We start from the raw sequence: 67,312 nt of genomic DNA on the forward strand, positions 1-67,312 counted from the left end.
TCCGGTCATACACTCGGGGAATACCCTCTCTGGTTCGCCTATCATCCGACCTACACAAACAAATTCCCACAGATATCCAAAAAACAAAACATTTGTATTCCCCACACGACGATAAATATTCCTATTAAATTACGCACCCTCGATTACTTGCGAAATTCCAAATTAGAAATTGCAATTTTTTCCAAGGCCGGTTTTCACCCCATATCTCAGAATCGAAGGCGCAAAGCGAATTTTTTGGTAGAACATTTTTTATCCAAAAAAATGAGAGCTACAAAAAAGGTATTCACGAAAATATCCATATCTCCCTTCAATTTCCATAAATCAGTGAAAAAGGGGTATGAAAAAAAATTGAGTTATCAAAATTAAATAACTTGCCGAATTCACCCAAAAACTATCCCAAAAATATATAATAAATATATAATACGATTGAAAAACAAAATTCCCGCCTCCATTATCGTAAATAGATAGCCCGAGAGCATAACACTAAATTTTTTCCTTCGCCGTGAAAAAAAAAAGAAAAGTCCTGCCGAGAAAGCCTTGAAAGTCCAGTAAGATCGGTCGACAATTTTCCAGGAAAAATGAGGTTAAATAAAATAGACGTAAATGCGCATGTCCAAACGGGTAAAAGCGTGGCGGATGAGCCCCCGCGGAATGGGGCGTGGCCAAGTGCCATCACCCCGATCCTATCCTATTCGTTTTTTGCGCAATAACCGGACCAATGACGAGCCGAGGCGTTAACGCTCACTATTCCATGAAATACAGATACATACTCATCTCACTTGAAGCCCCACACAATCATCCTCCCAACGCTTATAAAGCCCACAACCCGGAATCGACCAAAAACGGGGGTTGCTAAAATCAACGCTCCACCAATGCCTCCAATCCTCAAAATTCAGAGTATCCTCTTACTCCTCTGAGCTCGGTCTAACCAGTTTTACCTCAATGACCGACACCTATCCTCTCCCCTAATAATAAATTATAAATCAATGCATGAGTGAGACAATTATTCGATAAAACATGTGAAAATAACGACATGTCGAAAAAAGCCTCACATCAATCTAAAATCCCCCTAAAATCTACTTAAAACTATTAATTAACAAATAAACAAAAAAAAACACTCAAGTGACGCAATCGAATTAAAATGACCTATCGTATCTGTGTGATTTCTCCGAGAATTTCTATCGTCTCGTGAGTATCATTACAATCTTTAATGACAGCTTGCACTTAATGTTTAGACAGAATTATAATTATTAGGATTAATAATCATTTAGTGGCGGTATCATCTTTTAATGTCGTCGTTAACGCGTGTTTACATTTACGATTAGGACCTGATTATAGGGACAATTAACGGTAATTTGTCGGGAAATTGGAGACAGTGTCGTGTTGCTCTCACACTCTCTGTGAATTTTCTTTCATTTTCAATGTCACAGCCGCAAAGGGGCGTGTCATTTCCTGAAGTCATTTATAGGAAAAACCGGACGAGATCACCGGAGTTAATGTGATCCTTCCGTACCGTTTTTCCTCCATCCAATGTAATATTACACTCTTGTTGTTTTTAGTTTATTCAGTGGTAAGTTCAATGATTCCGAAATTCCCTCAGCTGTCAGTGATCCTCAATGAATTGTTATTATTACTCTAATTACTCCAACTGTATATTGTTTTTCTATTTATTTATTATCCCCGGAATTCAACTCTTTTATTATTTTTCCGTTCTCCCTCGTTCGATAATTCTTCGCTCCCTCGATTATTTATTTTTATTTTTCACTTTCTTCGGTTTTATTTTTGGACAATGGAGACTTTGTTTAGGGAAATGGCGTGAACACATCCTGTCACGTACGCCAAATTAATGTTTAAACTTGGTTTTGGTTTATTCAGTGTTTTGCAACAATTTTAAAATATCCGTCTTATTGTTTGCTCCTCGATTTTTCACCGCTGCTTGGAAATATTATTATTGTTTATAGTTGTGGCTCGTTTTTTTTTTTAAATCCCAGCGACTTCCCGTTGGCTGTCGGGCCTGTGGTAATAATTGCACATGCGACAGAGGTAAAGAAAAAAATAAAGTACTGCGACAGTAACATACGTAGTCAAAACATTGAAACATTCAACCGAGAGTGACCCTCTCGCTGCTGTTCTTCAGTATAAAACTTATTTTCTGTAATTCTCTCGTTCTGCATTTTTAATTATTTAAAAAAAAACAATCGATTGGATTTTTATATGATATTTTTGGAAATCTTGGCACCCGACGTGAATTCGCGGAGAGAAAAGTCTGATAAAAATAGAGATCCAACAAAAAATAAAAATTTACACAATGTTACGTAAAAAATATTAAACATAATGATTCGTCCAGTTGTTTATTAAATTCTGATGATTCCAGGAGAATCAACTTTTTCCGGAAATCTTAATATTTCAGATTTTTTTATTATATTTTTATAGAAATTCGGATTACGTGAAGCGTTCGGTCATTTTTTATTCAGTATTTTTCTCTTTGAATTATTATGTGTGGGATTAAAGTTGCTTGTGATTGGTGATCACGAGAGCAAAATTTATAATGGGTGGGGGTAACAGCGTGGTGCGAATGTGTCAAAGTCTTAAAAGTCTGTGATTCGTTTCGTGTCACTTATATCGTCAAGCCACGAATTTTCAGTGATTATTATTCGTGATTAATCAGGACATCCGTGGATATTGTTAATTTAAAAATTTCAATTAATTAAGATTGTGACGAGTATGAGTACATAATTATGAGCAATGCTGCGAGTGGAAAGAAAAAAAGATTTTGCTCGCGGAAATTTCGCGGAAATTACGCGTTCGTCATGAACAGATAATCCACTATTCTAAATTGTGAATCATTCATAAATTATTAAGGAGATCATTAATTCTTGTGTGAATTCAGTGGATACATTCCAGAATAAATTAATTTAATTTAAATTACGTGAGATCAGAGTAATTCTGGAGTGAAGTGGCGTGCAGTGAAAAATACACGAATGAATTTTAATAATTTTCATTTATATTTCGATACCGTCACCCTCAAATTCAGGTTTGTTCCTTAATTTTCCGCCATTTCACTACCACGTCATTAATTAATCCTTGAAAATACTGAGATGAATGACTTTTACCCGGCGTGCCAATTAATTTTCCCAGAAAAAGCTGCATCATAATTAATTTCTCAAGAATATTTTCAAAATACCCGCCAATAATAAACGACCTGATTTGCACTTCTTCTATTTCTCCCAGGTGATTCATGTCCTTTAAATGCATGTAATAATTATGCGCTGACATTTGCAATTACTACTCGACCCGAGTAATTTAATTTTTCCACTTTCTCCGGTGAATACCATTTTCCTCAGTTTCTCTTTCAATTACTTCTCGTGAGTATCGATTCTCTTTTTAAATTCTTCCTCAAATTTTGTAAGTGATAGAGGTAATTATTGAACCTCCGCTGGTCTTTGTAGATGAGTTCCCTCGGTCTAAAAACTCAAGTCTTTTCCACTCGTCGAGGATGCTGTGTCAGCAGAATATACTCCCGCTTGTTATGTTATCGTACTGCTACATATATACTACATGAATCTCAACTGTTACACATCCTTACATATCCCATCACCCCCAGTCTGAATAAAAAATTTAAATTATTAATCCAATTCGTTCTCTTGCAATAAACAAAAATAATTCATTCTTCTAAAAATGTCAGGTCGGAGTAAAATTTTCACCGCATCCCGGAATTTATTTCTTGTAAAAAAATTCTGGGAATTCAAGGAGAATTTTCTCTATCACTTTGCCCTCTCCTCTATTTTTATTTTAACGCGAGGCATTTTTTAAAGTTTGTTTCCGTGTATTTATATTGTTGCACAGAATTTAAAAAAAAAGTGACATCACTCCGTCTGCTAACGAAAAAGAATTACATTGTACGTGCCAGGCTTGAAAACATTAGCGAACATTTCCTTAACAATTATCTACAATGTTATTGTTCTTCCAGCGCTTTCGTTAAAATAATCGCAAAGTGATCAACTGCTGACAAGAATACATGGTTATCGTCACGTCTCGAGCCACAAAATATTCCGTAATAATTTATTTAAGCTGATTAGATACAGGATAAAACAATAGTATAATTTACTTTTATATTCGCGGCGATTGAAATTGAGTGACCGATGAATGCCTCACCTCTTATTCTAATAATTAATTATACTCAGAATTAATAATAAAAAAACAGCTAGCGCATTCCAAAATCGTTGCTTTCAATTAAAAAAAATTCATGAATCCATCTGTCAACCGTCGGCAGATCAACAAATTGAATAACAAATAGAAATAATCCAATGGAAATTAAAATAGTACATCAAGATTTCAGAAAAAATTATTGACATCTCAAAATAATTTCCGCGTACCCACCTCCAATCACACCCCAAAACCTCAACCTCCCAAAAACTCAGAAATCCCATCGATTCTCTCGATTCTCTCCTCTCCAAACATTGCAAAACATTAAATCCCACAATCGATTCTCCGACACGTCCCGAGCCTAAAACCCCGGTGCAAAAAAAAAGAAAAAGAAAAAAAAAGGCGGCATAAAAAACAATAAAATGTATTGCCCTTCATGACTTCTGAAATCGGAAGGAATTTCAGGAATGACAGACCACAGGGGTGGTATATTCAATGAGGGATGTGGAGAAAAAAAAAAGAGAGAAAAAGAGAGGGGGAAAAAAAAAACGTTGCCACAGGCACGAACTGGAAATTGGGATAGTTTAAAGCGCAACTTAAAATGCATGATCACACACAGAGGTGAAATAAAGTTTGAATGCATCTTTTAGTTTTTGGGGGGAGGGTGGGGGTTTGCTCTGGAGAATGATGAATCGTCGACGTAAGGCCCTGTGTTTTTGTCAACCCCTGGGGATGGGTGAGAAAAAGAGAGAGGGATGAAGTGTCCAAAAGGTGGATGGTTTTAACTCCGAGGACACAGGGATCGGTGGAAGGGATGGAAGAGACCGAGAGGGGAAGGGGTAGAAGACCAAAGGGGGTGGACATTAAGATGGGGTTCTCGGGGTGTATTTGGGGCGTATAACCAAAATGCTGTTCAAATGCATGGGGAGGAGAACCTTAACTGGCTCGGTGGGAGTTTTAGGGGGAGACAAAAATAAAAAAATAAAAATAGTAACATCAAGTTTTACGGATGTAGGTGAGTCCGATGAACAGGAGTTAAGCCGTTGTACGATTGCGAAGTCGCGCACCATTTCGTGTCCTGGACCCAACATACCCAACTATTCAATGTGTCACGAACTACTGAACGATTCAACAATGTGTCTCAACTCCTCTTTGTAAAATAATTCTCGTCTTTGATTTTATTTTTATTTTTCACTTGAGAAGATAATCATAAATTCAGGGATTAGTTATTGTACGTCGGATTAAAAGGATTTAGGTAATGGGAATTAATTACCAGTAATTGGTATTCCAGGGTTTAATTTTTTATTTAGTTTTTAATTTGTTTGGTGGATTTATTTATTTATTTAGACGTATTTACGTGGGGGTGATTGGAGATTATGTTTAATGTTAGAAAGGTAAATAGATGTCTGGGTTTTTAATTTCGGTTGACGATTTTAAGTTAGTGTCAACTCAAATTTGTATTTGGGTAAATAGGGAGATGTTGTTTGGGTTAAATATTGAAAAATTATAACCCTTTGGAGATGATTTACCTCGAGGATAAATTTTATCCTGGGGTTTATTTGGATAGCAGAGGTTGGTGGAACCTTGAGACAATATTAAATACTTGAATACTTCAGATTTTCAAACAATTTATCTTGTTTAAATATTTAACGCATAATTATGAATATTCATAACATTTTTTACACCATAAAAGGGTGTACCACAATAAATAAATATAAAAAATAATAAATAAATAAAAAATGATTATCAATTTATTATTTATTATAATTGATTTATTTATCTCGCAGTGACCGATAGGAATTCCGCATTCAAATGATTCTTCAAAAATCTCGGCCACCAATTCTTGTAAATTGGATTGAATTTTTCCGAAAAAAAGGCCTCCCTCACTTCCTCGGAAGTGGGGATTTCCCCGATTCAATCCTCGACCCGAGTTGGCTCTGAAAAAGGCATGCGCACCCTTGAGGCGCATCCAGTATTCACCACCGGATAATGATGAGCTGATTGAAACAAAAATCTGAGAGTACCAAGCAATCCACAATCCAAACATTCAGTCAAAATCATATAAAATTATAAAACCGAGATAAATAAAACAAAAAGGCTGTCGCAGGTTAAAACCGAGGGAATGTTTTGTCAATAGGCGCAGGTTCACTTGAAAATTCAAGGTGTAAAATAAATACAGAGGGATTGAACGTAGGCAGTGGCCAAATAGTCAGTCAGAGAACTTTTAAAACTTGCAACACATGTTTCGTATTAGATGTCGCCTACCTGTCTTCAGGGTTTTATTTCCTGACCCGTCTGCGCGCACCGGCTATTGAAATACGACCAATAGAACACATGTTTCCCATAAAAATTGGGATTTCCCCAAGATTATTTACAGGGCCATTTTCCCCTTTAGCCTTCATACTCCATTGGCAAAAAATTCACAAATTTTCACCAACTAGTCGTCCGAATATCTGAAAATTTCTAGATCTCGCATAATTTCTTTATCTCGCTGTCTCTGGTGCTCTCACCTCTTTCCGAGAGATTCTCCACTAAAATCTCATCCCTCCCTCTCCCACCCTCTTCCTCCCCCGCAGTCTCACCTCACTCTCCCCCCAATACCAGCACAAGGTAAATGCGCCATGTCTGTCTCCCCCAGAGCAACTCTCTCTCCCTCTCTCTCTCAATTTTCCTTCTCTCTCCCTAAAACCCATAGGAATACTCTATACCCTGAACAGTGTTGGTTCATACTCGAGCGTTTGCCCCGCACAAGGGTGGAGCCTATTCCACACCAAGGCCACAGTACAACCCCCTTTTGGGTCCATCACCGATCTTGAAAATCTACAACGAAAACGTGACACCCAAAGCTGGTACCAGTCGAGATACTCAAGTGCCAGTGATCGAATCGCCAGACTAACCCGCACCTTACAATTTTACTTTTTTACACAAATTGTTTTTTATAACCAAACGATTCCACGAATAGTTTGTAGTGCCAAATCGTGACGTGCAGTGAACACAAATTAAATTATTCTCTCAATAATCATCAGCACAAATTCGTGATAATAAATGAAATCCATAAATTATTAATCTCGTTATTCAAAAATAATTCATTATTGTTTATTGCTATCAATGGCACCGATGATTGAACGCCATGGACGCACCTCGAATGTCGTTCTCGCGAGTGATCCATACGTCGCGAGTTGGCGATACAAACAATCACTCCAAAGAAAAACAGTTCGTCTAGTCGAAGGTACACGTAAAATCCGTTATAATTTATTGTACACTCAAATTAGCCAGTAAATATACATATACATACTGTTGGCTTGACGGCCGGCCCTCAATGGGAGTTCTGCGAATTCTGTATGAGAAATTGTGTGTAACTGAGAGCCGTCGTCGAGGTGGATTTGCAACGCGGTGAGAAAGAGAGAAAAAATTGCACATGGTTTTGAAAAAAAAAAGGATACGACGTTACGGTCTATCACCAGGAGAAACTCTCACCTCTCGGTGTTGGTGTGACGATGCATGCACTGTGGAGAACCAGCCCCATCGAGACCTGAGGCCCTTTTGCCTTTTTTATACCTCTCCCATACTTCAATTATACACAGAATGTAGTTTCATTTTTTAAAGATGAATTATTCACGATAAATTTGCATTGTCGAGACGTTCGTTAGAGCATTGGAATTTTTTTTATGACGAGGGAGGGATGCTCTCTTATCCGCCTCGTTTCATCCCTCGTCTAGATTTTCTCCACTTTTAATAATGAGACATCGGTTGCGAGAAAAAGATTTCAAGTGAAACCGACAATTACTCCAGATGAGATTTGATATTATTCTGTAATAATAAACAATTCGATCCAGAGATGTAGATAAATTTATAGTTTAATTCTCCTGATAAAAAAAAACACTGGCAGTGAACTAGAAAAATTATAAAGACAAATTAATATGCGGAATCAGATAATGAATTTGATTTTGGACCTAGGTCACTGTGCCCAATCAGACACCGTGGACCTAAATTACAGCCACCACTTGGACCATCAAAATAATAACAACAATCCCCACGTGAGCAACAACAACGAGGAGCACTCGATAAATCCAAATCAGCACAATTGCATTGGCAATCCACCACAGGGCGGTGTAATGAAGGAGAAGAGTAAAAATGCTGCGCGTTCGAGACGCGAGAAAGAGAATACAGAGTTCCAAGAGCTCGCTAAATTACTACCACTTCCTGCAGCAACAACATCGCAATTGGACAAAGCAAGTGTCATAAGATTGACGACAAGTTACCTGAAGATGCGAGCGGTATTTCCAAACGGTAAGAAGACCAACCACGATGATACCTTGTTATTCCATTCACCAGGGGTACCATCCATTCTCTCAAACACCTCTTCACTATTAAATGACAATCGATGGGATATCCGAGACTTTTTAGTAGGAGGAGCAAAAAATAGCAGAGGAGAAGACGGCGATGACGCACCACATGAAGCATTAGTACTTCTGCTTCTTTTTTTTTTCCCTTTTTTTTTATTTTTTCACCCTCCCGCCACACATACCGTTTGCTTTGTAAGCAAAGCATGGGGGCTGTTGTTAAAGCGGTTACAATAGCACTGTGTCCCATCCTTTTTGTCGCGCCCTCTTATTCCTATACCACTTATTCCAAACTTGTAGACCGGCCTTACACGTCGTTTCAACTTCAAAACCCCAATTGAATTTCAAGTGGCCGCATCCCTCCGGAATAAACTGACAACCACCAGATACTAATGCGTCTTTATACCTTTGAGTTCGATTTAGGGTACCTTTTTTGGAGAGTTATGTCTAGCTTTCGTCGATTCTGGGGTACGTCATTTGGTTTTTTATCTTTTATCGCATTTAATCCGGAATTCGGTGGGGAATGAGAGAAATATTTGCGTATCCCAGTCTTCGGAATCTATTTGAAAAATTTTATTGATGAAACATTGAGTAAAATTCAAAATATCCTCGTGCTTGAAATGTAATTAATTATTTTTATAATTCATTAAATATCAATTGAATAAAAATATGGATTGAATAAATATAATTGTGAGGATAATTTCTTCAGGTTTAGGAACTGAATGGGGAGCGCCGACGCCGGCGATAAATGATCCTCGAGACGCAGCGATAAAAGAATTAGGATCTTATCTCCTCCAGGTACGTGAATAATTGAATAATTACTCACCCAGTAATTTCATGAACCTTTGTAAAAAAATTGTGTTGAAAGTTGAAATTATTTTCAGACTCTGGACGGATTCATCTTCGTTGTAGCTCCAGACGGCAAGATAATGTACATAAGTGAAACAGCGAGTGTTCATCTGGGTCTATCACAGGTTGAATTAACCGGAAATAGTATTTTTGAGTATATTCATCCAATCGATCATAACGAGATGCTCGATGTTCTGAGTTTACCTCTTCCTGGCTCAGGTCGTGCCTTTCCACCTCCAAATGCACGGGGTAATATCGAGCTCGAGCGTGCCTTTTTCCTCAGAATGAAATGCGTTCTGGCAAAGAGAAATGCTGGATTAGTAACATCGGGATGGAAAGTAAGAAATCATTTCTATCCCCTAGCTGCTAATGCCACCCTTCGAATTTTTCGAAATATTGGTGCAATAAAAGAGGGTAGAGGGGCGGGTGAAAATTACGTGTGATTAAGAATGGGGAGATCGAGAGCAGAGGGACAAGTATTTACTGAGCTAAATTGCTCAACATATGCTCATGGTTTTTCTACATTTATGGATTAAATTCTTCAGCCAATCGAATTAATTCATACGTATGATTTGGAATAATCAGGGGTTCTTTGTGGATTTCCGTGCGTGAGAGTTGACACTTGGGAGACATTCACCTCACTGCTTTAAAAAAATCTCCCTAACAAATTAATTCCATATCCGTCGTCATACGAGTACACCCGAGAATTTATAATTTTATTTTTTTTCTTTGGTCAAGTACCACTTGTTCTTACTCCCAGTATGTGCAGAGAAAAATTGAAAAATGCAGTCTACGTATTACGAGGCGTTGAAATTTTTACGCATCTGCGATGCAGATGCACATGCAAATTATCACTAGTGTCACTAGCTTTTATCCCCTTTTCCAATTACTCGTCTTGTTATTCCCCTTTATCCTTGGAAATTGCTAATTTTCAAGCACTTTTTCGCCACCCCACATTCTCACTGGATTCTAATGAAATTATTAACTCTACGTGGAACGATTTAAATATACAGATTTTTTTAATACAAGTCTCAATCATGAGAGAATCGGATAGAATGTAAAAATCGTTTGTAGTTTAATTACAAATTATCGAAACGCTCGAACAAATTATCGAATTATAAACAAATTAATCACTCGAACCATCGGGTGGATTTTTTGTTAATGTTTAATTGTTGTCTCTCCTGCAGGTGATTCACTGCTCTGGCTATTTAAAAGTCATAGCCCGTGGTCCTTCCTACGAGGAATATCAAACGATCGGTCTAGTTGCCGTAGGTCACTCACTTCCACCCTCAGCAATAACCGAAATAAAGCTTCATCACAATATGTTCATGTTCCGTGCATCACTGGATCTCAAACTCATATTTCTCGATGTCAGGTACGTACAATAAATAAATAAATTACCGATTATTTTTTGTTCATTACCAATCTCAAACTGCGCGGTGTAAATTTCAATGGGAAAATTCTTGATGGACAGCCATTAAAATCCGGTTCAAGTTACCCAGTTCAATATTCACCCACTGTGCATTACTACCGATTCTTTTTTTTTCCTGTCGTTTTTTTTTATTTCATCAACACCCAGAGTAAATAAAATCTGTCGCAGCAGCGCTGAAATGAAAACGATATCCACTGGGAACGGCGTCATGTGCTTCGTTATGTGTATTAAGTCGTCGAAAAAAAAAAGAGAAAATTGAAATGCAGGAAAAAATGACTAAATAAAGAGTATATCTGATTTCAGTGTGAAGGACCTCACGGGCTACGACCCCCAGGATTTAATCGAGAAAACACTGTACCATTACGTGCACGGATGTGATATTTGGCATCTTCGAGAGTCACATCAGATATGTAAGTCAAATTAATTCATTAATTTTTTAACTTGAAGAGAATAAGACGAAAAATACAATCAAATAATTTATATTATTATTATTTATGGGGTGCATGTAGTAAAGTTTCATAATTTACCATTTACCATTTACCATTTACTACATAGAACATAAAAGAGGAAAACTCAACACGATTAGCGCTATCGTTGTTTGAACAGACCCGCAGTTTGACGAGCATTAATCGGTGGAGCTCTCACTTCACCCTCTCTTTCCCTCAACAATTTTCATCCCCTCCTTTCCCTCGAGCAAATCCCACATAATGTTCTGCACGTGTGATTTTCATATCCCCAATATTAGGATTTTGTTATAATTTTTTCAAGTTCGATTCGTATTTCATCACCGCCGTTCAATCATGCAACGGTGAATAAATATTTTTTAATGAGGACGTAAATTTCTTTTCAATTCGTCGGTGACAACTTGAATTCATCCCGCTAGACGAATATTTTATATTAATTAGTCAATGGACGATTGATAGGAACACAGCTTTTTTTTTTTTAATGATTGCAGTGTTAATGAAGAGTCAAGTAACAACAAAATACTACAGATTCCTAACGAAGTCTGGAGGATGGGTATGGATGCAATCGTACGTGACAATAGTAAACAATTCCCGAAGTTCAAGACCACAATGTATAGTATCAGTGAACTACGTACTATCGGATAAAGAGGCAGCGCACTTGGTTCTCAATTCGGAGCAGAAGGCCTCAACAATACCAGGAAATCAGCCATCAGCTCCATTATCATCAAATTGTGGTATCTCCCGAGACATGGGAGTTGATGAATCCCAATGCAGTCCAAGTCCGCCATATCTCCAACGTGCCAGTGAACCCCAAGTAGTTGATTTTGCTGATACATCATACTCAAACACCGGTGAATACATGCCAGCACCAGCCCACATGAATCACTACCAGGCTAATTACCCAACAGCCCAGAACACAGCACACCAGGGCTCTGGTCCAGGAGGTGGGCCAAATATCCACGAGGACACAGCAAATTATTACCCATTAGAGCTTTTTTATCAATACGCTGCAATGACACAAGACGGTCACGGTCAGCCTCACCTGTTGCACCACAACAATCAGAATCTCCAACAATCCCAGTCTCAACAGCACCCAAACAGCCCCCAACATCATCACCATCAGAAAAAACCCCCGTACTCATCTCCATCGAGTTCTTGTGGTAGTTACGATGTCCCTGAGAGCTGTGCACATTTATCAAGTCCTCTGGCTAATACCGGGCCGTATCATCCAAATGTTCCCCACAATAATCACCTTCATCATTGCCATCCAATGCTGGATGATCACTCATCACCACCTGAGCCCTACAATGACTCGACCGTCGGTTACGTTCATCCAAGCTGTGCATTCAATGACAACAACAACTCGTGCTTCGTTGGTAATGGAACAAATTCATCAATGCAAAACCATCATCCTCACAATCCCCATAATCCCCACAATCCACATCAGACGTACTCACCGACAGCGGGAACGAGTCATCATCATCACGAGCACATACAGCACGTGGATGGTCCAATTTACACGAGTGTCATCGTTGAATCTCAGCAGTACAGCTCAAGTAGTGTTCCAAGTATACATCAGAGTGTTCATGGCCATCAGCAAGGTGTTATTAAAGGGGATTCACCTGGTGATGCTGCCACAACTGTTACGACAGCCCCAGGCAATTCTCCAACGACCAACAATACAACTTTTACCCCAACAACCCTCACCACTTCTGTAACAACTTCAAAATCTGAGCCTGTGTCACCAGTTTCAAATGGCAGCAAGTGTGATACACCCATGAATCTCATTGGTAAAACACCAATCTGTCAGGATAGAAATGATTTCTCAATGTACACCAAGTGCGATGATAAGAGTGTTCTTGATCGTCAGGGTATCACCAAGTATTCATTCATCGCTGGATTCTCGGGGACGTAATCCATTTATTCATTTTATTGTAATTGTCATTAGAGTTTTTATTATAGAAAGGAGAATGTAAGTTAGGAATGACTATTTCTCGCGCTGGCCGTGGGTGCTAGACATCCGACGTTATGATCACGTCACTAATTTTTATTTGGTAATATTGGTTGGAGATAAATTATGCTGTACATATGGAATTCGGCTGTATTTATGTAATTAAGTATAATATATTATTTTTTTTTATTTATTTAAGCTTATTTGTGAGTATGATTGAATCCTTGAATTGTGGTTTTCTCTTGATTTCGAATTATAAACCCCCAAGACTGACGGATCAACGAGTTTAATGACCAAAGAGCCATCGATTCGCAATTTTTCATCACAGGGTCCAAAAAAAAATAATAGAAAATCAACATTTATCTGTTTTTCATTAAAAAACGATATTTAACTGAACAATTTTCTCTGTACGTAAATAGAAATTAATCTCATTTATAGATGAAAATAAAACAACATTTGCATGAGTTCAATACAATAAATCATCTACACTCTATATCCACAATTGCGTAAATCAATGAATACTTAGGTGATAGATACATGTAAATAATGTAATGATGTATTATTTAAATGGAAAATACACGATATATTTTTGTTCGAAATCATTAACACGTGTTATCGTCAAAAAATTTTCATGGCAGAGGGGAAAACAATGACTGGAGTAATTGCTCTGTATGTGAATGTCGTATTCTGTGACTCGGGAGTTGTTAGGATTGAATAGCGCCTGGAGAAAGAAATAAAAAGTCTAGGACATTCGTTTCAAACCAGCATGGGGTTTGTTTGACACTGGTTCCAGGCACGTGGCATCATCGCCCAATTGTTCATTCAACTATCCAGCATCCGAAGGCCCGTCTCATTTTCAAACCGGACAAACGTTTTTTTTTTTCTTCATCTCCGAACCAATGAAACCAATGATGGCTGCCAAGTCACTGGTAATCATCCCTATTAAATTCTACTACGGAGGGCTTTCTCTGTAATTGGTAGGAAAATAAATGCCACGAATTGTCACCCCCGAGGGCTTTTTATGCGCCCATGTGAATTCATGTGAGCCGATGGACACGCGTTTCCCTCGTTAACTTCTTATATTCAATCTCAGGGGGTGTATTTTCTTTGTTTACTTGTCCCAGATATCTATTATTTCACGATATAAAGGAATATTTATTTTTAATTCCCATACCAACACTGCGACATGGAATACGACTGGAAATTCTTGCTCTTCCGTGATTTTTTTAAATAAACAAATATCTGGAAGAAAGTGTTATTATTTTTTTTTTTTGCAATTCAGCAATGGATTCTCAACTCCGTGGATCCCCTCTGAGTAAAAATCTCATCCTAGTTATGACTACTAATCCAGCAAAAATCCCCGAACATAACATGGGGAACCCCCCGGGTAAACACTTGACAGGTTGCGTGCACTGTGAAAGCACTGCAGACAGGAAAGGGGCATTTTCTTCAAGGACTTAACACCCATTCTCAGGATTATCATAATTTTTATTGATATTGAACAATTCAATTACGAAAAAAGGAGCAGAGTAAAATAAACCAAACAGCATTGATTGTCTCCAATAAAAAAATACAAACCTACAGAAATTTATTGACGTACTTCCGGGTGGTGGGTGAAGAAAAAAAAAAAACAATTGGTGTAAAATATACACGTATATAAAATGTTGTATACTTGATGTTGTATATGGAGGTATATAAAGCGGTGTGCGCAATCAGAGGGTGGAGTGAGGTCGACTGAGGGGTTTAGGAGGGTGTGGGAGGGGCTAGGGGGATGAGGAATAGAATGCTTTAGGCGTCACCAAGGTTACGGCACGTAACACCACCCACGACTGTCTTGCCCAATGTGTTTGCTCAATGATTTTATACCAATTATAGACTATCCCAAGCTCTTGCCTTGGCTGGTGCACAACTGGGTGCAGGCTCTCTTCACCCACCATTAAACCCGTCGCGTGTTACCCCCGTTGTTTCACGTTACATCGTGCCACTGCAACAACCCTCCAACCCCTCGCACTTATCATTATTTCTTTTTATAAATGGTATACATTCGTACAATAAATTTTTCATACCTATCTGTCGCTGATAATGTTAATAATCATAATAATAAATTATTGAATATTTAGTGGTTGTTGAAATGTCGCAAATTATTCGGAATTGATATTTCGGATGGAGCAATCAAAACAGTTTTTTATCGGTTTAATATAATGATATATTTTTATATGGCATTTAGGATTTATATAAAATATATTTTCATTCTTTTATAAATTATGAACAATAAATTACAATAAAGGATAGACATTCGTTTTTTTTTGGGATGAAGGTATAATATGGCGGGCGAAGAATAATTTGGAATTTTTGGACCACTTGAACAGCCATTGAAATTTATTAGGAATTTAAATATTCTTGATTTAAGAATGAATTAGATTCGAAGTCTACTTAGATTTCATGATTCAAGCGTTGAATACTAGATCGAATATTCATTCGTTGACGGGTTCTTTATGTGTGTGACACATGAGTAGATTCTTTAGATCTGATGCATAAAAAATGGATGATATACTTCAAATTCTTTGGACCTTCCCAAAACCTTTGGTCTTCTTTTATAAATTATGAGACGATAACTACAAGGACTCCGTACCACATTGAATTTTCTGACGTTTTGGGATAACATGAAACGTGACTAATAAAGAAACGATAAAATTTTTTCCTCCACGTCCTAATGACATTCACATAGATGAATCATTAACATGATTATGACGGTAAATATCTCGAAAGTGAAATTTTCAGAACTCAAATTTTCTCGACTTATTTTATAGCGACGAATATATATTTTAATTTATAAATTACGACGTACGATTTTTGTAAACAATATTAACAGCGGGGAATGTGTAAAATAATTCAGAATTTCGATCGAGCCTCCTGATAATTCCCATAATCATTCAACTTGGCGCTGAATGGTTGAGAAGGTACTAAATCACTTCCATTGTACATGGAGTATCCACGCCTTGACAGTTCTTCACCTGGCACAATCGTCGGATTTGAATAACAAAAATCTGCCATCATGTTCCTCTGACTATGCAAGCGATTCGATCTGATGAAAATATATTTTGATTTAAAAGCGATTAAAATCCCCAATCAAACGGGTGCTTATCGATATTATTCATTCTATCACTCACCGATCATGTGTGAGTCGATTGAGTTTGACAAGGATAACACCGACGAGAATCAAAAGAATGACAATACTACCACCACCAATTCCCCAGGTGATATAAAACCTCAGCCATATATCCTCAATGGTATCCTAAATATGATTAAAACAATGATAAAACATTTTTCCCTTAAAAACCAAACACCATCACTCACCATATCAATTTTTTATAATTTACTGAATCTCTTCACCACAAAAATTAACAATTCTCTTCACGACTTTGTCGTTCATGTGCGGTAGAATGAAAATTGTCAACTGTATTCCACCATTACTCTCTCGCTTCAGATCACCGAGAAATTCCTATCAGCCTTGTTATCATTTTCAGTGTATAAGATAGCCTTAGATACGTACACATCATGGCTGTACTTAATACCTGATTTCATATCGCATTCTTTTTTTTTAAAATCACATACTAATCATCAATCAACAGAGTTTAATAATCCCACGAAAATTACTCATTCGTTGTCTTCTGCAGTCACGTATGACGATCATGCGACTAAATTCCGTGATAATTTTCTTCCTCAAGTTGAGAATCTTCCAACTGTGTACACAATGCTAATTGACCTCGATAAAATTCCTTCCTCCTTTCCCCCCTCTCTTTTTCACTTAAGACAATCGCTTTGTAATAGCTCATTATCGGTTTTATACAGAGTCAACGGTTTCTCTCTGGTAAAGAGTGTAATCAGGGATTTTTCTCGTGAATATTTTGTGGGTCATGAGGTAATAAAAAATATAAGGCAGGATTATTATTGCAATGTTATAGACGTAGTAAGGAATTGGTCTGGTTGAGCCAAAAGGAGCGAACCACAGCCCCCGTCTCGTTGCATCTCTGATATGATGACTCAAGAAGCTCATTAAAATAATCCAACTGTAGTGCTCCATTTTTTCATTAGTCGAAACTTTCGATGTCAACAGCATTAAAGTCCAAAGTAGTATTGGAACTGTTGTCGAGTGTAAAAACGCTCGTTTGCTCAATCGAGTTGCGTCCTGAATAAAATTTTCATTTCATAACTCACAAAAGGAAATATTCTAATTCCATGAATTCAAATAAACGTTCTTTTGATTTATTGAATAGAGAATTTCATGTGTTCACTACTCACAGATAACTTCCAGCTCTTTGCTTGGATAAAATGATCTACATCGATGAGCGATGACATCAATGCACATGAAGTAATTTCTAGCAAATTCCTCATTACTGAGTGATTCAGTAAAAGAGTTACGATAATCCATGACAGACCGGCAATTAATGCATGTGTCACATTGTCGACAATTGCTCGAATTACTGCATGTGTTAGGTTGTCACTCAATCTGTCTCCAATTAAACAAGTTAAACCTAACAATATTGTAAAAATAATCTTGATTATTGGGTTTTTGTTGAACATGTTTTTTGTGGGTACACGTCAGTGTCAAATCACGAGACATAACCTAGACTGATAACAATAACAAACCAATGGATAAAATGAATTCCTCGATTACCAATACGAGGTGGGAGTTCTCTGGTACTAACGCGTTGAAGAGGTTCCGGTTTTAATTTGATTAATAATTTTGAATCATTCAGGAATAATTGAGGAGTGAAAAATTATAATTTAGGAATTAACCCCGGATTCGATGCGCCATCTTCTTCAGGGGGTGACATCACGTTCCTCGAGTTCTCCAAGCCCCCATTCATAACCTCTGTGTTAGTTTACTCCTTTTAAGACTTCGTAGATCTCTCAGCTATTCATCACTCAGTCAGCCCCAAGTGTCTCCAATTTTCCCAAATATTGTTGTAAGCACATTCTCGATTTTGAAGTGAATATGGCTATTCAGTGAATAATTTAATTGAGAAATCAGTGAGTTGATCAGTTAATTGAAAGTTATCACAATGACAACACCAGCAATAAGTGGTCAGAACCTGCTTCGTCCCACGGGGCTGCAGTGCAAGGATCTCCATGAGTACTTGAAATCTGGGCCTCCAGAGGTGTTGGAAAAATTGTATCACAATCCACCGATATGTCTGGCGGTTTTTCGTGAACTTCCAGTCATTGCCCGACACTATGTCATGCGTCTTCTATTCGTTGAGCAGCCGGTCCCCCAAGCTGTCATCGCATCCTGGTGCTCAAAGCTACATTCTGAAGAGCATCAGAGAGTTGTCCAGGTTCTCAATGAGTTGAATATTTGGAAAGAGGCATCTATACCTGGGGGCCTGCCTGGCTGGATCCTCAATGCTACTTTCAAGAAAAATTTGAAGATCGTATTACTCGGGGGTGGTAAACCCTGGACAATGTCCAATCAGTTGGAAACTGATAGCAAACCTAGAGACATTGCTTTTCTCGATTCGTATGCCTTGGAGAGATGGGAGTGTGTGCTGCATTACATGGTGGGATCCCAGCAGCAAGAGGGTAAAGCTTTTAATTGTCGTGGGTATTACGAGTTTCTCGTTATTGATCTCTTATTGTCATTTTTTGGGCCTTAGGTATTTCAGCGGATGCTGTCAGGATACTGCTCCATGCAGGCCTCATGAAACGTGATGAAGAAGATGGTAGTCCTGTTATTACACAGGCAGGATTTCAGTTTCTCCTTCTGGACACAGCATCACAAGTAATTGATCAAATTAGTAATTAATCTTTCATGACATGGCTCACATGACAATTTCAGATAAAAGAGCTGAAATAATATCGATGAATATAAAGAATCTTGTGTGATGTTGCACAGGTATGGTACTTCATACTCCAGTACTTAGATACCATTCAAGCCAGAAGTCTCGATCTCGTCGAATGCCTCACTTTTCTATTCCAATTAAATTTTTCAACACTTGGCAAGGATTATAGTACGGAGGGAATGTCAGAAGGATTGTTAACATTTCTGCAGCACTTGAGAGAATTTGGTCTTGTGTATCAACGAAAACGCAAGGCTGGCAGGTTTGAAAAAATATTTAACAGTAAATTGCTCTCAAAATAATCCATTATGAATAACATTTACATTTTTTTTTAGATTCTATCCAACGAGATTGGCGTTGAATATTGCAACGGGAAAGAATAAACCACTCGTGAGGGATATCGAGAAAGAGGGCTATATTGTAGTAGAAACAAATTACAGAGTCTACGCGTACACAAATTCGAACCTCCAAGTGGCTTTACTCGGTCTCTTCTGTGAAATGCTCTACAGGTAAACATCAGCGAACTTTAATTCTCTCACGCACACGTCATACAAAGAAAAATAATAGTATTTATTCCTCAGATTTCCGAATCTAGTTGTATCCATATTAACCAGAGACTCAGTGCGACAAGCATTGAAGAGTGGAATAACTGCAGCACAAATAGTCGGGTAATTGCCACTCGATTAAAAAATCATTCTCCATACATGATTAAAAAAATCCATTGATTTACTAAATTACTTCTAATAGTTATTTGCAGCAGCATGCTCACAGTAAAATGATTGAGACAGGTCCCCCAACACTGCCCCCAACAATCGTAGATCAGATAAAACTCTGGGAAAATGAGAGAAATCGTTTCTCCTTCAGTGAAGGCGTTTTGTATAGTCAGTTCCTGTCAGAAACTGACTTTGTCGTACTTCGAGATTATGCACTATCTATTGGGGTTCTCATCTGGCAGAGTGATAGGTAAAATTATCGATAATTGCAATTGAGCGTAAATAATTATGGACAATTATTTGTTTTGCAGAAAACGAACTATGGTTGTTACCAAAGTCGGTCACGATGATGTCAAGAAATTCTGGAAACGTTACTCAAAAGGCTCAAACTGACAGAATTGGTCCAAATGTATAGAATAAAAGTATGAATAAATTATTTTTTAAATGATTCATGCTGTTTCATAATGGGAAAATTCACTCTCGTGTCAGCGTTGTGGGGCTGCTTTTGGTTTTGGCATTTTTGCGAGTAAACTTTGGATCTCCTTCTTCTCGTCGTACGTTTTCCACAGCTCATAGAGATTTATTATATGTCGTGCGATCTCCTGGATTTTTTCCATATCCGCATTCAACTCGGCGAACCATGACTTCAGATCTTTTTGAAGTATTACACATGCAATTTGCAGGCACCCTGATATTAAAAAAAATTATGATCCGCCTATGAATTGATTAAATGATTAAATATTTGAATGATTAAATATTTATCATTACCTATGGCTATTTGATATGGAGGATAGAGCAGACAGACATCTGTCCTTAAACTATCATTGATTATTCTCCACGCAAGCGTTAATAATTGATCGTCAGGCCCAACATCCTGGATCAAAGTCAGGAGTGGTCTATATGGTTGATAAACAATGAGGCAGCAATCGAGATGCTCTAGAAGGTAAAATTCGCACTCCAAAATATGATTCGTGCGATACGGAAAATCTTGAGTGTAAGCATAATTGAATTTATTCTTAACTGAAATCAGGTGAAATAAATTGATATAATACATTGAATAATTGTCATGACCAGACGAGTTATTAGATTTATATTTGATAAAACTCACCTACAGTTTGACAGGTGGTAATTAGACGAGTATTGGAAATGACTCCAAACTCTTCAACTTTAGATGCCAGAAATACAGAAGTCGGAGCTAGTAGCAATGGATCAATGCATTTTAAACTATTGCGAGCATAGAAACGTTTGAAATAAACAGTTGCTGTCGCTATCACCTGTTGCCTCAATTTCAACTGCTCACCTAGTACTTGGATCACTGAAAAAAATATCGTATGGAACTCATCCAGCCTTATTGATTAAAATCCCATGATGTACTCACAATTTGCAAAAAATATGAACAACTTCTGATATTCTTCTTCGGTGAGGATTGAGATGTCGTGTTGACGTTCTCTAACCAAGTCTTGCTTATCCAGTAGCCACTGCTGGCTGTCAAATTTTAATATCAAAGTTTTCAGTACAATTATATTATATTAAACAATTTGTTTTTTGAAATCCATGGATTATGTGGGGGAAATAAATAATTCTTACTGATGAGAGCTCTGCCAAAAATTCCCAGCCATTCTCTGGAGCTAGAAATCACCTGATGAGGTTACGATTTTTCCATGGACCATGCACAATTATCATTTGAATCTTTCTCCCGAATTTATGGCTATTGGAGAAGTTGTACAATTTTTTTGACTGTTAGATATAAAAGTATTTTCATTCCCATCGATTTGTTTTCAATGCGTAATCGTAATGTTGCTAGTCTGTTATTGAAATTGAGTGGGAAAAAAATTGTAGAGTGAAATTCCCAAAGAGGATTGACTAGAGTCTCAATTCTGGGGGTTGGAGTGACCCCAGCGGCATCGTAGTACTGCACCCTAAGAGAGGGAGGGCGCAACACGCAATGCTTTTTTTTTATTTGTTTAACCGACAATTATCAATTACAAAAAGTGAAAAAAATATCGTCATGACTTCTCTCATCTTTTTTTTTTTAATTGGACAAATTGGAAGAATCCCATTTTTTCCAAGACATTTTTCCAAAAATAACACCTGCCAATCGCAAATTAAATCCTATTGCATCGAAATTAAAATCATAAAAAAAAAATGTTTTCAATCCAAAAAAGTTAAAATTCAAAAAATGGAATTGTCAAAATTGTCGAATTCCACAAAGGAAATATTGAAAAATAATGAATTACCAATTAACAATAACCCATATAAAAAAAATGTGCAATCAATAAAACATCAATACCGTAAACAGTGACCGTAAACAATAAGGTAGAACATTGGATAATGAAAAATGTAAAAAGTTGGATGGATAGACGTATGGAAGTGTCACTGGGCAAGCGTAGAATGCCTTAGAATCCAATTGGTATGTACCCTGTTATAGGCGCTATAACCCAACCGAAGTGGTGGTAGAAAAGAAGGAAGATCCATTGGAGAGATGGATATAGAGAGAAAGGATTGGTGAGTACTGGTGAGTACTGGTGAACGATAAGGAGGACAGAGGGGAAAAGAGATGGATGGATATAGAGTGAATGCGGTGGGAAAATTGAGTTGGAGTATAGGCCGAGGAAAGCAAGGAGCCAAGAGCAGCGTGAGCGCCTAGAGGGAGGAGCAGCAGCCAAAGCGCTGTGCTTCCTGTTGTTGGTGTGTTAGCCTAAAAAAAAAAAATACATTATAAAATACCTTGAAATACTGTACGGTTGTTACCAACGACCGAATGTCTCCTCAATGCGACGAAAATGGTGAAGTGTGGAGTAAAGTGGGCATTGAGTAAGGCCTTGGACATCTCAAATCATGACAGAGGCCTCAGACGAGTAAGTCAATCATTCATTACAGCATTTGTTTCATTTTTTACTCTTTCCCTCGTTCATTCCCTCAAAATTTCAAGTCAATCATTGGATGAGAAGCTCATATTTTAATTACTCATCAGTTTAAATTCTTAATTCGTCTCCTCAATCATAACTGGAGTTATAGTTCAGTTATTTTAGTTTGGGTGGTTGGAGTCGGAATGGAATTGGAGTTGTGTCGGTGTTATTTTGAATTATTATTATTTTTTCTTCACGTCTCAGCCTTGAACATCATCGTCAAACGGCAAACAGGGGTAACATTACCGATCGTTCTCTCTCTCCATCAACGGGTATACACCCACATCTACACGGATAGACACACACATTTGACGATTGTCGAGTCTCTATGTTAAATGTGTCACACACATTGTTGGGGCATTCATGAAGAGAAGTCATGCGCGGGTGTTAGTGCGTGTATGCACGTTGTCCGTTCATTCATCGAATCGATGTCAATGCGTACGCCTGTTTCCATTGTATTTCTGTCAATCATTATTCTCTCAAATATTTTATCATTAGTTTAATCATTGAGGTGTGATTAAATGCGGGGTCAATTTGAGGCGTGTATTATCATTAACACGATGCATTCATGTGTCGATCCGCGAGAATTCTTTGCGTTGTACGCCAACTGACCTGAGTGATCTAATGGAGTGTGCCAGTCCAGGGTATGGGCGTATATCAGCCTTCATTATTATTGAATTTTATCATTATTATGAGCGTACTATATACCGTCTCGGTAGTGGTTAACCACACTGGTTTATTGATTGCTCGTTTATCATTATTTTACAGTGGTAATTATCTGGTGAGGGTCCGGGCCCAGGTGATGACGAGGGATGATAGCTCTGGTGGATGGGTACCACTCAGTGGCGGTGGATTGGCCAATGTATCTGTCAGACGTAGGGCTGCATCAGGTGGAAGTTGTAGTACTGCTACTGGGGCCAGTAGTACCACATCCAGCACAAATCCAACTGCTGGATCATCACCGAGTAATAATCCAGCACCAGTTGCCATTAGCCAAAGCCATGGAACGTTGAGCACATCACCTCCTAGTACAGCTAAAAGAAGACACGAGTATCTTATTTATGGGAAACGAATTACTGATCAATCGGTATGAAGACAATTCAATAGGCAATCGTAAAAAAAAAATTACACAATCTTGGGGAGATGGCAAAATTATTCAATTCGAGGGATCCATTTTTTTTTTCACTTGCAGGTCGTTCTCAGCTGTACGATAAAAAAAGATTTTCAGTACAACAAAGTTATGCCGACATTTCATCATTGGCGCACTGGAGAAAAAAAATTTGGACTCACCTTCCAAACAGCCGCTGATGCAAGGGCTTTTGACAAAGGTGTACGAACAGCAGTTGAAGAACTTCTGGAAGGTGATATAAAAATGAGATTATTTTTCATTCATCAAGACATGATTTTATTTGTCGATCTCTATCCGTATTTCAAACAATTTTTTTCCTTCCTTATAAATCTGCTGCGTTTTGGATTAATCATTGCGGTGAGATTCATTATATTAACCTAATTGTTGTCATGTTGAGAATAACTAATAGACTCGATAAAGGAAAAAATAAAAGAGTACAGGGTAATAATTGGATTTTGTTGCTCTTCAGGTCTCGCCAATGCTACATTAAATGGTGGACATCCAGACGTTGGTGATGAGAGTGTATTCATGACTGTTAATTTACCAGTGGAGCCCCCAGATCCACGTCAATCGTCAGATCAAGGTCGTGGAATAGTTCGTGTACCGAATTATCATTCCCAGTGTAGCGACATAGCAGATGCCCACAAATCAATTCATTACATCGGTAGTGAGCCATCAAGCAAGGTTGTACCGCCACACCATCATCCACTGGAGTCAAGTGGTGATGTGGGTGTTGACAATTGTCCTTATGTGCAGTTGACGAGTCTCAATCATGATTACCTGTATCCAGTGATCGATGATCACAAAGGCAACAATTCAACAGAGCGTCGTACATCGAGTGATTCACTCAAGAAGCCCGACATTATAATATCACAGCCGAGTAAAAATTCCGACAAATTGCGTGGCAATTGTCGATTACGATGTAAACATTGTCAACAGACGTATGGAGAGCATGATAATCCACGTGGTGCATGTGAGTACGCACCAGATTTGATAAGCAAAGGCATTGCCACGGTATCGTGTCTCTTGTGCGCAAAGTGCATGTTGTATCACTGTATGAGTGATGCTGAGGGTGAAAATTCACAAAATCTTGAGCACAATCCGTGTACCTGCAGTACTGAGGATGGATGTGGTAGACGATGGTTTGGCTTGGCACTTTTGTCTCTCATAGTTCCGTGTTTATGGTTATATCCGCCATTGAGAGCAATTCACTGGTGTGGTATGGCCTGTGGCATATGCGGTGGACGTCATCATCCGATGGAATAACTGGAGGAACCCTTTGATATCTCTGGGCCGTTCTCGATTGAGCCGCACTATATGGCAGCGATGCCTAGTGGGGCTGTGGCTAATGTTTATGAATGCCACGATCTAAGTATGGGCCGGTGTCAGAGATACCAAAGGGGCAGACAGTTACCAGTTCATGCGCTTATTCATCAACGTCACCTGTAATCAGCGTTATATCCAGGGTAAACGGTTTATTATTTTCATTGGTTCACGCAATTTATTCATCTCTTTTGCTCATTTTTTATTACTTAATTATCTACATTTTTTCACACATTTATTGGGGGAGAGTTCAATCAGTCAGGGCCGTGCAGAATTTAACATATTTATGCTTATGTTCGTGCCTTTCTCATTTGGTTGGAAGGCAAATTATCACACGCGGGTGGCTTCGAGTCGAATCAGCAAGGCCAATTCAATGTTAGATAATTAAGTTGTCCAGAATGAATGTCATTGGTGGCTCGACACTCGCACCGACCTTGACTCAACTTTTGCCAAATTTAAAATAGTTGGGCTTTTGGTCATTGATAACAGCAAACGAATATCTCCGTGGAGAGTACCTCTAATTAGGGGTGACGGTTTCCATTATAACGTTCACTTCCTTGTTGTATCATTTTTCTTTTTCTTTTCCTGACAATCAACCCCATGTTATTCTATGGATCATCATCTTTCAATTTCTTTTATATTTTTTTCATCTTGTGGATACATAGTGGACGTCTGTTATGTATGTTTCAAAATTTATGTGTAGATGAACAAGCAAGATAAGTCAGAATAACTGTTTTCCCATTACAACTTAGATCATTGTCGGATGTGTGGACGTTAAAGAATATATATTTTCCTTGATTGTTGAAAAAAATCACCAAGAGCAGCAGAGCAGTTTTATTCCCCGCTCTATGTTTCCAGTATTCTCGATAATTCCCTCGAGCTTTTGGTGTAATTCACGTGCATGACAACCCAGAGATACGAATTATTGGAGGACTGGAGCAATAATTCCTGCTCCAGTCAATCCAGTAATGATTTCTCGATAAATTTGTCTTTTGTTGTTTTGATGTATATAAGACACGAAGACAAAGAATTAAAAATAGTCCAAGGGGACAAATAGAACAAGTAAGAAGAAACTTAGAATGAGTCATTAAATTCATTGTTTACTTCCTGTGGATGATTTTTCCATTTCTTCCATTAATTTTTTAACGTTTGTAATTGCAAGTGGAAACACGATTGAGCTTTAATATCGCCCAACACTGATTAAAATCCAGAAAATATAGAGAAAATCTGATCATAAGAAACAGAGACGATATTACGGAAGAATAAACCTGATCGTTAATTCTAAAAGTGTTTAGCGAGGATATTTTTACGTTTATTGATTTAATCACTAGGTGAGAATAAATAAAAGGCGATGGAAAAATTCCAGGGTAATTGTCGTAGATGAAAAATATAATCCATGCATTGAATATATAAAATCAACGATGAACCACATTCGATTGAAATTGACAAAAATAAAAGAGATACATATTTATTTAATTGGTTGAACGACGGAACAAGTTATACTGACATTTATCCTAGCACTAACGTATACAAGGAGAGTAAAGAAAATTAACGATTGCGAGAGTAAGTGCTGAAGCTTTTTTAGATTAAAAGGAAAAATAATAATTAAAAAAAAAAAAGAATGTTAGTGTATTCGATTTTATATTGACTTTTTTACAGTTTTGTATATTCAAAAAGTGCCAGTGTATTCCTGAAGGCTCAGAGGAGTGCACTTTGACACTTTTTGCTTTAGGATAACACGTGTAGTGGTAAAAAAAAAAACGTTACTTTGTACACTCGTATGCGCACCCCCATGCACAATCAATAATACAACTTTAGTTGATTTGTCGAGGATAAAAAATATATATATATAAATTCAATGATTTTCTGTGGAAGGAATTAGATACATTGACAAGAGAGAGAAAAATGAAAATATTCAAGAGATGAAAACAATACCAAGATTAATTAATAAGTGAAAAATGTGGGAAATAGTCGAAACATTAAGCCAATGGGATATAGCATGCATCCAGGGTAATTATTTTTTCATCAGTCATTAATCCATGAATTTGACACCCAGCCATATATTTTCTTTTTTATTAATTATATAATCTGCTAAGCGTTAATGTTTGATTTACCATGCAGAGGCAAGGTGAATAGAATTACGAGAAAAGCGTAACACGGAAATGAGATATTTTTGTGATTGACACACACCAACTGAATGAATTTAATTGCTCGATTCGAAGATACGATGAGACACTGATATCGTTATAAGATCACTTAAGAAATTACATTTTTCTTGATTATGTATATATAATGTATTATTTTACTGCCATAACTAACGGTTGGTTTAATCTTTAGAATATCACGTTTTCCTATGTCCAGTTTCACATTTGTACTAATTTTGAGTATTGAATCGTGAAATATATTGTATTTTCTCAATTGTAGACAATGGCGACTAGGGAATGAAATGAGAGTGAAAAGGAGAGAGAAACTCATGTTTTAATTTGTGAATAAGTACAAAAGCTATTTTCCCAATAAGTCCATTTGTGATGACTACCAAATGTGGATACCTGTTTAATCGTCTTGAGTATTCCTCGTGGATTCCAATGTCAATCCCAGATGATAGAGATTTAAAAAGAAGCGACAAAAATAATAAGGTAAAAGAATGAATAATTAAATCACTAAATAATTAAATTAACGAAATGTCTAAAGATAATGATAATTGTTAAGTGAGGAGCACCGGATGAATGTGCAAATGTGATTTGAGCGAATGGGTTTTCTTCCTACTAATTTAAATTGCTTCCTATAAAATTTATGAATGATCATTTAACCATGCGACGAATGAAAATAATAAAAGATAGTGTTTAATAATAAATACATGAATGTGTCTATAATTAGCATACCAATTCACGTTAAATATATTTACTATTACGGCTGGAATGATTGTGAATAAAAGATGATGATAATGATAAAACAAATGCTGCTATTGCCCATGCAGAAAAGTTAATGTAAAAATTTACAATGAACAAAGCGAAGTTGATAGAAAAATGGTATTCAAGGGGGAATACATATTAATTGCAAACATTATCGTCGAGTTTAAAATCTGCCACTGACGAATTAACAATAAAAAATGATAAACGTTGAAAAATAATAATGATTGAATGATTAAAGATTAAATATAACTTTTAAACGTGGCAGTGCTGCAGTGTCATGACCTTTCTTGGTGGAGCCAAGCTTTCAGGTTACTCTATCTTTTAACGTTGATTGCTGCAAGCCCATTGAATGAAATTTCAATAATAAAAAAGAGATAAACAAATTCATTATATCATAAATGTTTAAATCTTGTATTATTGTAATTAAAACAAATGAAAAATGCGAAAAATATGTACCATAATCCCAATGTACGAAAAATAAATATATTGTATCATCAAGGATTCTTCAATAATGGCTAATTTTATTAATTCTTAATTATTTATTACAATTATACCCTAGAGTCGGGGAAAACAGGCCCTTTAGTCTTTCGTGAAATATTAATGCCTTATTCAGCGTTCAATAAAAATTTGCGCATTTTTTTTTCAGAGAAAAAAAATTCTCCGCTTGACGAATCACAATTAAACTTAATCCATTAATTAGTCTCGTGTTTCAAGATGTTTCAACAGAAATAAATACGTAAATAAAAGGGGAGGTTTCAACCCACTTCACTCCAAATATTTTTTTTTCAGCTGTACAGGTTTTCAAGGAAATTTACAGGGTGGATTTTAGTGAGGCGTCGGTTTGTGTCCGTCGACGTAGAAATTTCTCGTTGCTTTTGGCAACTCCAGTTCAATTCCATCTAACTCTTTCACCAGAGTTATTTGACAACCTACAAAGAGTCCCCAAATAAAATTTTCAGGCAGAGATAAAGATTATCATAATTGTACCTAATCTTGAGTTCTCCCTCAGGAATGGGGCCAGATCCAGCAGATCTTCTTCCTGATCCGTTGCAATTGGAAGTTTATCAACATAATCATGATGCACATAAACGTGACAGGTCGTACATGCCAAGGATGCCTCACATGCTCCTTCCATGGCGATTCCATGCCTGTGGGCTAGGTATAACGCATTATCACCGATTTTTCCGCGTACACGTATATTTTTCCCGTCTTTATCAATGAAGATCACATTGACCCTGAAAAAAAAATGTATCTACTCCACAAATTCTCGCACTTCCGTGAGAGGAAACCAAAACTGAACTACTCGATTGAGATTAATACATACACCTCTTCTTCTGATTTTGGATCCTGAAGTTCATATTCTCCATGTAGAAGACCTTGAGAAAAAAAATTATAATAATTCATGAAGTAATCACCGGTGGATATTCAAAAAATCCCGCCTTTCACAGGTCACAATACGAAATTAGCGGAGCCCTCAAACTGTTGACTACACGCATTTTTACATTACTTACATTTCGCAGTCTGGAATCGACGAATTGTTTGTTTTCTCAAATTATCCATTCCGATGCACTCCAATCTGTAGGCATGTGTCATTATTAAATGTCGCAAAAGGTTCGTCATTGTTTTTAATTATTTGAGAAATCCAGGCAGAACATAAAGGTTAAACTACCACAAGCTCATTTGAGAAAGAGCACCAAAGAGCATTGACTGAAGTAGAGGCTCAGTTCTGGGGGTTTGAGTGATCCCAGCTGCATCGTAGTACTGCACCCCGAGAGAGGGAGGGCGCCAGACGCAATGGGGGTGTCGTCCCGTCAGCCGACTCGGTAACTGTCTCAGTCCTGCTGTCAGAGTGACCAGTCAACTGGGTGAATTTTATTTTGTGTTACGAAATTGGTATTCACTGAAATTGAAAAATGAAAAATTTTCAAAAAAGTATCAGGGGAGCATGAAAACCAAGGAGGTATTCACTGAAATTTGAAAATTCGAAATTTTTTAAAAAATATCAGAAGAGCATGAAAATCGAGGAGGTATTCACTGAAATTCGAAAATTCGAAATTTTTTAAAAAGTATCAGGAGAGCATGAAAATCGAGGAGGTATTCACTGAAATTCGAAAATTCGAAATTTTTTAAAAAATATCAGGAGAGCATGAAAATCGAGAAGGTATTCACCGAAATTTGAAAATTCAAAATTTTCAAAAAAATATCAGGGGCGCATGGAAGTCGAGAAAGCATTCACTGAAATGTAAAAATTTTAAATTTTCAAAAAAGTATCAGGGGAGCATTAAAATCGAGAAGGTATTCACTGAAATGTAAAAATTTAAAAATTTCAGAAAATAAAATTCACCCAGTCGACTGGTCCCTCTGACAGCGGGACTGCTACTGAGGCAGTTACCGAGTCGACTGACGGACAGACACCCCACCATTGCGTGCGGTCCCCACTTTCTCTTGGGGTGAGGTACGCCCCCAGAACTGAGCCACTCAGTGGGGGTTTGAGCGACCCCACCAGCATTGCACCCCACCTCACCCCAAGAGAAAGAGGGGGTCGCACCCAGTAGTGGGGCATCAGCCGACCCGGTACCTGCCTCAGTAGCAGTCTCGCTGTCAGAGGGACCACTTAATACGGTGAATATTATTTTCTGCGTTACGAAATTGGTATTCAGTGCCTGTGGCGCCCTCCCTCTCTTGGGGTGGAGTACTACGATGCCGCAGGAGTCACTCCAACCCCCAGAACTGAGCATCTACTTTAGTCAATGCTCTTTGAAGAGCACTGAGAATTTACACTGGCGAAAACACCCGAACACCGACCGACAACACTCGGAGGAGATTGGCGCGGGTCTCTTCAGTATCACAGTGTTCGAGACACGATAAAGTTCAAGTCGAAAATTGGTGAAATATCGCTCGACCTGAGGACTGCATCATTAGTATTTTCCCGGAAAAATTTTCCAAAGACAGTGCGCGAGTGAAAAACGAATAATTAACGTGTGAAGTGCAAGTGAGTGAACGGTAATGTCATACTACTTCCGTGAAAAGCCAAAATTCGGTGACAAAGTCGGGGACAAGGACGAAGACTTCATCCAGAAAATCAAGCAACAATTCGACGATGACAAGTCATTCTTCGAGAGATCCAGGCGTGATCCCTTTGATCGTCATCCCGGCTTTTCAAGAGTGAGTACTTTTTTTTTTAGCGGGAAAAAAATATCACCTCTGATGCACCTTGGGAGATCGTTTCACGAGCCCCAATAAACGTGCACGTGTTCTCCGATAACGGATGTAAATATTCCACAAAAATAACGAGAGTCGCAATTAACCACCGATTACGGTTGGCAAATTCAAATTCCGATGTCAGAATTATGTACAGGCAATTAAGATAAAAATGATGGAATGCTGTGAAAAAAATCCGTAAAAATTCCATAATCTTCAAATTCTATATTTCTATATTTCTCTCTGACTGGAATTGCGCATAAAAAAATGTACACAGAATTTTTTTACGTAAGATATCATTGCAAATGATCTGATTACAGCCTAGTTATTAATGAATACTAGCATTGATGTTATTCACAACTGAGACATTAATTGGCCTAGTCACTGGTTAACTCGATGCATAAACGATATGTCTCGTCGAGATTTCCATTTCGATAAAATCTCATGGCTTTTTCTATGCACTTGTTACGTATTACGTGTTTACGGTTGCACTTTATGGGACGTTTAATGTACGTCGTAGATTTTGAGGAGAAGAGATAGAATTCCCAGGGTGAAATAATCGTTGAAGGGTGAATCACCCCTCCAGTGAATAGAGGGGCGACCCTCCTTTGTATCCAATCTCTCATTGAGGATCGAATAAAATTTCTTTGTCAGGAAATTTCGGTATAGAAAATTATTCGACTGACAGCGCCAGAAAATTAAGCGACTCTCGTTAAATTTCCCTCCACTGGGGGAAAAATTATGATCGTTTTAATCGGATGATGTAGGGGTGCACAAAGAAATATATTTATCCGAGCAATTTCCTTGGGTTGATGAATGTCCTCAGGTATAATGCATCAACGAGTGGGAGGGATAACACAGAATGGCATGTGACAATAACAAAAATGACATCGCAAAATATTTTCCGGTGTTTTATTCTCGGAAGTACTGGGTTCATCAAACCATTACTTCAAAGAGAACTCTTGCATGCCCCACTTTCTGGCAAGAGTACTTTTTTTCTAGTTGCGAAATTCGATAAAATGTGCCAAAGCGGAATATTCCTTCTAATCCAATTATTTCCTAAAGTACTCTTCAATGCAAGCATGACCTTGAGGGAATATTCAAATTTATGAAAAACATTTCAACTCCTCCCGACAAATAAAATCACATTTTCCAATGAGGAAAATCGATGAATAAACCGTTTACACCCCGATATTCGTTAAAATGAGTTTCCAAGTTTTCCCGAGAGACCAGAGGGGAAACTGAAATGCGAATCCCCTGGATTATCGTACTATTGTCTGGGCATTTCCCAACACAATGGCACGTGAAAACGTCGATATAATTTATTGAACACTCGTTTTGGCAATGATTGATCTGCATTAAATGATTGCAAATCACTTGGAGAGTTCTCCGATGGTCCACCGAGTTGATGTCGCATCGGTAATTGCAGCGCAATGTATCTTTAAAAATAAAGACAATGATCTAATTTTATTGAGTCGAAAGTGTATCGCACTTTCGGTGTTCTTAACGGGGGCCGTTTTGAGAACACCAAGGCGGGGGAATGTTCTCGTCAGCTCTAGAAGAAAATTCTCAAAATAGCACTGATCCGAGGGTATTTTACTCGGTGGCAAACAGAAGTTCGATTCGATTTCAAATAATCTTTGGAATCTATATCACTCTGTATTATTTCAGTTGGGATGAACGGATACCCCATTTATTTACTCCATTCTTAAAAATTCACATTTTTTAATATTTTTAGTTTATTGACGAACGGATACGAAAATATTTGATTGTGGAAGGGGGAAGGTCCTCGACGCATAAAATTCTCGAGGAATTCGCGAATAATTTATCAATATTCAATGTGAACTCCAGCTGTTTCAATATTGAAATGGAAAGAATAAGAGGAAAAGTTTATGAAAACCAGACGATCTGTCTGGTGTCGCAGGGTACGTAAATCCGGGATTAAGGGTTGAAGGGTGAATTCGCAATTTCAATGACGTACCCCTCAAATATTGGCTCTCCTTTGAGGGATTCCCCTCCATCTCAGACGTTCAAAAATCTCGAATTAAAAACACAGAACACCAAATACTAGTATATCTTACCTGAATTGCTCCCAAATTTTTCAATCAAATTTTCTCTCAGAATTAAAAGGATGTATAAGCTCGGACATAATTCTTCGCTAAAAACCATTTCTCGCGTGTACGTGTTTTTAATTTTTAATTGGAGTGGCATAATCCCCGAAAGTGCACATTTTCCGGGTCCATTCAACAGACATTTTCCAAAACAATAGTAAAAGTTGTTTTCATCTACCATAAAAGGGCAACTGACGCACCTTTCAATCTCCTCATTCACTCGCACTTTCAACTTTCCGGGACGTGTGCGCGAGTTCAAGAACCCCGATAAAACAATATTGTTGATCACCAAAGATAACATATTTTTCCGCGGACTAGAACCGAGAGGATGTGAAAATAAACCTGAAATTTACTGACACGAAAGAAAATAATATTCTCCACGAGTGGGTGTGGTGTTCTAGAAACGTTTAGCCTACACACAAGGATTCCATTAAACATTACCGGGTAGTTTAAACTATATACATGTGTTTCACATTCATTGGAAGAATTCATTAAACGGTTCCTATAACACCCGGTACATAATACGGAATAATTAACATCCAGTTGATTAGTGGAGTGGAGTTAATTATACGAGAGGCATAGATGCATGAGTTTCGTAGATCAATCGTGATTTTTAAAAACATCTTATCATTCAACTGAATCATTTACGATACGACACGTTCTACTATTGCACCATTGTCCCCAGATCATTAATACTTGTCATATTTCATTGCACGGTAATTACACCCTCAACAATGATTTTTGAATTATTATTTGCGGATGTGGGTCAAGTAGCAGTCTTTCTACTGGAGTCAGACTCCATCAAATCACATGCAAATATTATAACCAATGGAAAGTATTCAGAGAGAAAGGGAATAAAGTGAGTCAGTCATTCGAACAACCTGTCTCTCTTGGTGAACACATGTATACAGATGTGACGTCATAAAAATGGGCGATCATGGCAGTCTCATGACTAGACACTGACGACCTCCTCGGGCCACATGTACTCCTGATCCTACTATCGATCAGCGTAGATCATCGATCGTCATTATCGATGATTTCGAGCGACCTCTGGAAGATCGAGACTTTGGGATCCGAATTTTGAGGATTTTTCTATTGTTTTGGCAGTTTTATATTTTTGGGATGAGATCATTCCTTTGATGGCATTCCTCGTTGGAGATCATGGCTTCATCTTACTGGAGTCACTACTTGGAGACAACCGTTAAGGTTGACACCGGTAGATGGCTCAACCAGAAAATAAATTCAATCCCTAAAAAATCTGCTGGCACTGATGTATCCACTGTCATGATGGATTTTTCATTGGGATTAATTAGGAAATTTATTGGGAGTTCAATTCATTCAGAGAGGATAGGTGGAATATTTTTTTTCTAGGAAATACGTATTTATGGTGACCTTTTGTTGAAGGGTGAGGGTTGACCTTGGCACCTTGCGTGATTCTCCTTTAAAAGGAGGTCAAATTACAGCGTAAACAGCTGGTCAGGCGAATCAATGGTTTTAATATTAAAGTGGGCCAGACAGCGTACCAAGAAGTTACGTGACGTCTTGTAATACTCTCGATATTTTCTCATATCAGCCAAGACAGTTTGACGAATGGTGGAGTCTTCGTCTTTTTGAGGATTTTGTGTGGAACATTCGGTCTTTCATTGGGATTATGTTCTTTTGTACTCTGGGCTTGCATGACTCCTCATTTCCAGTATTACTTGTTTGTATCGATTTTTCGTCGACGCAAGTCCTGGAGAAACTGACCTTCTTCCTGGAAAACTCAAATTCTCCATTCTCAATTATTCTCGTTCATTTTTATTCGCGTTGGTGTACATTTTACACACTTGGAGGAAAATTGATCTTTCCCAGGCAGTCGTGAAGTTAAAAATATTTTTTAAACAACTGGTACTGTTTACCCAACGAGAAATCGTGTTCAAGTCACGTTTAACTTCATCGGTTACAATTTCAACTTCATTCTCATCAGTAGTACATTCTTGGGGCACGAAATACGAGGGTATTATTATGCCCCGAAAATTTATACGACTGAAAATCGCGTTGGCCACCTGCCAATGATGAATCGCAGGACAATTTTCGCTATCTCATGATCGAAATTATGATTAATTAAATATCTCAAATCGTCGCGATTATATTAATCGTAATGATTTCAAGCTGTGATTAAAGTACGGGGGAATCAACTGTCGACAGGGAGATCATTAGCAGAACCGGTACTCAAGTGCAATGGAAAGGGAAAAAAGGAAGAATATCCCGAAAGGAATAATAATTGTACAATTAATCGCAAAACTTATCGTGCCATGGAAATTCGATTTTCTTCTCCTCTTCAGTTTTCTTTCGTTAATATCTATTTTAATGATGAGACAATTATCCTCTCCACAATTTTTGGTGCAGCCTTGACAAATTATAATTTTAAATTATTTTCACATAAAAATTCTGTGAGCAGGTGATTTGGAGGAAACTGACATTTCTGGTGATTATTAAAAAAAATTCTTAAATGCATTTAAAGGATTTTTAAGAGAATTGACAGTTCAATTTTTTTAGGGGTTGGAATGAAAAAAAAAATCTTACTGTTTGTATTCTGCCACGTGCCAATGTTTTCATGCAGAAGAAAGTGCATACCTCTATATTCTCTATCTACAACAATTCTATAGTTTTTTGGCCCCTTCTAGAGGTGACTAGAACGACACCGAAGTTTCTGGTAATTTTCCTGAGCCATGTGCTACCGTTGTTGTGCACAGACAAACCCACACAGCTGATTCAACCAATCAGAATTCGAATCATCGCTCCACACATCTATATGAATCCCCTGGCCATGAGTTGGTCTGTCAGTATCGCCATCGACTCTGAGCAAGTAGCACACGAGGAATTCGAGCTTGATTTTTAAAAAATTGCAGTGAAAACGAATTTCAGATAATAAAAGTGATACACTGTACCAACACGACATTAATTTTGATAAAACTAATCACCAGGGAGGACATACGCAATCGGTAATTGACAGTCTAAAAAATTAGTGTGTTCCCCAGAGCCTGCAGTAACAAGTTGATTAATTATCGCTTTTTGGTTAAATTATCACCAAGGTGTTAGAGGGGAGGGGGTTGACTTAATCGTGTGTCTCCCGAACCACAAAAAAATGGATTCGCCTGTCATCGTCGACACAGCATCCAAATTTGGCCGAAATCTGGACCCTGTAAGTGTTTTTTTTTCCTCCAATGAAACAACTCCCACGAAAATATTTCGTATTGTTTCCTTGACGATGAAAAATTTGACGGATTAATTATTTTAACTCCAACTCTCTCCGAAATTTTTCTGTGACGAACAAAATGAACGGTAGTACTATTTGCTTTTGTTCTTTAATTGTCTGCTTCTTGAATTTATTTCTCGGGGTAAACCGGACGTCCTTGTTTCATTTGCCGCTGGTTTCAAACATCGGTGTGACCTCGGCGCAGGCGCCATCATCGATCAACCGCATGTGAAACCGATTCGAGACATTTCGAGAAAATGAGATTGTTCGAGAATTTTCGATGGATTGAGAAGGCGTTGGCCCCTTCCCTCGTCACATTTAATTATCCCCCTGGCAAACCGCAGGGGCCCCTCCTGCTTGATTAACGCGCGATGTAATTATACGCATAATGCTACTGAATAATTCCCATTCATGATCTTAATCGCACTTGCATCGTTTATTTCAAATTGTATTCTAACCGGTAGTCTCATCGGACGTTACTCAATGCTACATTAATTGAAGATTGTAATTTGGAGTTATTTATGGGGACGCATTGTCTCCTATTTGTTTTATAAATCCAAAGGACAGGCGAGATCGTCGAAAAATGTGAGATTTTTTTTATTTTCAGTGTTATTGGAGTAATGTATCATTTTTTTCTTTCTAACTTTACTTTTTTATTTTTCATGGACATTCGAGCTTCAGAAAACACTCTAGCAACTCGGTTGCTAATAATATCCAAAACACTCGTGTGCGGGTAAATGGTTTCTCAGTCGTCCTCGTCTTGTCTGCGAATGTGCGTGAACTACGTTTTGGTTTACGAAAAATTTGTTGCAGTATTCTGAAATATTCAACGTATCGCGAACACCTGCATGTTAATCCTGGAATTACGGTATTTATATTTATGCGGCTTGAGCTGTTGACGAATTTATAGATACGTAATAACGCGCGTGTATTCTCGTTGATGAAACAACTTCAACTCCTTTTTTTTTCCCCGTTCTTTTTACTATTTTTTTTTACCACCTGTGAGCGATTATTAACGCTCTTCCAAAAATTCTCGTTTATTCAAATGAAAAACCGGTTTTATGAAGAACAAAACAGTCTCGCACAACGCGAAGTAAAATATGTATTTTGATTATGTCGTAAAATAATTTTTAGGTGACAGATGTCACGTCAGCGGTGAAAATAAAATATATCGAGTACGTCACAACTTTCGTTTTTTCCCGAAAACATCCCTCGAAGATAAATAATCCAGTATCAATTTCAGAGGCGTGATTCCTCCCATAATCAAATGACAAGTAATCGAACTGCAATTTCTATCCAACCACTATTTACCGCATACCACAGCGATGATCCTCCACGTCTCTTACATAATATCCCTTTTCATTCTCCAAGTTGTAAAATCATAGTTCAAACGTACAGTTGATATTTCCGAATATATCTGTACAATGATTCACTAACGATCTTCTTATCTCATAGGATTCTTGGAAAAGTACTCGAAAGAAACTAAACTAAAAATATTCCAGTACACCGGCTTAATGAATACCCCCTCATCACCGAAACTTTTGAAATATTCGATTTAGCCCGTCTCTCAATGCCATCGATCAAAGCGGCTTCTTCTATCGATAAAATTTCGACAAAAACAGGCCCCACAATTCGACTCGACACCAAAGAAACACAAGTGCACTTCAGCCGTGGCCCACTTTCTTCGGAATATCCCCGTTGCCTGAATAAGTTGACATTAACCCACTTAAATCCCCCATTAAACCATCTCCCAACGTCCCAAAAAAAATCCCAAAAAAAAAAACACCACAAAATTATGCGTCTAAAATACTGGATGAGCATTCATAACTCAATTAATTCCAAATGAAAAAGAAAAATTCAGTGTAATCACACCTCCCACGTGTGACACGAGCTTGACGTCACCCCCGTATTTATTCCCTTCACAAATGTGAGAACAAAATCACGGAAAAGATCATAAAAGGCAGGGATTGTGTGGAATGCCGTTCCCAAAGGGGAAATAGAAGTTTCAACTCATTTGGTAATGTCCATATGTAATAGTGTCATATTCCCAGAACACCAGGTGTTTCACGTAACGCCTTGTAACCCAATTATTCACATATATACAAAACTCGTGCATAAAATATTATTTTCATGCCCACAGGGATGATTCATTAATAAATTCACAATTGGACAATCATGCATTAATGTTTAATTGCCATGATTGATTGCATTATCTCACAGTTAACTAGTTCATTGTTTTTTTCGTCGTCTCATTTGGACAATCGATCAATCAATTAGTCAATTATTGAAAGCATAATGAATCTAAGGAAGAAAATACTTTGTTGTAGATTCGTCATTTTTTTTTTATTTGCATTCACCATCGTGACCGCATATGGATATTACTCGGTGGACACCTGTGCAATCGATTGTATTTGCCTTTTAAATTTCTGTGGATGATCAATCGCTACAATTCTAGCGAATTCCCAAGTCTTTTGTTATCCCGGAATGTCGACAATTTTCGAGATAAGTCATTTCGTTGTGAAAATATAGAAGGGTGGATACTAGACGTAAAGAACAAAATGAACATTTCTTGTTCTTCATGATTCATTGCCGAGCCTCCGCACGTACGAGAATAATTTTGGTATCTTTAAATGGTTATGGGGAATGTTTCAATCTGTTATGTTCATGCACTGTGTTGAATTCATGACGGCCGTTTCCTGGAGACATTTCAGTGATGCATGGACGAGATAAATCATGATGGGTTTGATAAACAGAAGCTGGAGAAAAATGAGAAATTGTGGAGGCTTGGTGATAAGTGTAAAGTCCAGTCTTGGTAACAGTAGGTGTGCGATTTTCTGTGACGTAGTATGAAAGAATTACGCATTCATGGCCGTGACGACAGTCGGGAATATCGCCCACGTTATGTATGCGAATAAACTACAACGTTGCTTTCTGTCGTGTCTGGATGTATCCTATACATCTGTCTTACGTTTTTTTTTTTTCTTTCTATTTCACTGGCTGATCTCAGATGAACCGTTTTTTAAATCTAACATCGTGCGCCCAGCAACAATTCCATTCGTTTCCTTTTAAGTCCAGTCTAATCATTCGCTCATTTGTGAAGACATGCTTCGTAAATCAGGATAATTGTTTTTAATTCAGAAACAATTTCCTGAATGGAAACTTTATGGTGTGATAAAATATTTAATTTCACGGTATTTGCCACTGCTTCGCTGAATTTATTTCAATGATAATTCGGTTAAAAATTATTTGTCGGTTGTCTATGAAATTTTCCAGTATTTTCCACTCAAGGAAATTTCTTCTTTTTTTTTTACATTTCATTCAATCATTTTTAGTTTTCAAAAAACTTCTCGATAACTGGAAAATTTGATCTAATCTTTGGGAATTCCTCATGTTTTCAGGGTTTCGGCTTTGACGACGAGGGTTTCGGCCGGCGCAACAAAGACATAAGATCTCACTTAGACGATCTAGCCGCGAGGCATCCGGAATTCGCGGATCATCTCCTTGGGCCCCCGTGGGGCGATTTCACACTGCCCCGAAGACGTGGCTCTGGTGCATCCCACCAAAGTCACCCGGACGAGGACACCAGGAGTCAGGCAAGTGGTAGTAGTGCAGCAAGTGCAGCGAGTGGTGCCAGTGGTGTGAGTTCACACGGTGATCCTGAGACAATATTCGAAGAGAGCCAAACGAAGATCCCCCAATACGGCCTCCGAAATACAGTGGACACCAGCCAAAACCCCCACAACATGCAGAATCAGGATAAAGGAGGCAGAGGCCAGAGATCGATGTCAGCACCACCCGAGAACCGACCGGATGACAATCAGCCCCAGGAGGGCCAAAATCCACGTTTCGTATCTCGAGTTGATATTACCCCGAAGTTTAACAACCAGACGACTGATAAATCGTCGAAGCCACAGCAATCTCAAGGGCATCCGAAACAGCAGCAGAGCAATGTCCGGCACATACCAATTTTCGTGGAGGGAAGAGATGAACCGGTGATTGCCAAGAGCCAAGAAGAGGCTGTACATAATAAACAGCCATCACCACCGAGATTCACCAGCCAACCCTCACCCCCGAGGTACCACCAGTCCTTCGATTCACCCCCACACTTCCACAGACCATCTCACTTCACATCCGAACGATTTGGCCGACCACGTGAATGGAAACAATTCACTGAAGATGTTTTTGATGGCCCTTTCGAGGAAATCCGTCGAACTCACTCGCCATTTCGGCAGCAGGCACAGCGTCAGCCCAGGGGCACCGAGCCACATTTTCAGAGTCCACAACAGCCTCCACAACAGGAGAGACCACCTGAGAAAGCTCGACAAGAGCCTGAGCCTGACAAGCCCAAACAGCAGATTCAACCTAAGGATCCGTTAGAGCGGGTTGCCCTGGTTCAACAGGAAGTCGATTCACTTCATGAACAAGTTAAACTCTGGAATGGAAATACGAGGCAGGATAAACAGTATATTTATCTCGATGAGATGTTGACGAGGGAATTGATCAAGCTGGATGACATCGATACTGAGGGTAAAGAGGCTGTCAGACAGTCTCGTAAGAATACGATTAAGAGTATACAGGATGCGATCAGTCTGTTGGAGTCGAAGGCACCTCTCCCTGGACAGACACCAGTGAAAGAGCTGTCATCACCCCCGGAATTCAATGAAACTACGAATGAAGGACAGAGTGTGAGTGATGCAGAGCCAATGGATATGGAGAAGAAGCCTGAGGATGAGGTGAAACCCATTCCTCTTCCTGCTCCATCGTCACCCATTAAGGAATCAGCTGCACCTCAGGATGATTCTCCAATAAGTGTCCAGGGCGACACGGCTGAAGAGGTACCTCTTCCAGATCCCAATGTCGCGATACCGATGGAGGGAATTCCTGACAGTACTGCCATGGAAGTCCAGACTGATCAAGAGCAGAAGAATCGAGCAACGAATGAAGACACACCGAAAATATCAAAATCGCCAAAGAAGGTGAAGAAAACTAAAAAGCAGACGCCCGTCTCGGTGGAGCCTATTCCATTGCCCGGTCCCGAGAGCCATCAGACAAATTGAATAAATGAATATGTAATTTGAATAAAATTATGATTAAATTGTACGTGAAATTGAGCTGAAAGTGATAGATTCTGATACTGAAGATATTTGTTTGCATCTTAATGAGTGGATGATGTATCTTTGGTTTTACGGGGAATTTAGGAGACTGATTTTATATTCAGTTCCAATGAATTATAAATCTAGTGAGAGTATTAGATGCACAGCCGTGAATTTCTCTCACTATTACAGTGCCAGAGCGCGATAAGTGATTCGTGGATCATTTGCCTCGTTTTTTTTACGCTACGAAGATATTAATTATTATTTGGCGAAATTGTTATTTTTACCTCAGACTCGTTGTGATCTTCTCAGAAAGATTGTTCTCCTTTAGATGGGAGTGAAGTACACCTTGTCCAGTAGTTTTTTCGGTTATTGTAATTTAAAACAAAATGAAGGTAGATTTGTTGTAGCGGAAATCAATAAAGCGCGACAAGTTATCAAAATGTAAAAGTGAATGTATGATTATTTAAATATAATTATTACCCACATTTTGAATTATGAGTGATTTGGTGTCTTTGTGATTTAATTGGGGCATTTTTTTAAATTTTTCCTTTCATTTTCAATTTTTTAACGTAAAAATTCGTGAAATGTCGTCACCTCTGACGTTTTCTGGGAGCAGCTGTTATTTTTTTTTCTTTATCATTCCTAGAAATGGAATGAGAAGGTGGTCCTCGACAGTCATGAAATTCCAATAGCAGAAACTATTAAGGTTCAAGGAGGGCATACGAGCGAGTGCCAGGTCATCAGGCCAAGTATCATTTCCTGTTTTTTATTCTTGTATTATTTTCGCAATGTGAAGCCAGCATCCACTTCTAACCAGTTACAAATGTACCATCTGACTTTTAGAATGTGAAAATCTTCGGGGAGGCCATTACACTTGAGAATATGAGCCCTCGTGAATTGATGTTACACATTCTTTACAATTGACCGTACGACTTGCTCGAGTGAACGCATTTTTATGGTGCCTGTCTGGTCTATTCAGAGATACAACGGGCAGGCATGGAAAAATCTGGCTGCCTTTTGATGAAGAGATGTACAGCTAATGTACGGTTGTACATCCAGAGGATTACTCCCATTGTTATAATAAAACTGACGGACATTTTTACTCTCTGGGAAATTTACTCGAGAAACTGGAAATTGTCCCAGCATTTGCGAATCCATCAGATTCATATTCAAGCTGTAATTTCCGTCCTTGAGTATTTTTTCTTTGTGGATTATCCACAAATATGAAATTATAAGGATGACATCAGCGTTCCTCTTACAAATTTGGGGCTCATTATGTGGAGAAAATAATAAAGCTTAGATGCAGCCAAAATTCATAAGCTTGGATACAAATAATTTCAATGATGAGATAAACAGAACTTTTTAGTTATAACTTGAAACTGAATCTAATTAAAAATGAAAAATAGAGAAAATGGAGAACTCCCCGGAACAGTATCGCAGAAATTCGTGGGAGATATATTTTTTTTTTTGTTCAAAATGTCGAATAAAAGGAGATTTTTAAGTAAAAATTTGGCACGACAGCATAAGGAGACGTCTATAAATAGAGGGTTGCCACTTGGGATTGTAAAGGAGAGTAGGTGTTTTTGCGTCGCGACACTGACACGGCGTCGCTGGGAAATCCCCTGCGATTGATACCATCGTCAAATGAGTCATAAGAATTTTTATTTATTTTTTAAAATTCTATACAATTCAAAAGCCTCTGGATTCTTTCGTCCGAGCTTGAAGCATTAACAGCGTGATTAGAAAATATTTGTGTAGTAAAAGCATCTAGATGTATTTTGGACGGAATTCAATCTGGAATGGTTTTTCGTGTCTTCACTGGCACCGTTTTGTGTTTCTCCATTGCGTCGTGGTATTCTGTAAAACAGGTTGGACAATACAAGTCACCGGTGCAGCCAAGACACTGAACCAAATTCTTCGTTGCATCACATATTGCGCACTGCAGCTCTTCATCGGAGTCGTATTGAATAGGAACCTGATTTCAAATTAATATCATTACTTGTACTATTTCTATGAATTATTAATAGCGAGTTTACCTCCACCTCCATCTCCTCATCACCCTCTGCGACCCCATATTTTTTTTCCAGGACAGCTTCAGCAAGTGCCCTGGAAACGATATTCCTGGTGACAGTCGCCTCGTCGAGATCTTCGGGAATTTCTGATTTCGAGGGATCAATTCCCTTGAGTTTGCTCAGCCTTCGGTCAATATCTTCATCGACTTGTGCATCATGCTTCGAGAGCTCGAGTCTCTCCATGTACTCACGGATCAGGTCATCGGACTTTTGATCGTCTGACCTCGTGTCAAACTTGTAGACATTTGACGCCGGTTTATAATCGGGATCCTCGTCTTTGAGAAGAGCCAATCGCCGTCGAATCTCATCTGTGGTGACAGGTGGTGGCTTCTTATCTGCCTCTTTCAATTTCTTTAATCTTTCGACGATGGCTTGATCCTCTGGTTCTAATCCTGTTTTGAATTCGTCCCAGCGGTCCTGTTTATATATTACAATCGGGGGCTTCACTGGATTTCCCAAGGCTTCGAGCCTGAAACAGAGAAGCCACTGTTTAGTCAAGTATTCATCGAATAAGAACTATTAGTTGAATCGAATCGTTAATTAACGCCTCTTTAAAAAATCTGTGGAATAATTGATAATTACCTTCGTTCAATGTCGACAGTAGCCAAGGGTACGGATTCCTCTTCTGGAGTTGGTAATCCATCAGATCCAGCCCCTGAACTCTCTCCGGATTGTGACATTTGTTTATTGTAACAAGGACCACAGATTTTCTTCACGCTGTTATCTGTCAGCTTACACTTGTACTTGAGGCATTTACTGCAGTAAGAAAATCCACATTTCGGGCATCCATTCTGATCCAATGAGGAATCGAACGTTTCGAGCAATTAATTTATTTAAAAAAAAATAAGCCGAAGTAATTTGACAGATGAGCTAACCTCATCGTTCATTAACAAATGAATTTTGTTGTCTCACCTCGCGTGTGAAGAATGAAAATTTACTCTGGCACGAGGTGCACGACATTATAGATAACCACCAGATTTTCAATATTTATTTCAATAAATATTGCACAATTTTATGAGAGAATTCGTTGGATATTACTGCGACTTATTTGTTGCTGTGAATTAATCAGCTGACTGATCTGTATTATCGATGGAGTCTCGTCCTGGAGGAGATTTGAAATTTTTGGAATGACGATACACTCACTGCATCAATCAACATTCAGTATTGGAATAAAAAATGGGAATTACCAAGTGCCAAAAAGTTGTGAGAAGCTTCAGTTTCAATGATTTTCATAAATCCTCTATTGGACCAGCAATTTTGGATAAACAGAATCCCTTCATGCGTATTCTAGAAATCGATTTATTGGTTTTATTAACAGTGGGATACTATTTTCGGAGATTCACTCGAGCAATTAAACCCATGCTGAGATTAATCATGACTGCGAGCTTTGGAATTACCTTGTTATTGACTGCTTTATTGATCCACTCCTCTTTAAATCGATCGTCCTCCAGAGAACTGGTAATTACTGGACAGTGGCAGAATACTAATTACTTGATGCAACTGGAACTGGAACGATTGAAAATTAAGACTTTGAGTCTGGAACTGACAATTAGGAAAATGGTGCGTCTCTAGAAATTATCTTCGACATTTCGGTTCATTTTAGGAAATTATATAATTCCAGAATTTCCAATTAAACGCAATACGTTCGCATAGCAAAAATCATCATGAAATTTTAGCGGATTTTGCTTCAGAGTCTGCTGGAGGCTCGATCGTTGACACTCCTGGAACAGAATCGTACCATGACCAGAATCAAATTTTCCGATTATTCGGTATTCCAATCTGGAAACCCAATTATTTCACTCCTCGTAAAGTCATTCAGGTATACTCACGAAAAAATGAGTAAGAGATAAATTGTATTCCTTTACGATATTAAAAATAATTATAATGATTGTCCGTAGCCATGGAGTCAAGCTGGAGAATGCTGGGCATTTCATGGCACTCAAGGAAAAATTGAGATCGAACTCGCGTATTCAACGTACGTCGATAGAGTGACTTTGGAACATATTTCGGCTAGTGCATCATTGACTGGGAACATTAATTCAGCCCCTAAAGAATTTTATGTTCTTGTAAGATGATTTGATTGAATTGGAAATACAGACAATCAAATTCGACTTCATTTCCACACAGAATTAACTAATTATATTTCCAGGGAAAATTTATTGACGAATATGTGGAAATCGGTCGATTTGTATACGAAATTCTAGGACCTCCGTCTCAAATGTTTCAAATTACGGTATTATCATTTTATAAATTTATTAAATGGAAATGATTTCTCAATTCAATTGGACACTAATAATTGAAAAAAATTGGATCTCTGTTGCTTTTAGGAGAAAGGTGTGCAGAATAGACCAATTAAACATATCATGCTGCGAATCATCTCCAACTGGGGAAATCCTGATTACACATGCATCTACCGTTTCAAAGTCCACGGAAAAATCTCTAACGACGTGGAAAATGTGTAGAATAAAATATAAATAATTAATAAGAGAAGTTAGTTTTGTCCTGTTTATTATATTCTCATACAAATTTGCGTCTCAGTGTCAACGAGAATGTCATTACGACCATTTCTCGGCGGCAGATCCACCCCAGTTCTGAGCTGGTGCTTGGGCAGCAGGAGCTGGTGCTGGAGTGGCAGACCATTCGTCTTGTACCTGGGTGGCCCAGTCGCTGGCAGGGGCAAATGCAGCTGGAGCTGGAGCTGGTGCAGCAGCTGGTGCTGGGGCAGAATCGTCAGCCCAGTTTTCAGGTGCTGGAGTTGCATCAACCTCATTGCCCCAGCCAGGGTCAGTCGATGCTGGCTCAGCTGGAGTAAATTCTTTTGGCGGTGGAGCAATTTCCTTGGCTGCTTGCTCTTCCTTCTCAGCCTGTGTCATTCATATTTAGGCCAGATTAGATATTGATAATTCCATCATTATAACGAGTAATCATTTTCCAGAATGTCAGAAAAGATTAAGCCATATTAATCAGCACTGGGACTTATGAATTACAAATTTCTCATCATTTAAGGACCGGTATATCAATTAAAAAATATCCAAATGTAAATACAACTGTCAATTACATTTTGGTAGAAACTTTTAAAAACCATTTTTGTTTTTTTTTCAATTTTTTTTTGACGAATTCAATTACGAGATCAATTGCTTTTTGAGAACCGATTAAATTCCAGAGAAAACGCACCTCCTCAGGATCTCTGTAAAAGAACAGATCGACGACAACATCCCATTTGGATTCGCGTGGGATTGAGCCACGAAGACGGAGTACTTCACGTGCCAACAACCACCACATGAGACCGATACTGTGCAGACTCTTGGTGTTGCATGGAATGGAAATGTCAACGAATCTGAGGGGTGAATCAGTGTTGCAGAATGCAATGACTGGGATGTTGACGTAGCTCGCTTCGGTAATGGGCTGGTGGTCGGATGCTGGGTCGGTGACAATCAGCAGACGAGGCTCACGGAAAGCAGCCTGAAATGAGAGCATCAGCATCATCAATTCATCGTCAGAGGATTGCCTTTAAAAAATAGTCGACTGTATTTTACTTGGATCTGATTGGTGAATGCACCAGGGGTGAATCGTCCAGCAATGGGTGTAGCTCCAGTGTGCGCTGCAAACTTGAGGACAGCCCTCTGTCCAACGGGCCTGGAGCTGATCACGAAGACCTCACTGGGGTGTTCAATAGCGACAATCGCACGAGCAGCCAAGAGAAGTTTCTCCCATGTACGACGGAGATTGATGACATTCACTCCAGCACCTGGAAAAATTATATTTTCATCATCAGACCTGTTCCACAGCTAGTCACGTATTTCTCATATTTTTACTATGCATCCGTATTTTTTTTATTATTCACCGTCCACACGACGTTTGTAGACATACTGCTCCATTTGGTAATTGACGTTCTCAGAACCCAAATGGGTACATGCCGCCAACATTTTCGTAACATCATCCTCTTTGAGGGACAACACATCTAGTCCTCCCGACATCGTTCCGTTGTGGTTGAACTACGAATCAACCTGTGGATAAATTCATGAATATATGACTCTTGAATGACTCGGTGCACGGTTAACCCTACAAAAATCGAACTATTGGAGGTTGTGGTGCTCCACGTGTTGTGTTCCAGCACAAAAGTATCCACTCAAGGGATATTATCTGTTCTGCACGTGATTTCGTTAATGATTCGGATAATTGAGGGTTACAGGTATCACATTCAAATGCTTTATTTATCCAGGAGGAATTATAAATGTCGTATAAATGAAATTTAAATGTTTTAACCTACGTTTTGGGATGCCACTTGGGAGACTTCCTATGTGGAAAGAACGTACGGAAGTCGGCCATGATGGAATTTTAGTAAGTACTCCTTAATCAATAAAATTACTGATTTCAGATAAAAAAAACGACGATAAAAAACCATTTTCTCGGGTATCTTCCTCTCAACAGTAAATAATCAATTATATCAAATAAACTTTCCATGCAACCCCTTTTTTTACTAACTTTGAAAAAATTTCTACAGCCGATGCTTTTTTGCGGGAATTATGAGTTGGCAATTCCATTAATTAACATGAACTTATTATAAGTTTCTCCGCTCACTCTGGAATATATTTCTTGTTTGTAGAATTGCAATTAATTAATTTATGGAATGGGAACAGAATCGTGAGGAATGTATTTTGAAAAAAATGCGTATTTTTTTTGTGTAAACGGTGTAAACGCACATTGTTTCCCCCACCGTTCACCCCGTTGGTTTCAATATGGCGGATGGTAGTTGACATTCACCCTCGGAATTGTTGACTTGTCGAGTTTCACCGCAATTGATCAACAATAACAAATATCGACGGATAATTCAAGATGAATATGTCAGTGGAAAAGAGAAAATATCCATCAGCTTTGCCGACCAATTGGCCAACGAGAGATGAGACCACTAGGAAAACACAGAATCAACTCTCCTCATTGTCCAACTCTGGTAAAGTTGACGTTTACTACTACAGGTACATAATTATCGTTGTAAACAAATTACATTGACGATGAGAATTTTTTGAACATGAATTCATGAATTTCTAGTCGAGGAGTGAGAAATGACACATCTTTAGTTCCCCCGATAAGACAGACAGCCTCGATATTCAAACAACCAGTGACGATTTTCAAAACTCAGGAGGGAAAAGTCAAGGATATCAAGCATGGAAATCAAGAAAAGCCAAAACAGGTATTTAAAATTTTCCCCCAGCTGTGAATAATGTACATAGTCCCTGATATACATTGTTTTCACCTGTGAAATCCCGAGTAATTGATCAAATCATGGAACTAATGAGACTAGGAGGTTTATGTGCGATAAACTTGAATTATGGAAAATCTATGAACTAATTCGTGACTTTAGGATGGGGCCGATAAAACTGACAGCAAGTATGGCTCCCAAGATAAGCCAAAACAGGTAAACTAACTTGGCACGATAAATCATTCTCCAGCTAGCAGAAAAAATAAGTCAGAGTCATGAAAGTTGCATGTGGTTCACAATAACAACCATGTAGATTTTAACGTCCCATTACCTAAACGTTTACTGCACTGTCAATTGATAATTAAATTCAGTCAAGTAGGGAGAAATCTATATATTGGTGATTATTGTTTTTACAATACTTTCAGTTATTCTGGGAGAAAAGATTAGAGGGGCTGAGGGCATGTGATCCCGATGGCTATGAATTCGATGGTATGGATTTACCGAAGACACTGAAGCCAGTTGGACCTTATATTACTGAAGAAACTCTTCTCCAGAGTGTCGCCACAGCCCTCCACGTCTCCTCACAGCCAGTCACCGGACAAACGGGTTCCAAATCTTCCTTAGAAAAAAATCCCGGGGTATTCCTGAATCCAGAACAACCTCTTGTACAGGTAAATCCTCGAAATTCTCTCAATTCCCTCAACGAATTATCCAAAATTATCCAGCTTTAAATTATTTTTTCCTTATTTCCTCCACAGGCTGTCGCAATAGCTGATGATGATATTAAAAGGCAAGAAGACCGAGTTGCATTGGCCAGACAAAAACTTCAAGACGCCTTACGTACAGTTTCGACATAAATTCGAGTAATTAACTAGACAGATTTCATTAATCATCGTGCTCATTCATAATTTTCATACCTAAGTTAATAATTATATAAATAAATCATTTCCACATGAAACAAAAACAATCGAATAAAATATTCATTGAATATACAAAATCATGACAATTGCCTGGCGTTTTTAATGGTTCGTCATTCTCGTCGAGCTAATCAGTTATTTTATAATCTTCATCACCTACTAGGTCTTCTATATTTTTTATTTTTACGATCATTCGTTAAAAAGTGGAAAAAAAATTTGATTCCACTAGAAGTTCTCGTATTTTTCAACTCCACAGATAATAAACCGACTGAGAGGACTGTCTCACATTGTCGTATACTCCGTTTGCACTATATCCCATTATTTCTCCATCTCTGTTCGTGACTGGCGTTTGTGACAAGTTCGCTTTATTTTATTTAAATCTAGCTGCAATAAATAAAGGAGACAATAGCAAGGTAAATTATAAAATTTCCTATTGTTTAATTACCGTATTTAAATATTTGAAGTTTTTCATAGAATGATTTAATAATTTCAGCATTGAATTCGGCTTTTGCCGTGTCATTCTCACCCAAACAACTCCCCGATTACTTTATTCATTCTCATGAATTCAAACTATTTGTTAACTTCATAATATAAATTAATTAACGAATTAATCTCCGTTGTTTCCACCTGTTTTGTAATTTATTATCTGCATTATATATTTTTTTTTCAGTATATAAGACCTTAACCTCCAAAAATGGGAAATCACATTTTGTGATTAGTTCAAAATTATTAATCCATCAGCAAAAAATTAATTAATGATGGAAATACATGAACAACAATTGGACAATAATCTTAAAATTTCAGATGTTCTTAACACGTTCAGAATACGATCGCGGTGTGAATACATTCTCCCCAGAGGGTCGTTTGTTCCAAGTGGAGTACGCAATCGAGGCGATAAAGCTCGGTTCGACAGTCATCGGGATATCCACCTCCGAAGGAGTGGTTTTAGCAGCAGAAAGGCGTATAACATCGCCTCTGATGGAGCCAACGACAATCGAGAAGATCGTCGAAGTCGATAAGCATATTGGGTGCGCTGGATCTGGCCTGATGGCTGACTCGAGGACCATGATCGATCGTGCTCGTGCTGAATGCCAGAATCACTGGTTCATCTACAACGAGAAGATGAGCGTTGAGTCTGTTGCCCAGGCGGTGTCCAATTTGGCTATACAATTTGGGGACAGTGATGACGATGGTAGTGCTATGTCGAGACCCTTTGGTGTTGCTATCCTATTCGCTGGAATTGATGAGAAGGGGCCACAGCTCTTCCACATGGATCCATCAGGGACTTTTGTCCAGTTCGATGCTAAGGCCATTGGCTCGGGGAGTGAAGGTGCACAGCAGTCACTTCAAGAAGTCTTTCATAAGGTATTTAGGATGATGATCATCACGACTATTACTATCATTTTCATTCAAACTGGTAAAATAATTTTTATTTTCAGTCCATGACTCTGAAAGAAGCCATTAAAGCAACGATAACAATTTTGAAACAAGTTATGGAAGAGAAATTGAATGAAACAAACATTGAGCTCATGACGATGACACCGGAGGCCAAATTCCACATGTTCTCTAAGGAGGAATTGCAGGAGGTGATTAAGGACATTGCTTGAATAAAATTTTTACTTACATTTTACAAAAATTGTTAATTAAGAGAAGCAAGAAGTTATCCCGCTGCACTATTCTTCATCAGTGAACATCGACGGTTCCGTTAAAACTCCTTTTTTCATACATGAAAATGATAATTAACTTAAATAAAGCCACTGAAATGAATCCAGTCACTGGGTGGAACGATTCTCTATAAATTTCAATGCCTCATACCTTACAATCAATCCTGAAATCCATACTTGGATTCTCCCGAGACTAGTTAATTGTAGAATTTAATTTTAATTGCCGTATTTATTCCACATGCACAACTGAGCGTGCGGAACGAATATCTATATGACACGATACGTGAATGAAGCATTTTCGCTACAAAGTAATCTCAGATATTGCCACTGTTAGAATGATTGCTATTAATTCCATTTATGAATTATTCTATCGTCCAGGCTATTGAGTGGGTAGCAGTAACTGCTGAAGAATCAGCAAGACTGAGTACCAGTAGCAGATCGTCCTCAAGTCCTAGTCCTTTCCTGACTCCAGTCGCTTCAGTCCTGAGTGGATACTGAAGCAATTGCCTATGAAGATCTTCAAATCCCTCAATTATTAATATAATTATTATTCATATGTCCGGTACGTCCTAAATTTCTCCGCAATTCAATAAATAAAATGGATTCCTAAAATTCATAATTTTCATACATGTCATACGATGCTAAATAATTTTCCAAGTAAAATTAGAGAATGAAAAGTTGAACGATTGAAATATTTTCATTCGAGAGTGAAAATCTATTTAGGTCTCTATTATTGGGCCGCCTCTCTGCGGAGTGGAATGGAGGATCCCATTAAAATCAACAAAACCTCAACCGAATAACAAAAAGTGAGAAAATAAAAGTGGATGGGTGAGTTAACATTCGATTACGAGACGCAAAGCTTTTCAATAGTCCATATCTGGAATCAATAATTAATTTCAATGGTAAAGCTCACTGTGGTGGATTGGTGAAGAGTAGTTTTGGTGGGAATGGGAGAGAATGAGGAATGGGGATGGATCGGTTTTCTCGCCAATGCTGCAGAGCTCGACGCTGCGATGTCCCGATAACGCTTCCCTTTTTATCCCGTTACTCGGGGACCTGTGGGAGGGCAAGTCAAGCTCGCCAGATTATTGGATATTATTCCATTTCAAGCGTTCAATCCCGAGTACGATTCGCTCATACTCTCTCCATTTTCCCTCCAGTTTCAATTTCATCCCTTCTGGATGGGCTTTTTCGACCACTCCTATTTTAAACGTCACCTCGATTCCCATGGACGCCACCCCAGAAATTTGTACCGACTCACTTCAATTTATTAATGAAAAGTGGTGGTTTGTACTCCAAAATTTTCGAAACTCCTTTCATCACCGAAATTTAATTATTGAATTAATAAACAGATTTTTCCATCCGCACATAATAATTATTAATCATCTGCATTGGGAGTGCGCATAAAGGTCTCCATCGAAATTATTGACGTAATCTCCACAATTGGAGAAACTCCACGGGGATAGTAGGGGGAGGGATAAGCCGAAGAAAAGGTTGGGAATAGACAGCAAAGTGCGGGGGATGAGGGGATGAGGGGATGAGAGGATGAGGCACTCAGTGGAAGAGGTACTCTGTAATTAACGGGGGGCTGGTGGTAGATAGTCCCGTTGGAGTACAACCCTGAGAATCCCTGGGGAGCCGATCCCGCTTTCGTATCAGACACCGACACTCTCCAGCATTCAGCATCTCTCAGCCTCAGCCTCAAACCCATGGACTATACGGAGCGAAGCCCTCCCGTTCAAGTTTCGCTACGATAATTGCCTTCGCTTCACAGTCTCGCCGATATAGTACCCTCAATCCACTCCATCTCTTCATCTCCAACCCCACTTCATCTCTCTCTCACTCATCACAATCGCTAAATTCCCCTTACGTCCTTCGCCCTAAACAATCATTTACTGAAAAAAAAATCATAATTCTGCCAAAAAATCGTCTGATAATCTCTCAGATAAACCCGACTGGCCCTCAAGTCCTGACACCTGTCTGTGATTAATTTCCCTTTTTTGTTTCTCCATGTATAATTCTATCGCACATTATTAATCTTCAAAAATGTGAAACCCTAATGGTTATTAAATTGCGAAATACGGGAACGAATTTTTGCGAGAGGGCTTCACTGACTTTAGACTCACTCGGTCTTTTCGTGGAACGTGGAGAATCGGTTAGGGGAATAGGTTAATAATGGTGAGTGAAAAAGAAATAAAATTGAATAAGAGGCAAGTGAAATATGAAAGGGAAACGGACACGGCTTGACGCCACCGCGAGTTGACTTCCTCGTTTATTAGTAACACACGTTAGCTGGTAGAAAACCGGAAGTTTGCAAGTTATATCCAACATAGGAAGAGACTGATACTTACGTGGGCTATAATTTACGGATGGTAGAATCGTCGCACTTTATTTTTTATTTTTTCATATTTTTCCTCGTACCGCCACTTTCCCAAGTGCCAAGTGAAAATCACTTAAAAAATGTCTCATTAAATTTAATTAATTATCCAGGCTTTTTGCATGAAAGCTACGGCGGGTGATCACTGACCGTGCAATTGATTCTCCATTTTCTCATATTTCGATATCGCATGAATTACCAGTACTAACCAGTCGACGAGAGATACCCGAAGAAATTCTCGTGAATCGTTTTCTATATTCACGATTAAAATGGGTAATCGAACAGATGTCTGCAGAAATCGCGGATATTTTCAGCCTTTCACTTTCAGTTTTTTATGTAAAAACAATTGGAATACTGACGATTTACATTTGTACTCGATTTATTTTCATTAGGATTATGAAGAATTTGCTCATATCTTGATGTGCCAGCCGGACTCGACGATGAATTTAATTCGTGACCATTGAGAATTGCAATAACGGGCTATTAACGCGATTACGGTGGACTGAGGTATGTAAGAGGAGATTTGAGATGCCATTTTCCACGCCTGTTGAATGAGAAAAGTGCAAGTCCAATGAAACAAATACCCATACAACAAACTTTTGCTTACTGCTCTGAGAAACTACGAGTGAAAGCAACATACACTTTCATGGATAGACTATTACAGACTGGCCAGTCAACTGTGCACAGCAAGAATGAATTTGCTCGAAAGAAAAGAAAAACCATAATTTCATAGATTTGCTACTTAATCGTAAAAAGGTTGGGCTTCGTATCGTTAAATTCTTATCAAAACGAAAGTGCCAAACCAGGAAGCGTCGACACTATTAAACAAAAAAAATAGCAATAAAGGATGTCCGTTCTCCATTTTCGCCGATTGCAAATAGACCTCACTATTCACTCGACATCGTATAATTAATAGACGTCTTTCACTACCCAGTGAGGACAAAAATCAACTCTAATTACACACATCCTGGAAGTGAATGAAGATTTATTAAGAACTCCTCTGTCATTCGGTAATAATTCTTCTTTATTCAATTTTATTTATAGTACAAAAATATAAAATTCATCCTTTGGAGCTCCGCGTGTTGACACATCATTTTTCTACAGATTATATTACATAATTGAGAGAAGAGAGACAGGGGGGGGGGGATCGATGGAGAAGCTGTACTCGCTGCTTCAATCCTCGGTGCATGAAAATACAAATCACACATAAAAATCTCTGGTCTTCAATTTTAACAATACAAATTTAAAAAAAAAACACAATTTTAATTAATGATGATACTCGCCACCTTCTGAGCCGTAAGAAGGTTGAAAACCGGCATGACCTCCGCCATATCCCCCGCCGTATCCCCCGCCGTATCCACCGGTGTGATCACCGCCCAAATCACCACCACCAAAATCACCGTGCTGCTCACCACCGTAGTGTCCATGATGCTCTTCATGATGCACATGAACAGGTACAGGATACGGTACTTTAACGGGAACAGGTACCTCCTTTTCAACCGGCACCGGTACTTCCTTCTCGATAAAGTACGGCTTATCAACAGGTACTTTAACAGGTACCGGCACTGGTTTTTCAACGGGTACTGGTACATGCTTGTGGACAGTATAGGGCTGTGGTACAGGTACTTTAACAGGTACTGGATATGGTTTCTCAACCGGTACAGGATACGGCCTGTCAACAGGTACTTTGACCTCGTAAGGCACCGGTTTGTCAACAGGTACAGGATACGGTTTTTCAACAGTAACTGGATATGGTTTTGGTACATGCACTGGATATGGCCTGTCAACTGGTACCTTGACTTCGTAAGGCACTGGCTTCTCAACAGGATACGGCGCTGGTACAGGTATCTTCACTTTGACTGGATAAGGCACGTGCTTTTCAACAGTGTAAGGCTGGGGAACGGGTACTTTAACCGGTACTGGTACGTGCTTTTCAACAACGTAAGGCTGTGGTACGTGAACCTTCACCTCGTACGGCCTGTCAACCGGTACTTTAACTTCATACGGTACTTTCTTCTCAACGGTGTAAGGCTGGGGGACGTGGACTGGTACTTTGACAAATACCTTAACTGGATAGGGCACGTGCTTCTCCACTGTGTAAGGCTGTGGTACACCAACTTTTACCTCGTACGGCACATGTTTCTCAACCAGATAAGGTACGTGCTTCGTTACTTCAACTGGCACTGGTATTTTCTTCTCAATTGTCACCGTTTTGACGTGCTCCTCGTGACCATGCGACTCATAACCACCCCCAAATCCACCACCCAGGTCTCCATAACTGTGGCCTAGTCCACGTTTTTCTGTTTTCTTCACTGATTCACCCTCCACCGATGATTCATCCATCTTCTTCGAGGCAGATGCCTCCTCGCTGTACACCCAGGTACTCTGAGAGAGTGCCAGGAGTGCCACGAGGGCTAATTCAATCTAAAATATCGGATTAATTAAATTATTGAAATCATCATTGAAACTTCTTCATGATTCAACAGTCGGGCAGGGGTTCATTGTTGATTTTCGAGGTGGCGGGGTAGTTTCACTCAAATTTTTAAGGATAGGTGGAATTTTATCTGCTCTCTGTTAATTTTCACTATATATTTTCAACTCACCTTTGTTTTCATTCTGCTGCTTACGTGTGTTTTTAGTGTGGCGCTTAACCACTGACTGAACCGCTTCGTTTTCTACGTCTCAGCCTTATATACCCAACGGCATAATAGCCTGGCACTTTCCCTGCACCTCATCACTTATATTATATGTTTCATATATGTTTATTCGATGGTGGATAAATATCTGAAGCGATCGCATTCGAAAGAGATGTCACATATTGGGAAATGTTGATTCGTCGTAATTCGTACGGTATTCCCTGATGATTTTTGGATTTCAAGGAGCTAGATAACTAGAGATTAAATATCTGTAACGCGCATGTAATTCTATGCTCTCGGTGAAGGAAGTGTGTACGGTGTGTAGATACAATAAAAAATTCAAGTTCCAGGATTTACACTTTCCAAATTCCATTTTTAATTATTTTTATGCAATACCAGCGCGAGGATTATTCAGTGTTCGTCTTTGAATGGCATAATTGAATTTAAATAATAAACTGTGGGATAATCGGGAATAATAATCAATTGTGTGACGCAATGGCTGTCGTATTGTTTATTGCTAGGTTTATAATCTCAGGCAGTTTTGTAATTAATTTTTATTTGTGTAACTTTTGGTCAGTCGGGGGTACAATTGAAGATGAGAGTTTTTAATTAAGGCACATCCGAATATGGATGAACTTTTTAAAGATGATAATGTGGTGCAATAAAAACACGTTTTTATCAGGGAAAGTGAGGATGGCCCTCGCTGAGTTATGGATGTCGCAATTTTTATGGAAATCAGTTCGAAATTCGAGATCGGAGATCCCGGGTCACTCTGAATACTCATTCCTTATTCGCGTTTATAAAAAGAAATTAATACTCTCCCCTATAGTACAGTGAAAAGAATATTTTATCGAGACAATTTTTTTCCGGGGAAATATTCCAGTTTTCCACCAGAAATTTACGCTTTCCCATTAAAAAAATACTACTAAAAATATATTGTCACACATTAATTTTCTTTGGATAAATTAATATGATTATTGTCTAGAGAAAATTTGTTCGCGATAATTCGAAAATTTCTCGTATTGTCTGCTGTTAAATGAATTCAATCACACGATCTCTTCCGTGAAAATTCGTTTTCGGCAGAAATAATTTTTCCTTTCACGAGTAACACGTTGAAAGGAAAAGTTGCCAGTAGTAATCCCCCGACTAGCTCACAAATTAATTCTGAAATATGATAATAGCCCCTGAAATTTGTCTAAATTAAAATAGTTACATAAATTCATTCCGATGCTGTCCTTTTCCTCGACGGTAAAATTTCCCATTCCGCTACCTAAATGATAATTTTCCTATTTTTCCCATTGGAAGACATCTCCAATGGGAAGTGAATTCGATTCTTCAGCTCATCCGGAAGGTTTTGCGGAAAAATATCTGTCGTAATCCATTCCATTCTTGTTTGCAATGAAAAGCTAGTGAGTGCAAGGCACTTGAGCATTTAACATTAGCTGTAAATCCGTCTGGACGACCTAGAAGTGAGAGCTCGGGTGTTCCATAAAGACCGGCTCTGGTTATAAACCAAAACAAATCCCATGTGTTTGCTAACACTTTCTTCATTAGCCGCCTATCAATTCTTCCTCAATTTTTTCCACATTTCACTCCATTTCGTTACGTAAAATCCGTATTCCAATTAATCATCCCCCGATATTATAAATTGCATCCGGTGTACAATATTATACATCGAAAGCCCTTCAGGCATTTCCTCCAATTACAAATTACAACTTAAAAAATTTCATTGCAATCAAATAATCACTCATTTAATTATGCGAAATTATGTTCACAATTTTTAATCATTTACAGTTAATTAATCTTCAAGTTTGAACATAAAAATTGATGTTTAAATATTTCTCTTGACTAACCGAATATTTGGTGAAAATATATTTTTTCCTTCGTACGCGTGGAATATCTAATGCATTGTTCAGAGCGTGTTTAATACCATTGCATGTACGGCAACCATTTTGCCTCCCCCTCCCCATTTCACCTTCGTCTCCTCCACGACGTGTTTAATCGTGATAAGTGGTGCATTTGAGTGATTAATGGTTTTTGCACTGAGTGTGATATCTGGGGAACAGGAATTGAAATTTTGAAGATGACGCAAATAAAAATATCAAATTCTCTACCCGAGTGCATCAGCTTCGCTGAAAAATTTCGATTGATAGTACTTAGTGTACTTAGCGCATGCATATCGGTAATTGGAAACTTTTACGTGTTTGCGTGTATTTATAATTCATTTGAATTACCCAGCCGTGAATCCGAAGGGAATTTTCTACCGCACAATTCCCGGGACTCAGTGCTGATTTAGCAAAAAATATTTCTTTTGCATTTGTTAAGTTTTATTTATTTATTCTATCGATCTACTACACTTGGATGATTTCAAGTGCATCTGATGTGTTGACATTGAGAATTATTTATCGAGATGAAACCAATGCGTTACGGAGACTGGTATTTATGATTGGATTGGGTGAAGGTTTATGCAAATTTATCGCGGTTTACGCGGATTGAAGGTGAAATTTTTCCGAGGGGATAACATACTCATCAGATCGGCGCCAATCACAGAAATCGGTTGATTTCATTGAGCTCTCTCGAGGCCAATTGAAATATCCGGGAAATACCAGAGGTGTCCAACGTTTTTATTTATTTTCTCAATCATGTCGATAAAATAATTCAATTAAATCAATAATAATAATAATGATTATTATTATTATTGGATTATTCAACTGAATCGTGAGCAACTTTATTTTCATTTTAATTGCGAACTCTGTCTTTATGTGATATGAAATCAATTGAAATCGGTGAAATCTCGTGATTTCCGAACTGATTTTATGACTTTATGACTCGATAAATAAATACTAGAGAAATTATTCTCTTGATATTAATTCCGGAGATTTTTTTAAGTCGTCAGATGTAAAATTGAATAGTTTTGAATTCGCGGGGTTCTTCAATTTTTTTTTGGGGGGAATTTTTGATGTTTTTTTGAAGTATCAAAGTACATGTAATTCGAATTTCATGCTCCTGCGTACTAATGCCTGAGTAACACGGAATTTGATGATTTGGCGACGGTCTTGACTCTGGCAATGGTAATTGAGATGTCTCTCAGTGCCTGATGCCTCATCCTGCCTGACGTAATTACAAACGCAACAAAAAAGTGAAAAAAATTCTGGAATATAAAGCACCCGCGTGTTTCACTATTTTTTCTCTTTGATCTCTCGAATTGAGGAACTGTCGCTCCATAATTGCAGGTGACCTGTGACAAGCTGTATAATTTTCCACGGAATAAACCGAGTCACTTGATGGAAGAAAAATCCGGCTTTTCATTCAATGGAAAACCGTTTATTTTTGTTGCACCTGCACCAGAGCAAACGACAAAAGAGAAAATTTTGACTTGTCCTGGTGGTGAATGCACCTGCATGTTAGCCTCGCAAATAGTTTGGCTCTTTCATATTTCGGGAGGGATTGTACCTAAACCTCGATACCTAATGCCCCCATGGTCATCCCTTTTGGGTTCCTCAGAAGATGCCCCGGGCACGTGCCTTCCCACTTTCGTGACTTCTCCCTCAATTACAGACTCGCCATTGTCTTTTTTTTTCTCCCTCGACTAATCAAAATTTTTAATCTCCACAAGTATTTCTTCAAACCAGAAAAAAATACTAATCTACGATGAAATACCAATGGTATTGGACAGAGTGTTCAGGAAATATTTCAAACAATGAGTATTTCAATCGAATTATCGTAATTACAAAGGACTTAAGTCCGTTAAATAATTAATTAATGGTTAATAACCGGTATTGTGTATGACTGGATATTAGGTAAAGAAGATAATTGTTAAGCACCTGCTCATGTAATTTGATCAGTGGTCGATGTATTACGCGAATGTTGCTGTGTACAAGGTGTCGTGATTATGTTTAACTGGGCTGGATTCAATGGTACATCAGTACTGTATAACTTGCAAACCAGATCGGGCCATCCGATCCAATAGCCAATTACCGAGAGACACGACGTACATCCGGTATTTAAACCCCGTCATGTTCTAACGGATACAACACTAAACATGTTTCCCCAAATGCTGCGTACACTGCCAGTCATTAATCTAATTCCACTGACCACTAAATATTTTTCACGAAATTATCGGTTTACTTCTCAAAATATTTCATTATAATTCTGAAACAGAAACATACCATAAATTGAAGTTCAATTATTTTTTGAATATTTTCCTCCATTTTCACTGAATTTAAAAAATCGGTGTTTCAATTTTCTCTGTTATAAATTTGATTTAATCCGTTTTCCAAAATTCAAAGTGGAATTGCAGTTTTTTTTCGGAGTATATCAAACCCGTGAAGATTTTTTTTTTTTAAATAAAAGAGTGATGGAGTATAAATGCGTTGAAAAATGCGAGACGATCGGGACAATTGGCCTCGTGCCTTATGAATAAAAAACAACGTGATATTACCACCGCTTATTAAACGAGCAATTGGAGGAAGGGTTTGCGTGGTTAGTCCTGGCATATTGTCCCAGGGAGAAGTAGAAATTAATAACACCCTTTGTGTCGGTGTGTCGATACAATAGCGAGAACCACGCGATTTGTGCGACTCACCGTTCGTTTTTTCGGGTCGCATTAGAAGATACTCATCAACCCATCCTATCCCTCATTATACTCCTCACATAATAGGTAATAATTATCGATTTAATAACGCGGACCAATGGAGGATCTCCTGATCTCTTCTGACAGAAAAAAAAAAACAATTCCACCTTTTTGCGGATGGAACACACATTGAGACACTCGCGACGAAAGTTTGAGCTGTCGGCGTTGAAATTCGAAAAAAAAAATCCTGATAAATAAAAAAAAAATAAAAACAAATGGGAAATATAGGGTGATTCCGGTTGAATCAACTTTTTCTCGCTCTGCGTGCTACAAAATGATGAATGACGTCTGATTACCGCAACTCTATACTGATAAACTCGATGTGAAGGAGCGGACGTGTATCTCGTAATCGAAACGATCAGTAATGAATTTTATGGGAGCTAGGCTCTACAAGTGGTTTGAGGAGGGGAAAATAAAATGAAGGGCTGACTGGGTTGTAACATAAATGTGAAGAAGTGATGGTGTCGCGTGGCTGGCACACGACCAAAGTCCTGACTCTTAGCAGCACCTCCAACGACTCCACCCAAAATCCACCCAATGCAAGTTGAGGATTAAGTATCGAAGTAATGGCTCTGGATTTTTCTGTCGCATCTGCCTAAATGGCCTATGATCAGAGGAGGCAGCTCGTACGATCGATGATGAGTTTGAAAATATTATGGTCCATGGAACGATCGTGGAGCTGATCCCTTATACATTCAAGGGATCATTACCCTGGATGTCCCCCAGAAGCTTGTCTCCAGGCACTTTTTTCCTCGTACTTTAGTCAACTAGTTCTCTTAGTCCTCTTATTTGTAAAATAACCATGGACTTTTGAATAATTCTTGTTTGATAAATGAAGAGGAGTCCGAGACTCACTGGTATTTCCGTAATTATGAAGGATTTATCTCTCGAGGAGCCAAATAAAATTAGCCAAGTGGTTAATTTCCTGCTTGCCCACCGTCATATCGAAGAAAGGATTCTCGTTCTGACGGGGTATCGTAAACATTCATGATCCATGGAGTTAATTACTCACAGTAATTACTCGGCTTGCAAAAGACTCGCGGAGGAAATTACTCAAGCGAGTACCATCTTGTATCGTTTTTCAATTCCCGAGGAATAAAACATTTTCACTGTACATTTTTTTTTTTGTCTTGTTCTCATCGTGGCTTAGGTGGTTGGCAGGTGAATTGCAGGCAACTGTCGCCTCCGAGGCAAAATCAAATTCTCGGTTTTTTGCCGGGCAAAATCCCCCCGCAATCGCATTAGAGGTGCAATAATGCGACCGGCGTGCACAATCTAAAAGCCACTCCACATAGGCGGTGCTGAAAATATCTCTTGTGTCTTGTACGTAATACCCAGTGGTACCCGAATAAATCGTCTGATGAAATTCGCCTCTTGGAATTATTAGTCCACCCTCTAGGGCAAACCAGACAAATTCGTGATTCTCTTCGACTGAAAAATCGAATTCCCTTCAATTTACTTTTTTATAACCAGTGTAGAATTTTTTTTATGGCAAAAACCTTGAATTTTGAGCTCGTGATTGGCGCTCGGGGTTTCGGTAATTGTGTTCCGGTATTGGTGTCCTTCATACGTAGCCTTCGAGCTGGCGAAAAAAAAATTGCCAAGTTTTTCCGTGGCAAGCCCTTCCGTGAGGGACCAGAGATAAAAAATCCCTGTTGGAACGCCAATGAGCGTTTATGGAGTTTATGCGTGACATCGTGTAAAGACTAGTATTTGAGGTTGGATAAAAACTCAAGAATTTTGTCTATTCTCCTCCCCTTCATCATCATCTAGGATCATTGGATTTATCTTTGGGGTTTGGAGCACGCGAAACAGGAAAATATATATCTGTTGGGGCACCAGTCGGGAACAGTTCGGAGGGTCGCGTGGTGATTGGTCCAATTGCTTAATAATTTTCAGCGAATCCGTGTGGTTTTGGCGTTTTTAGTCGTCCCATCGTTAATTCCACCGACGCGACATATTTAACTGTCTCGTGACTTCAGGTTTTTTTTTTTTTTTTTGGGAGAAAAAGGGACATCGTATTAGGAATCGGCAGTAGGGGACACCGCAAAAATACTTAATGCCGGTTTCGCAGGTTTTTTTCTTCTCTTTATTTTCTCTTTTTGGGATTTGAACCGTGTAATTTTGGCGGTGTCAATCGCGGAGCGTGCGCAAGTGAAATGGGATAGGAACGAGAAAAGGGATTTTGGGGCTGAGGCCTACGTTCGTCCTCCGGGTGATCAATTTGCCATTTCTCGATGGTTCAACTGAGTGCCTCCAGCACCTAGTGGAATTTCTCAAAATATATTGAGTTCGGATCATGAGAAAAAAAGAATTTAATTCAAAATCCTGAATTTTTTTTTCGCTAAACGATTTGACGAGTGGTAACATCGATTTTAAAAAATTGTTTAAAATTGTTGTTCCACCAGGACATCCTTTAATAATAATAATTCATTAATAATTCAAACACTCCGGTAAATCCTTGCCATAAAAATTGGAATCCCGTGGTTATCGTGATTACGGCTGGTGAAAAAGGGGGAGATCACTGGCCTTTGAACATTCCCTTGGCAATTTTCGCCTAACGACTCCAAGTAAATACCTAATCTAATGCCCCCTCCATTGTTTCCCCCTTTCAAAATGCACATAGCCCACACACATTTCACCCCTCGTGAAAATAGTTTGTTGCCCCAGCAAGTAAATGACTCTATCGAAATTTCATCCCCGGGGGGGTAAGTAAACGAAACGCGTAGGGGAAAAATAGAGTAAGAAATACTGAAGCCATTCCCCTAGGGCAGATGCACTACACCTCAGACGTGTTGGAATATGTAATCATTCCTCCCTTTTCTACATTTTCTACAATTTTGCTTATTTCACGGGCATCATCAGCGGAAAGTGCAGTCCACCTGAGCACGCATCCTCGAGATCACGTGAATTTCTCATTCACACGGGGGCAAGGTGCTCTGAATAATATTCATCATGAAATTATAAATTTATTCAGCTTTCAAAATTCGACTCCACCGCTCCATACACCGTATACTAATTTGATATTCCATACAAATTAATTCTCAGAAAATCAGTACTAGTGTTTAATTTATTCATTTCAATTGTTTATTAATTTAATTTAATTTAATCTCATGTCTAATTTAATTTTTTAATTTTTATTTTGTTGATACGCAATTTCCACGAATTTTACTATTTTTTTAAATTTATTCCTCAAGTATTCGCTCTCGTAAAATTGAGGAAAAAATTGAATTTCAATAAAATTCATTCCGATGAATAAATCGGAGGTGAAATCCCTCGATTTCACGTAATGACACAGCAGGAGGAAATCAGTTGAGATCACAGGTATAAAATGTTAATTCACCCGAAAATTTAGGGGAACAATGACAAGCCTTCGATGCCGGAACCGACCGAAGAGGGAATTCCGATATTTACCTCGTGATTGTAAATTCGAAAATTCGTATCAATTATCGGTAATGTCTCTATCAAGACCACCCAGTGGATCATCACTTCTGGATTAATCCTCCACTTCCTGAGCGATAAATTCAGTGATCCGTTGCCCGAGGCGTCGATCATTACTATTCAAAGAGAAGATAATATTAAAATTTCAATTACATTTTATATGATTTAATTATCTTTAATTGTCATCAGAATGAATTTTTTATTGGCACTCATTAAAAGTCAAATAAAAAGAATACACTTGGAAATATTGATTTATTTTTCTTTTGGGGATAAATGGAAATAACGTAATCATCTGATGGTGTATGGATATCTCTGTGGAAATGGGATAAACTGTAAACAATGGGTGAATAAAAATGAAAAGGGGGTGAAAATGTATTGCCACGCATCAGTGGTTACGTTGGACGTTTTGCCCGACGAAATCCCCTCGGGGTGTTGACACGCGCCACAGGGCTATATCTATTTCCCCGTCGTGTAAAACCAACCGAGGGTCAGGGATCCTCTTCACCTTATTTATTTTTTCAACGACATTTTTTGCAACCTCTCGCAAAAAATAAACTCCTGTGTAACATCTCCCTTCAATTTTCTAGAATTTTTTGCGAATGAAATTTTTTTCTTTTTTGATTTTTCAATATTCTCAAAAAAACGCCATCTAAATTATAATAAAAATTGTCCTATTCAAATTTTTGAAAATTTTTTTCAAAACATCTCCGATAAATAAAATTGTATTGCTTTCCAATTTTTTTTTGTTTCATAAAAAAAATTTTCTGAAAACTTCTCCCGAAATTTTTTAAAAATTGCAAAAAAATATTCCGATTGCAATTTTTTTCCACTCGGGTAATCAGTAATTTAGTAATGATAATAATGATGACTATGCGAATTTAATCAATTGATTATCCGAATTAATGATGAACTATAATTTTTTTTCAATCTTCCTGATACTTTTGAATCAATTGCTGTTTGTCACGTGCTCTTCACAATCTCGACATTGTGGAGAAGGATTACCACCAGGATTACGACGCGTACCCTGGTAGGATGAGATAACACGAGCTTTGGAACAACTTTCAAGCCACTGGAAAAGGGTCTTTTCAGACCGGTTGAATTGACCCTCGAGTCTTCACACCCACAAATATTATTGAATAAACGATAAGATAACTGATAGCGAGTGTAATTGGATGATGTTCATGGGAAATGCGTCGGTACAACGAGGGACGAAAATAAATATAAAAAAAAGGTTGAAATAAATTCGGGGTCTCTTCCGTGTGAACTATTGACGTCGACCTGACGTCTCTCATCAATTTAATCGCAATTTTTTTTTCACCTTTTAACGAATGCATGGATTGATCGATATCAATTCCCCCCAGGTTGATTCGCGTCAAACGTTTCTCTCGCATATATGACTTCTTAGAGGCATCGCGGAATGCCCGGAACGTTTGTCCTCCGTTCACAAACGAGTTTCAACAATTTTAATTCCTCAATCGTCTCCTGCCATCATTCTTACCTCTCCTGAATGCTTTCCCCCACTGTTTTCACCAAGCCCATCGTCTTCGGGGGCAAATAATTGGACGAAACTGCTTCTCGCGAATAATTACATTGGGGGGTGATTGAAGAACGATGATGTGTATTAAAAACCACTAGCTGTTGTAAAAAAAAAAAAAAGATTGTTTATCCCAGAGTAAGAAAATGAGAAATATTAAAAGGAGGTACCTGAAAAAATTACAAATCACTTGTTTTTTTATTTAATTAAATTCAATTGATACAATATTTTGTTTTTTATTCCAGAGAAATTTTATTAAAATTGTATATTATATTATATTATGTGAAAAAAGCTGACGAAAAATGTTAAATACTTTTTTTCAAAAGAAATTTTCAATTCCAGATTTTTAAAAATAATCATTCGTTAATAGGTGATGCATATCTGAGGAGACCGCCGCTTTCACTTTTCATCTCGACCGATCGTTAACTATTAATGAATATTTATTCGGTCACATTCGATGGTTAATAGTTAACGAACCTCGTTAACGTGGAATGAATCATTCTCTCAGTGTGGATGGAAGATTGCGGGGAATTGCCGTAAATTTTATGAGTCTAGTCGGTACAGTAATAATAATTCTTATTGTGAAATGATCGAGGATTTTTTTTATGATATTAAACAGATTTTAAAAAACAGAATGGTAATTTTTTTAGCTGCTGTCTTTAAAATATTCTTTTATTTTAGTTCACCGCGTAAAATCAACTGTTTTGATGGTTTTTTTTTTTCGTTTAGCTTGGGTATAATTGATATTATGGATTTATCTGGACTCAGTGACCATCGGTGGTGGAAAAAATACTTGATTTATCCGAATAAAATTTATGAAATGTACTCCGTTCGTATGCGTTGGGACTGCACCACAAAATTTCTTGCATGGGAAGACTCCACTTTGACAAGTGGGCAAATTTTTTTCCCTCCCATCTCCAACCAACATTCAGTTGATTCAGTATACCCGATGCACTCAGACCTGAAGAGGATGGAAGAGAAAACCGTACATTTAATTGATATTACTTGGGCCCTGAAGATTTTTAATTCTGTAATAAATTTCGATCATGCGTCGGAGATTTATGAAGTTGGGGAGTTGAGAGTCATTCCACGAGATATTCTCGTGTTCCAAATGTTTACCTTTTTAGTTTAGCGGAAATATTTCTTCAGGGAGATCATAGGCAGTATTTGTTATCGCATTG

General features: G+C 38.3%; 14 protein-coding genes across 23 annotated transcripts; 7 read left to right on the forward strand and 7 right to left on the reverse strand.

Moving 5' to 3' along the window:
• Positions 1-2,618: 2,618 nt before the first annotated feature.
• Positions 2,619-13,716, forward strand: LOC105266269 (protein single-minded). 4 transcript variants are annotated; one of them, XM_011304274.1, is made up of 7 exons: positions 2,619-3,034; positions 8,104-8,436; positions 9,199-9,287; positions 9,374-9,676; positions 10,526-10,713; positions 11,074-11,180; positions 11,726-13,716. In XM_011304274.1, the coding sequence occupies exons 2-7, from the start codon at positions 8,262-8,264 to the stop codon at positions 13,147-13,149; spliced, it is 2,286 nt and encodes a 761-aa protein (XP_011302576.1). In that variant the 5' UTR covers positions 2,619-3,034; positions 8,104-8,261; the 3' UTR covers positions 13,150-13,716. The 4 variants fall into 4 exon arrangements, with proteins under 4 accessions (XP_011302576.1, XP_011302573.1, XP_011302575.1 ...); XM_011304271.1 differs by lacking the exon at positions 2,619-3,034 and adding an exon at positions 6,710-7,375; XM_011304273.1 differs by lacking the exon at positions 2,619-3,034 and having other exon boundaries at positions 7,599-8,436.
• Positions 13,717-15,546: 1,830 nt separating this feature from the next.
• LOC105266270 (uncharacterized) lies at positions 15,547-16,972 on the reverse strand. Its single transcript, XM_011304276.1, has 3 exons — positions 16,543-16,972; positions 16,356-16,480; positions 15,547-16,270 (listed from the first exon to the last, which is right to left on the reverse strand). Exons 1-3 carry the CDS (start codon positions 16,543-16,545, stop codon positions 16,078-16,080), a joined length of 321 nt encoding a protein of 106 aa, XP_011302578.1. The 5' UTR covers positions 16,546-16,972; the 3' UTR covers positions 15,547-16,077.
• Positions 16,973-17,009: 37 nt separating this feature from the next.
• LOC105266273 (transmembrane protein C5orf28 homolog) lies at positions 17,010-17,794 on the reverse strand. Its single transcript, XM_011304279.1, has 2 exons — positions 17,488-17,794; positions 17,010-17,374 (listed from the first exon to the last, which is right to left on the reverse strand). Exons 1-2 carry the CDS (start codon positions 17,767-17,769, stop codon positions 17,030-17,032), a joined length of 627 nt encoding a protein of 208 aa, XP_011302581.1. The 5' UTR covers positions 17,770-17,794; the 3' UTR covers positions 17,010-17,029.
• A 442-nt stretch (positions 17,795-18,236) lies between these two features.
• On the forward strand, positions 18,237-20,186 carry mrn (general transcription factor IIH subunit 4 marionette). Its single transcript, XM_011304278.1, has 7 exons — positions 18,237-18,768; positions 18,843-18,967; positions 19,082-19,287; positions 19,361-19,534; positions 19,607-19,693; positions 19,773-19,988; positions 20,050-20,186. The coding sequence occupies exons 1-7, from the start codon at positions 18,252-18,254 to the stop codon at positions 20,129-20,131; spliced, it is 1,407 nt and encodes a 468-aa protein (XP_011302580.1). The 5' UTR covers positions 18,237-18,251; the 3' UTR covers positions 20,132-20,186.
• CycC (cyclin C) lies at positions 19,995-21,606 on the reverse strand. The gene is made up of 5 exons (XM_011304277.1): positions 21,326-21,606; positions 21,117-21,223; positions 20,847-21,053; positions 20,507-20,758; positions 19,995-20,426 (listed from the first exon to the last, which is right to left on the reverse strand). The coding sequence occupies exons 1-5, from the start codon at positions 21,355-21,357 to the stop codon at positions 20,224-20,226; spliced, it is 801 nt and encodes a 266-aa protein (XP_011302579.1). The 5' UTR covers positions 21,358-21,606; the 3' UTR covers positions 19,995-20,223.
• A 434-nt stretch (positions 21,607-22,040) lies between these two features.
• Spred (Sprouty-related protein with EVH-1 domain) lies at positions 22,041-28,226 on the forward strand. Of its 4 annotated transcripts, XM_011304284.1 has the most exons (5): positions 22,043-22,596; positions 23,416-23,734; positions 23,840-24,008; positions 24,246-24,749; positions 27,524-28,226. In XM_011304284.1, exons 1-5 carry the CDS (start codon positions 22,577-22,579, stop codon positions 27,535-27,537), a joined length of 1,026 nt encoding a protein of 341 aa, XP_011302586.1. In that variant the 5' UTR covers positions 22,043-22,576; the 3' UTR covers positions 27,538-28,226. The 4 variants fall into 4 exon arrangements, with proteins under 4 accessions (XP_011302585.1, XP_011302586.1, XP_011302583.1 ...); XM_011304283.1 differs by having other exon boundaries at positions 22,041-22,596; positions 24,282-28,226; XM_011304281.1 differs by having other exon boundaries at positions 24,246-28,226.
• Positions 28,227-28,515: 289 nt separating this feature from the next.
• Fdx1 (Ferredoxin 1) lies at positions 28,516-29,698 on the reverse strand. The gene is made up of 4 exons (XM_011304285.1): positions 29,523-29,698; positions 29,336-29,387; positions 28,999-29,246; positions 28,516-28,940 (listed from the first exon to the last, which is right to left on the reverse strand). Exons 1-4 carry the CDS (start codon positions 29,629-29,631, stop codon positions 28,837-28,839), a joined length of 513 nt encoding a protein of 170 aa, XP_011302587.1. The 5' UTR covers positions 29,632-29,698; the 3' UTR covers positions 28,516-28,836.
• Positions 29,699-30,771: 1,073 nt separating this feature from the next.
• LOC105266276 (BAG domain-containing protein Samui) lies at positions 30,772-42,155 on the forward strand. Of its 2 annotated transcripts, XM_011304287.1 has the most exons (3): positions 36,159-36,307; positions 36,398-36,507; positions 39,960-42,155. In XM_011304287.1, exons 2-3 carry the CDS (start codon positions 36,451-36,453, stop codon positions 41,616-41,618), a joined length of 1,716 nt encoding a protein of 571 aa, XP_011302589.1. In that variant the 5' UTR covers positions 36,159-36,307; positions 36,398-36,450; the 3' UTR covers positions 41,619-42,155. The 2 variants fall into 2 exon arrangements, with proteins under 2 accessions (XP_011302588.1, XP_011302589.1); XM_011304286.1 differs by lacking the exons at positions 36,159-36,307; positions 36,398-36,507 and adding an exon at positions 30,772-31,176.
• Positions 42,156-43,302: 1,147 nt separating this feature from the next.
• Positions 43,303-44,801, reverse strand: LOC105266277 (abscission/NoCut checkpoint regulator). 2 transcript variants are annotated; one of them, XM_011304288.1, is made up of 4 exons: positions 44,642-44,801; positions 44,312-44,520; positions 43,694-44,198; positions 43,303-43,632 (listed from the first exon to the last, which is right to left on the reverse strand). In XM_011304288.1, the coding sequence occupies exons 1-4, from the start codon at positions 44,687-44,689 to the stop codon at positions 43,447-43,449; spliced, it is 948 nt and encodes a 315-aa protein (XP_011302590.1). In that variant the 5' UTR covers positions 44,690-44,801; the 3' UTR covers positions 43,303-43,446. The 2 variants fall into 2 exon arrangements, with proteins under 2 accessions (XP_011302590.1, XP_011302591.1); XM_011304289.1 differs by having other exon boundaries at positions 44,312-44,485; positions 44,642-44,739.
• A 92-nt stretch (positions 44,802-44,893) lies between these two features.
• On the forward strand, positions 44,894-46,191 carry LOC105266279 (SUN domain-containing protein 1). Its single transcript, XM_011304290.1, has 5 exons — positions 44,894-45,289; positions 45,351-45,548; positions 45,628-45,795; positions 45,879-45,962; positions 46,057-46,191. The coding sequence occupies exons 1-5, from the start codon at positions 44,906-44,908 to the stop codon at positions 46,189-46,191; spliced, it is 969 nt and encodes a 322-aa protein (XP_011302592.1). The 5' UTR covers positions 44,894-44,905.
• A 22-nt stretch (positions 46,192-46,213) lies between these two features.
• On the reverse strand, positions 46,214-48,106 carry sta (stubarista 40S ribosomal protein SA). Its single transcript, XM_011304291.1, has 5 exons — positions 48,000-48,106; positions 47,574-47,736; positions 47,266-47,477; positions 46,904-47,191; positions 46,214-46,593 (listed from the first exon to the last, which is right to left on the reverse strand). Exons 2-5 carry the CDS (start codon positions 47,704-47,706, stop codon positions 46,285-46,287), a joined length of 942 nt encoding a protein of 313 aa, XP_011302593.1. The 5' UTR covers positions 47,707-47,736; positions 48,000-48,106; the 3' UTR covers positions 46,214-46,284.
• Positions 48,107-48,427: 321 nt separating this feature from the next.
• MBD-like (methyl-CpG-binding domain protein 2) lies at positions 48,428-49,896 on the forward strand. Of its 2 annotated transcripts, XM_011304292.1 has the most exons (5): positions 48,428-48,705; positions 48,779-48,920; positions 49,092-49,145; positions 49,355-49,600; positions 49,688-49,896. In XM_011304292.1, exons 1-5 carry the CDS (start codon positions 48,566-48,568, stop codon positions 49,784-49,786), a joined length of 681 nt encoding a protein of 226 aa, XP_011302594.1. In that variant the 5' UTR covers positions 48,428-48,565; the 3' UTR covers positions 49,787-49,896. The 2 variants fall into 2 exon arrangements, with proteins under 2 accessions (XP_011302594.1, XP_011302596.1); XM_011304294.1 differs by lacking the exon at positions 49,092-49,145 and having other exon boundaries at positions 48,431-48,705.
• A 233-nt stretch (positions 49,897-50,129) lies between these two features.
• On the forward strand, positions 50,130-51,621 carry Prosalpha5 (proteasome alpha5 subunit). The gene is made up of 3 exons (XM_011304295.1): positions 50,130-50,259; positions 50,651-51,211; positions 51,286-51,621. Exons 2-3 carry the CDS (start codon positions 50,651-50,653, stop codon positions 51,451-51,453), a joined length of 729 nt encoding a protein of 242 aa, XP_011302597.1. The 5' UTR covers positions 50,130-50,259; the 3' UTR covers positions 51,454-51,621.
• Positions 51,622-54,893: 3,272 nt separating this feature from the next.
• Vajk4 lies at positions 54,894-56,571 on the reverse strand. Its single transcript, XM_011304296.1, has 2 exons — positions 56,491-56,571; positions 54,894-56,311 (listed from the first exon to the last, which is right to left on the reverse strand). The coding sequence occupies exons 1-2, from the start codon at positions 56,500-56,502 to the stop codon at positions 55,154-55,156; spliced, it is 1,170 nt and encodes a 389-aa protein (XP_011302598.1). The 5' UTR covers positions 56,503-56,571; the 3' UTR covers positions 54,894-55,153.
• Positions 56,572-67,312: the final 10,741 nt, after the last annotated feature.

The sequence above is a fragment of the Fopius arisanus genome, unplaced genomic scaffold (genome assembly GCF_000806365.1).
Source record: "Fopius arisanus strain USDA-PBARC FA_bdor unplaced genomic scaffold, ASM80636v1 scaffold00037, whole genome shotgun sequence".
Classification (NCBI taxonomy): Eukaryota; Metazoa; Arthropoda; class Insecta; order Hymenoptera; family Braconidae; genus Fopius; species Fopius arisanus.

Coding starts and splice junctions, on each gene's coding strand:
- LOC105266269 (XM_011304271.1), top strand. CDS start 7,255: ATGGCACCGATGATTGAACGCCATGGACGCACCTCGAATGTCGTTCTC. Junction 7,376..8,103: donor AACAGTTCGTCTAGTCGAAG/GTACACGTAAAA, acceptor TTTTGGACCTAG/GTCACTGTGCCCAATCAGAC. Junction 8,437..9,198: donor GCGAGCGGTATTTCCAAACG/GTAAGAAGACCA, acceptor TAATTTCTTCAG/GTTTAGGAACTGAATGGGGA.
- LOC105266270 (XM_011304276.1), bottom strand. Junction 16,271..16,355: donor AATCGACTCACACATGATCG/GTGAGTGATAGA, acceptor TATTTTCATCAG/ATCGAATCGCTTGCATAGTC.
- LOC105266273 (XM_011304279.1), bottom strand. CDS start 17,769: ATGTTCAACAAAAACCCAATAATCAAGATTATTTTTACAATATTGTTA. Junction 17,375..17,487: donor CAAAGAGCTGGAAGTTATCT/GTGAGTAGTGAA, acceptor AATTTTATTCAG/GACGCAACTCGATTGAGCAA.
- mrn (XM_011304278.1), top strand. CDS start 18,252: ATGACAACACCAGCAATAAGTGGTCAGAACCTGCTTCGTCCCACGGGG. Junction 18,769..18,842: donor GGGATCCCAGCAGCAAGAGG/GTAAAGCTTTTA, acceptor TTTGGGCCTTAG/GTATTTCAGCGGATGCTGTC. Junction 18,968..19,081: donor TTCTGGACACAGCATCACAA/GTAATTGATCAA, acceptor GATGTTGCACAG/GTATGGTACTTCATACTCCA.
- CycC (XM_011304277.1), bottom strand. CDS start 21,357: ATGGCTGGGAATTTTTGGCAGAGCTCTCATCA. Junction 21,224..21,325: donor TTTTGGCAGAGCTCTCATCA/GTAAGAATTATT, acceptor AAAATTTGACAG/CCAGCAGTGGCTACTGGATA. Junction 20,759..20,846: donor TACCACCTGTCAAACTGTAG/GTGAGTTTTATC, acceptor ACCTGATTTCAG/TTAAGAATAAATTCAATTAT.
- Spred (XM_011304281.1), top strand. CDS start 22,577: ATGACAGAGGCCTCAGACGA. Junction 22,597..23,415: donor ATGACAGAGGCCTCAGACGA/GTAAGTCAATCA, acceptor ATTATTTTACAG/TGGTAATTATCTGGTGAGGG. Junction 23,735..23,839: donor AACGAATTACTGATCAATCG/GTATGAAGACAA, acceptor TTTCACTTGCAG/GTCGTTCTCAGCTGTACGAT.
- Fdx1 (XM_011304285.1), bottom strand. CDS start 29,631: ATGACGAACCTTTTGCGACATTTAATAATGACACATGCCTACAGATTG. Junction 29,388..29,522: donor TCGATTCCAGACTGCGAAAT/GTAAGTAATGTA, acceptor TTTTTTCTCAAG/GTCTTCTACATGGAGAATAT. Junction 29,247..29,335: donor CCAAAATCAGAAGAAGAGGT/GTATGTATTAAT, acceptor TTTTTTTTTCAG/GGTCAATGTGATCTTCATTG.
- LOC105266276 (XM_011304286.1), top strand. CDS start 31,018: ATGTCATACTACTTCCGTGAAAAGCCAAAATTCGGTGACAAAGTCGGG. Junction 31,177..39,959: donor GTCATCCCGGCTTTTCAAGA/GTGAGTACTTTT, acceptor TCATGTTTTCAG/GGTTTCGGCTTTGACGACGA.
- LOC105266277 (XM_011304288.1), bottom strand. CDS start 44,689: ATGTCGTGCACCTCGTGCCAGAGTAAATTTTCATTCTTCACACGCGAG. Junction 44,521..44,641: donor TTTCATTCTTCACACGCGAG/GTGAGACAACAA, acceptor TCATTGGATCAG/AATGGATGCCCGAAATGTGG. Junction 44,199..44,311: donor ACTGTCGACATTGAACGAAG/GTAATTATCAAT, acceptor TCTCTGTTTCAG/GCTCGAAGCCTTGGGAAATC.
- LOC105266279 (XM_011304290.1), top strand. CDS start 44,906: ATGGGAATTACCAAGTGCCAAAAAGTTGTGAGAAGCTTCAGTTTCAAT. Junction 45,549..45,627: donor CTCCTCGTAAAGTCATTCAG/GTATACTCACGA, acceptor GATTGTCCGTAG/CCATGGAGTCAAGCTGGAGA. Junction 45,796..45,878: donor CTAAAGAATTTTATGTTCTT/GTAAGATGATTT, acceptor TTATATTTCCAG/GGAAAATTTATTGACGAATA.
- sta (XM_011304291.1), bottom strand. CDS start 47,706: ATGTCGGGAGGACTAGATGTGTTGTCCCTCAAAGAGGATGATGTTACG. Junction 47,478..47,573: donor CTACAAACGTCGTGTGGACG/GTGAATAATAAA, acceptor TAATTTTTCCAG/GTGCTGGAGTGAATGTCATC. Junction 46,594..46,903: donor TTTACAGAGATCCTGAGGAG/GTGCGTTTTCTC, acceptor TGAATGACACAG/GCTGAGAAGGAAGAGCAAGC.
- MBD-like (XM_011304292.1), top strand. CDS start 48,566: ATGAATATGTCAGTGGAAAAGAGAAAATATCCATCAGCTTTGCCGACC. Junction 48,706..48,778: donor GTTGACGTTTACTACTACAG/GTACATAATTAT, acceptor ATGAATTTCTAG/TCGAGGAGTGAGAAATGACA. Junction 49,146..49,354: donor CCCAAGATAAGCCAAAACAG/GTAAACTAACTT, acceptor CAATACTTTCAG/TTATTCTGGGAGAAAAGATT.
- Prosalpha5 (XM_011304295.1), top strand. CDS start 50,651: ATGTTCTTAACACGTTCAGAATACGATCGCGGTGTGAATACATTCTCC. Junction 51,212..51,285: donor TTCAAGAAGTCTTTCATAAG/GTATTTAGGATG, acceptor TTTTATTTTCAG/TCCATGACTCTGAAAGAAGC.